Source organism: Peromyscus californicus, unplaced genomic scaffold (genome assembly GCF_007827085.1).
Source record: "Peromyscus californicus insignis strain IS unplaced genomic scaffold, ASM782708v3 Scaffold_14__1_contigs__length_90479793_seg_2, whole genome shotgun sequence".
Taxonomy (NCBI): Eukaryota; Metazoa; Chordata; class Mammalia; order Rodentia; family Cricetidae; genus Peromyscus; species Peromyscus californicus.
This window is the reverse complement of record NW_026294436.1, coordinates 78762153-78834241: the sequence shown is the minus strand read 5'-3', so window position 1 is coordinate 78834241 and position 72089 is coordinate 78762153.

Here is a 72089-nt window from a genome sequence, read left to right as displayed (position 1 = left end):
TCTAGTTCCTGTGGCACTGGAGATGCCCTTGGAATGAAATCATCTTAGTATGGTGATTAATCATCCCTGAGCAAAATGTTTCTCTATGCCTCACTAGGGAAGTAAAAAAGGAGACTCACTGAGGTCAAATAGATATGAAGTACCTGAAAAGCAAGCCAAACTGTGGCAATCTTTAAGATAATACTACAAAGTCCAACCTTCCAACACAAAACATTCACATCTGTTTTCAATCAAACATGTGCAAAGATGTAGAAAAATATGAACCAGAACCAGAGAAAATTGAATTGAAATGGAACTAGAAATGACAGGTGACAGAGAATTATACAACGAAGTTATTATAGTCGCTGTCTTTAATATACTTCTTACGTTCAGAAAGGAAAAAGACAACAAGAACAAAATGAAAAGAGATAGGTGTGAGTGTGTGTGCGTGTGCGTGTGTGCATGTGTGTGTGTGTGTGTGTGTGTGTGTGTGTGTGTGTGTTTCCAAATAGAATTCCTGGACATAAAATGCACAAGTTACTAAATTTCTCAATGCTCTTGGGAAAATTACCTCAGGAGAAGGAATGGAAACATTTTCACTTGACTCTAGAAGTACAGGAGAACTAGAGTAAGTTGGTTTGTTTTTATTGTTAGGATTTGTTTGTTTATTTTAGTGCTAGCAGAAAGGTTAAATCCAGGGTCTTGTACATGCCAGTCACACCCCCCAGCTCTTGTTTTTTTCAAGACAAGATCTTACTATATAGTTTAAGTTGACCTTGAACTCACTGTGTAGCCCAGGCTAGTCTCAAATACAAGGTCCCCCCACCCAACCCCAGCCACCTGGAAGCTAAGGTTAGAGTAGGTATCACACATACCTAGATTTAGAATGTTACTGAGAAGTGTACCCTTCTTACCCCTGACTTTAGTCATACAAGTCCATTGAGTTTAACAAGGCTACCGACATGACTATCATTCCAACTAGGACAAGGATCATTTCTCACACCCCACAGTTGTAGTTTCTTGCTGCTCTTTTCTGCCAGCATTTGTATCTGCTGTTTCAATCAGGCAATCTTCTCTGCCACTACTCCTTGATTTTATACCAATGCAGTAATATAGAATACAGCCTTTTATTTTCTGTTTCTTTTGTTTACATAATGTTTCTGAGAGTCATTCATGTTATTGCATAGAATGGTTCATATTTTAAGTTACTGAGTAGAATTTCATTGTCACTATCACTGAGTGTGGTGATGCAGAATGCCACGAAAGATTGTGTTCAATAACAGATGAGAGAGTGAAAGAATGAGTAAACCTGGAGACATAGAAACACATATGTCTTAGTTATAGTTTCCAGTGCTGTGACAACACACCATGACCAAAAGCAACTTGGTGAGGAAAGGGTTTATTTCATCTTATACTTCCAGGTAACGTTCTATTACTGAGGGAAGGCAGGAACTCAAGCAAACAGGAACTCAGAGGCTGGAACTGATGTAGACGTGATAGGGAAGTGCTGCTTACTCGCTTGCTTCTTATGGCTTACTCAGCCTGCTTTCTTATATCATTCCCCCAGGGACCACTAGCCCTAGAGTGGCACTGCCCATCATGAGCTGGACTCTTCCACATCAATAACCTATAAGTAAAATGCACCACAGGCTTGCCCATAGGCCAACCTGGCATTTTATCAATTGAGGTTCCCTCTTCCAAAATGATTCTAGCTTGTGTCAAGTTGACGTTAAAAAACAGCCAACACAACATTCTATACAACTGAAATATTAGAAAACTTAAATCAACAATCATTGTGAAAATGGCCATGTATATCAGTCTGAGATAATAAGGAGAGGGACAGGAAATTGTTGAAGAAATTAATCAAAATTTTCCAAATTTGAAGAACACATAGATACACACATGCAATGTGCTCAAAGAAATGCAGAATAACAAAAAGCACACCATGGTGTATTATGATAAAATTCCTGAACCTGATAAAAAGGAAACCTTACAAAGAAACAAGAGAGGAAACTCACATCCTTGCAAAGTAATAAGGATACAAAGATTGTAGATCATATTGGAAAGTAGATAAAACTAGAGGCAATCACATTAAGTAAAATAAGCAAAGGAAAGGGTGAGCTGAGAAGAGCAGATAGACTGTGAGGGAAGAAAGGTCTTGGTGAAGTGAGAGAAGGGGAGGGTAACGTAGGGTGTTAGGAAACAGGAGCATGGCCAAAACACAGTCTGCGTGAGAATGGAATGTCAGGGAAGGTTACTGATTTGTACAGATAATGCATATGCTCAAAATTATAATATTAAAGGTGATGGACAAATAGTTTTAAGCACTTAAAGAAGAAACTATTAACTTAGAATTCAATATCCAGAAAAAATATATTTCAAATATGAAGATAAAAATAACCCACAGCTGACATGATATATTACCAACTAATATGCTTGAGTATATATATATATATACACTTTGGGCTGGGGAGATATCCTAGTCAGTAAAGTAACTTGAGTTTGATCCCTGAGAGCCCCTATAAAACAATAGGGTCAATGGTCAATGACCCACTCTTATAATACCAGCACTAGGGATGTAGAAACAAGAGCATCCCTGAGGCTTGCTGGTCAGCCTATCTAGCCAAACTGATGTACTCTAGGCTCTGACTCTGTCTCAAAAAAAAATAAAGTGGAAAGCAGTTGAGGAAGACATCCAACATCAACCTCTAGTCTTCTTCACACATGGGCACATACATACAAATGTGCCTCCCATACTTATATACATATTCACACACACACACACACACACACACACACATATATACATACATGCCCATACCCCCACACACATCATACATGCACATATAAATACACACACACACACACACACACACACACACACACACACACACACACACACTAATGCATGTACACATTAAAAATTGAAGTAATTTTCAATTTACAAAATGAATGAACAATAGCAATAAATGGTGAATATGGGCTTAAATATAAAGAACATTTTATCTTATTTTATAATCTCTTTAGTGGATAATTGACAATTTCAAGAAAATAAAATAGTAAACTAATATGATAATAAAAAACATAAAATGAGTGATTGAAATTGTAGGAAAGAGAAAGGAGACACAGCATGGTGAGACTCTTACACACACAGGTTCTTTTAATGTTACCTAATTTTCTTTTCAATATTAACTATTATTTTAATATTACCTAGATGGTGATGTGTTCAAACTATATTGAAATTCTACAATAATTAGAGAATCAGCTCAAAGTAGGCTGAATGAAAGTGGTGTTTAAATTTAATTAATAGAAAGGAGAAAAACAGAAGTAAAGAGAAGATGTGGCAGGTAGAAGAGAAATTGCCAGGTGGCAGATGAGTGCCCATACAACAATGTCATTAAATGAAGTAGAGTCAGACATCTCTATTAAGAGTCACAACTGAAAGAATAGTTTAAAAAGTTAAACCCAGTTTTACTGTCGGTGAGAAATGTGCCTTGTTGACAAACATAGACCTCAACAGTGAGAGGGTGGGACTAGACAGTTAGCTCAGTGATAAAGCACTTGCTTAGAAAGTGTGAGGCCTATTTCTAGCACCACACAAATAATAAATAAATATGGGTGAAAGAGGTATGCCAGACAAATATTTCTCAAAATAAATTTTGCATTGTCACATTAGTTCAGACATGTAGATATTAGAATCAGAGACACTGGCAGGTATAAAGAAGGGACAACCACGTGATAATAGGGTCACGTTTCATCATAAGGGCATAACTGTTCTAAATGTGTGTGCACATAACACCCAGAGCCTGACAGCACATGAAGAAAATCAGCAGCACTAAGCAGCAACATAAATCCACAATTATTATTATGTATGTCAAGACTGTTCTCAGGTATTGATAAAAAGTAGTTGGCTATACACACACACACACACACACACACACACACACACACACACACACACACACACAGAGGACTACCATATTCACAAAGACCAATTGGCAATAGAGTTCTCTATTCAGTAGGAATAAAACACTTCCCTTTTTTTCTGGGCACAAATATGTTCACAGAGTAACCACATATTAACCAATGAAACATGCATCAAATACATTTAAAATTAAAACCATGAGTTCCCCGACTATAGCAGAACAAAAATGCACATTAATAAAAAAAATCTATCTAGAAAAATCCCAGATATCTGAAAGCAAAAATTACAAAATTAAGTCTAAATGACACAAAGGTAAAAGAAGGAATCAAAAAGAAAATCAAAATACATCTTAGCATGTATGGCTATGATAGGGAAATATTTAAAAATGTGTGGGCTAAATATAGAAAAGAAAAACATCTTATATGCAATCTAAATTTCTATATGAAAAAAACTCCACAAAGAACAAGCCACTGCTTCCAAAGTAGCAAAAATAAATAAACAAAGAGACAAACAAAAAACAGGAATCAAAAGGTTGGACAGGACAGTCACAGAGAAAAATCAGAGTCATAGACCAACTCTTGAAAAGTTCAATGATATTGATACACCTCATCTCTAGTCATTCGATGTGGTGGCTATCAGTCAGAAGAGGGTACCCAGCAATTAAAAATGGCCTGTGTGGGTAAAACATGTTAGAGATGTAAATACAAATAAGACATTGAAGATTTCTAGAAAAGAATAGGGGAAAATCTTTATCCTTTGATTAAGAAAACAAACATTTTCTTCTAAAACTTCACAAGCCAGACCTCCACATGTTCTTTTCTGTACTCTCTTGCAAGCTCCTAAAGAACAGCTCATGAAGCTCTAGGCTCTCCATGGCTTTTTTCCAACACACAGTTCCGAGGGCATTCACAGTCCTCTGCAAACAGCATGGTCAGGGTCATCATGGCAATAGTCTATAATCTGGTTCCAGTTCTGTCCTGGTTTGCTTTCTGTTGCTGTGAGAAAACATGATCAAACTGACTTGAAGGAGGAAAGTGTTTACTTAACCTTACAGGTTATCATCTATGGTCCATTATGGAAGGTAGTTGGGGCAGGGTCCGAAGTAGAGGTCAGGATGGAAGGCTGCTTTCTAATTCATCTTTCCCTAGTCTATTCAGCTACTTTCCTAATATATCTCAGGCCCATCTGGTTAAGAGAGTGGCTCCACCCACAGTGGGCCAGGCCCTCCCATATCAATCACCAAATCAAGAAAATGCCCAGAGACATACCTGAAGGCCAATCTGATGGGATCAATTACTCAACTGAGTTTCCCTCTTCCCAGGAGTCTCAGTTTTTATCAGTTAACAAAAACTAACCAGCACAGATGTCTTAGAATTAAAAAGCACAAACTACAAGATAAAAAATAGATAATTAAGCCTCTACCAAATTGTTAAAGGTTGTTCTTTATACTCTAAAGGGGAAAATAAACCATGAAAAGGATAAATATCTGCAAAATATAATGAGCTCTAGCGATTATTGTAACACAATAAAGACAAACAACCAAATTTAAAGAGGGAGGGAGTTATTTAATCCAAAAGAGATATAATACACAAACACATTTTTGAAATGCTAATATCATCAGTGAACAAGGGAGTAAATTTAAAATGGCAAATAACTCCTAGATTATACCTCCTGGGTGGCCAAATCTAAAAGAGTAAAAACATGAAGTTCCGGGCAGATGTGGAGCAATCCATGCACTTGCCTCATAGGGATGAGACTGCAAAATGTGGCAACCACTTGGGGAAACAATTGGAAACTGTCTAATAAAATTAAGCACATCCTTTTAACACAGCCAACCATTCCATTCCTAGAGTCACCAAAAACAAAAAATGTGTAAGCAGACTTTTCAGGAAGGTTGAAAGTGGCAGCCTCCATGACTAGAATTAAACAAGTTAATTCCTCATTGCAGTTAGAGAGAATGCATATTTGGGGGCATCTCAGGATTTGGGTTTTAGTGAGATGCAGCTATCAGATAGTGAAGGCAATTCCATGACCAGTTATGTCAATAAACCAAATCAGGGGGGAGGACGTTAAGAGTTCTGTGGGTGGCATGGTGACATTTTCTTTTTACATCCAATGGAAGAATCACACTAAGATGACCTGGCTGTGAGTGCCAGGTAGGTCAGGACATGGACTGCTATGTTTTGTTTCCTTCAAGGAGGAATTCTGGGAGGGGCTCTCCTTTTCACTTTCATTGAAAAAAAAAAAAAAACCAACAGAAAGCCTATTTATAAACTGTTCAAAAAACAATCAAATTGTGGTGCAGGAGGAGCCTGGGGTAGGAAATGGTCACTGCTCTGATTGTCAAACTGTGTTGACTTGTGTGATTGCAGTTGATGCACTTGATTGTGCACTGTTTTACCTCTGCGCCTCTCCTCCAGAGTCAGGTGCAAGCACTCTCTCCTGATTAGTTAACCTTCCCCGAGAACAGAAAGTTTTGTTACAACTGGGAAAGAATAGTAGTTACTTAGTGAATTGTCCCCACTGCTCCTGGTCAATGTGGGCACTGTATTGCTTCTCCTTCCCTAGAAGGTCCCCTTGCCATTGTGACTTTTTGACCTCAAGAGAGGGCTGAATCCTGACCTTACATTTTGGAGAATCCCTGCTTTCTATCCAGTTCCTCTGACTGCACTCAAACCCATAAAATAAAAGGTCCATGGGGCCAAGAGGCCAATGATACCTAGAGTGCATAATGCCATTTTACCCACCTATCAGGATCATACCTACACTCAGGATGATAGCCTGCCTCTGTCTATGAGCCTTGTGGACACTTGTTCTACACTTGCTAAGCCTCTGCCCAGGTTTTCTTGCACAAAACAAGAATAGATCATCATGGCATCACAAGCACATGTTTAAAGGTTCTGTGCAAGTTTGAGATAGGAGTAAAAAGGAAAAGGCCAATGCCAGGGACCAGCTATCCCTGTAATCCCATGCCACCATATGGCACAGCACCCTGAGAATTCTGAGTTTAAGAACTTGAGTGTAAGCTGGCAATCAGTCAGTCACAATAATCGCCAAAGCATTAAGAAGAGTATTTACTTATGAGTTTGCTATATTCTGGATGTTTAAATATCTAGACTTACAGAATGTGAGAACTACCTGGCCTTTGTGCCCTGAAGTTCTTCAACATTAGGAACAGGACTGTCCAGGACCTGTCAACAGGTCCATGAGAACTCACCCCTACAAGGCAGCTTGCTCTGCTAGTCTGGTGTGGGGATGTCTGGAGGGGCACCTTCTCCACATGTTGAACCCCTCCCCACTCTCGCCTGGAGAGTTCCAGCCGTGGTCTTCAGTTCTCTGAGTCTTTCTCATTTATCATTCCACTTAATTTAAAACAAAACTAATAAGTGGAAGGATTCTCATTATAAACTCTGATTGGTGGTATATCTAATGTAGATTGACCTTAATTTGCTACCACAGAGATTAGTTTAGGAGAAAGCCTAGTCTAGCATGAAGGGGAGGTGATTTTAAATGAGTTGAAAGACACTGTTAAAAGTAATTTTGAGCTGTACCAGTGAAATTGCTAGCCAGAGAAGGGGGCAAATCAAACAGAAAATAAGTGGATAATGAAGAACCCAGAGAGCACTGTGATACAAGCATACCAAAACTAGAAGAAATATGAGGGGGGAATAAAAGCAAGTCCTACTTACCTTTGTAAGGACAGCTTTGGTGAGTTCTTAGCTGGAGGGTGGGGGCATGGTAAAGGAGAGTGGACAAGGGTGCAAGAAGAAAATCCCCTGTCATTAGCTTCCTGCTTCTGCAGCTGACCTCCTGCTACAGTCAGCTCCTGTCTTCGTCTAGCTTCTTCATTGGAAAGGAAGAATCTCAGAAGATATCCAGCTTCTCCTAGACTTGAGGTATCATCTGTTCACCTTCAAATTCCACAAAGTCAAGAAAGTGTAGCATGAATCTTAACAGTTCTTATTAATAAGATCAAACCCGAGGCCAGTTATTGGGGTAAATGCTGGAAGGTCAGAGTACCAGAATAAGCCACAGCTATCTCACCTTGCCAATTCCTCAGCTGGTCCTGTTTCCTCAGACTGGAAGCTTCTGTCCTCATCCCAATGGCTCTCAGCTGAACTGCTGCTAGAAGCCTGAATGCTTAACCAGCCAAAATGCTTAACCAGGCCAAATGCTTCTAGTTTCTGGTCCTCGCGCCTTATAAACCTTTCTGCTTTCTACCACCACTCCCTGGGATTAAAGGCTGCTTTCTGGGATTAAAGGCATGTGTCACCATGCCTGGCTGTTTCCAATGCGGCCTTGAACTCACAGAGATCCAGAGGGATTTCTGTCTCTGGAATGCTAGGATTAAAGGTGTGAGTGCCACCATTTTCTAGCCTCTGTATCTAGTGGCTGTCTGTTCTCTGACCCCAGATAAGTTTATTAGGATGCACAATATTTTGGGGAACACAATACCACCACAAGAAAGGATTTAGAAAAGTCTTACATGAGCTGAAAAAGTTCACAATTAACTTTGAAGTTGACAAGTTGACTATGGCGTAATCTTGACATTCTAATGTCCAAATAGACATGTGGTTTTAAAAGATGTGGCCACACAGTATCTCTTATTTCATACAAGGAGGTGATTATATGGTCTGTGTCCAGTTTTGAAGTCCTTGAGCCATGATACAGAGACATATTCAGACTAGAAGATCAGTGTGGGAGTTCACAAGCTGAGGCAGGAGAGCAGTGAAAAGTCTCAAGAGCTAAAAATCTCTCCTGTTTATTTGGTTCATAGAACATTGAAAAGTTATGATAGGTCTCACAAAAAACTAACTTTAATTTGATGACTGTCAAATTTGGTTCTGTAAATGACACTACCCTGGTCACCATGGATATAGAGTAGGAAGGTACCAGGCTGAGACCATGAAGTGCTATCATCCAGCTGAGTAGGCTATGCCCCTTCCCATTGCACTATTCACCTAGAGCTAAGTTAAGAAACACTAAGGCATACCCCAGGAGCAGAAAAAAAATGACATAAATAAGGCTAACCATAAGTAATTCTAAATTCTATCCACACTGCACCAGAGTAGAAACCTCAGAGAAGGTCATAATAGATTCTGACCTCCAGGAGAAGTCAGGATAACAGGTGAACAAGGAAAATAGCAGATATAGGAAAACTTCTCGCCTTGGTGCTGTCGAGGGGAGATGAGCTCTGGAGTTGTGAGGGTTTAATCACTTGGTGGTGTACCTCTGTTGTAGTTGCATGCAAAGGCACTAGGCAATATAAAAATCTTCAAGCCCTGTAGAAACTTCATTCTGGGATCACGGGCCACAATAACACTTTTGATTACAAGGAGGCTTAAACATGGCTGATCAGAAGTTTGGCCACCATAAAATCCAACTGTGGTGTCTCCTTGGACATTCTAGCACCCTTGGGCCAGTGAGATGGCTCAGTGAGTAAAGGTCATTACTAGCAAGATTGACAACCTGAGGTCCACCCCCAGCAACTACATGATAGAAGAAAACTAACTAATGCAAACTGTTCTCGGACTTCTACACATGTGCTTTAGTGCTCACATGTCTACACACAGATGCACACTCTGAAAATTAATAAGTAAATAAATAAAATCTTAAATTAAAAATTCTACCCTGTGCCTTGTGTCCAGTGAATTGTTCCTAATATTTAATACTTATATGACACTCACTGACCAGTGTCCTTGGGCATCTTACCTTCCTCTAAATCTGTTTCCTTGTTTGTAAAATTGGGAGGCACTACCTTTCCATTTTCCTGGCTTCTTTTGAAGGCTTATCAACTAATTTATGTAAAACAAACAAACAACAAAAAAAACCCAACTCATCACCAGATGGATACACAGTGCTGTAGCAGGAATCTTAACAGGTCTTATTAATAAAAACAAACCTGAAGCAGGTATTAGGGTGAATACTGGAAGATCAGAGAAGCAGAACAAGGCACAGCCACCTCACCTTGCCAATTCCTCAGCTGATCCTGTTTCCTCAGACTGGAAGCCTCTGTGTCCTCATCCAAATGAATCTCAGCTGAACTGTGCTGCTCCAAAGCCTGAAAGCTTAACCAGCCAAATGCTTCTAGTTCCTGGTCTTCACGCCTTATATACCTTTCTGCTTTTCTACCACCACTCCCTGGGATTAAAGGCGCGCTTTCTGGGATTAAAGGCGTGTGTCACCATGCCTGGCCGTTTCCAATGTGCCTTGAACTCACAGAGATCCAGAGGGATTTCTGTCTCTGGAATGCTAGGATTAAAGGCATGAGTGCCACCATTTTCTAGCCTCTGTATCTAGTGGCTGTCTGTTCTCTGACCCCAGATAAATTTATTAGGGTGCACAATATTTTGGGGAACACAATACCACCACACAGTGCCAAGCAATAAATATCAAGGAGTGTGGATACTATAACCTTGTATCTGACTTCTTTTCCTTCCTGATGCTTCTCGCTGCCTCCAGCCATCATACCACCATCCACTCCAGCCAACTAGCCAGCCACTAAGTCACACAGCAGTCATTTACCATCAGAAAACTGTGTCATCAGGAAGCAGGCATAGTACTGAATCCTGTCATTTTGAATCTGATCAGTCCCTGGGCTGTTTCCTTTAGGCCTCAGTCATTCAGTGCTATGAAGGATGTACACAGGCATACTTCTATTAAGCACTGTACGGTGACTAGTGATGGGTTCTTCCTGTGAACCTGAGGACACTGGCACCATCAAATTTCTGAACCTGTACAGCTGAGGCACCCAAACCTTGGTGAGTCTGCTACGTCTCATCAGAAAATCTCAGTGCCTCCTACAGACCAGGTCTCCCTTGGTTACATGACTTCAGTTCCTTTGACTCTGAATTCTCTGATAACATCACCATGCATTAGGATTTAAGGTATTTGCACATGATGGATGCTGGTATTATTATAATAATGTTGGTGCCCCACAGGCCAGGCCGGCCAAGTCCTGTGTGTGACACATTAACATACTGCATCATTCTCTGTATGTAGGTTTAGCCTAAGTACCACTCCCCCACAAGGGCTGGACAGCACTCACAGTAACCATCCATGGGAAGGCAATTGTGGGACTAGCAGCAGCATTGCCCCCTTTTGGATATTAGCATATTCAAAAGTCCTTGAAGAAATCTCTCCTCATTTTACCACTTTTACTTTGATTCCTAGAATCTCTGATAGATGGGGTGGGAAAGGCCTTCCATGACTGTAAATGGATTTTTAAAAACTCAAAGAAGGAAACATCTGTCTCTCTGGAGAGCAAGGTGACATGACAGATAATTAGAGCGGCTGCCTCTCTGAGATGGAAGCTTAGCTGCATCACACACTTGGAGCCCTGGTCCTTCCTTATCCCCTAGTGAATTCTGTCTGCAAACAGCCCGCTCTGCCAGCTGACAGTGACTTTCACCTTGAATCCTACAGTCACCTTTCTCTAAAAATTCCTTTGCAGTGATGCTAACAGCAATAGCTTGCCCATCTTGCCTGTAGTCAGGGTGTGTGCAAGTAGAGATGACTTGAATCCCAGAAAAAATGACCTATCCATAGGACTGTGCCTTAAATACAGATGTACAGTTTCCCATTTCCCACTTCACAATGTAGATTTGGTGCTTGGGCTGATTTCTAGGATGTATGTTTGACAGGAAGGAGAAAGAAAGTCCAGAAGGGGGTGATAACATGCTTCTCCCCCATGTGCCAGATTGAAGTACTTCTGCACTGATAGGTGAAAGGGAAAACAGAGAAAGAGCTGCTGAATGGACCATGAGGAATAGTCTAGCAAATTGGTCTAGAGGCCATTTACTGAGGCTGCTTCCCAAGGCATGTGCTGGTGGCTACTAAAGTTTGAATGTATAGTAGTTCATAATCCAAAAAAAATGTTCCTGTTTTTAGAATATACCTTCAGAGCACATTGCCCTGAGTTGGGAAGCCTCCTTCAACACTCTTTCCCAAGACATAGTAATTTACATAACTTTCCCATACTGGCTTCCTCCCAAAAGTTGAAGAGATATGAATATGAAATTCTTCCTAGAAATTTTCCAGAAAGAGTTCAAAGTACCTTTTAAAAGGAGAAGCAGGAGATCCACAAGGATGGTGCAGTGAGAGAGCCCCAGGTGTGCATCTCAAGTATCTATTCCCAACAGTGACGGGAGCTCTTGATCAGCCTCCTCCTATAAGCAACAAAGAGATCAGCAGTGTCACTTCTTATCTTGGAATACTTGAAGCTATCTCTACTGAACTAGCAAGGAAGTAGTACCACTTCAGTGACAAAAGCCACATGCAGCAAATCAAGCAAAGGACAGTTGCTGCTGTAGAGAGGCCTGGGTCCAGCTGGGCTCTAGTTCATGTTACAAACAGTGCAGCCATTCCCTTCCTCCATTCTCCCCTCTCTACTTTCTCACCGTTCTTTCCATTTCTATTCCAACAACAAAAATAAAAATAATGCCCAGTATTTACTGAACACAGTTCTGGATTTGAACTCATGTCATTGATGACAAACACACTATGGAAACACCATTGAGTGCTTCTCTACTCATCCTCATCTACCCCACTTGTCTTCAGTGTGTTTGATCATAAGCAAACCTGGGCATTTTAAAGACTCTAGAAAATGAAGATTAATCAAAAATGCCAGGCCTCACCGAGCAAGGCTGGAAGCTGAACTGAAGCCTGAACCGTGTGAGTTAATGATAAAGAAGGGCATCTTGAGGCACAACCTGTTCTAAATCACCAGGCCAGCACACCACTTCGGATCAGAGTAAATTATGACAACAGAACATTTATACCTATGATTTCAGATTTTTTTGGAGGCCATCATTTCCAAAGCAGAAAATTGATTACTGGACCTTTCTAGATATAGCAAATTAGTAGCAAATGGATTCCTGGTACTACCTGTCTCCTTCCAGGGCACACACAGGGAAGTTCTCCCCCAGCCCATTAGTCCCTGCCTTTTCCTCACTCATATTCCTGATTTTTGTTGACTGTGAGTTCTAGAGGAATAGGATGGCTTCCCGAGTGCTAGCTCCTCGATCAATAGGTATGAGATGCCTCAAATGCTGGGCCATGGAGTCCTGGAAAGCAACAGATGCAGGGATCCACTCCCTTCAATAAAAGGACCATGGAGGTCTGAACTTCCCCAAGTTAGTCAGTGTGTGAAGCAAAAAAAAGGAAGGGTAGAGGACACTGGAAAGAGCAGAGGACAAATGTTATTAACAGTGTGGGGAAAACAACTTAGTCTTTTAAAAGTGCCAGTTAGTTTCAAGATTTTTGATAAATAAATAATTGAAGATTTCTCAGCTTTATCTGCTACAATTAAAAGGAAAGTTGATTTATTTACACAAAATAAGGCAAGTCACATAAGCCTATTTTACACTTTATACATATTTGTATGAGTTTATGTGTATCATCTGCATGCAGGACTCTGAGGAGACCAGAACAAGGTATCAGATCCCCTGGAACCAAAGTTACAGATCTTCATATGTCACAACGTTGGTGTTGGGAACCAAACCCAGATCCTCTGCAACAGCAAGTGCTCTTAGCTACTGAGCCATCTCTCCAGCCCTATTTTTATTTTTAAAATGATCTGAACTCATCATCTCTTTATATTTGTAAGCTGCCCCTCTGCTGTAGTAAAACTACTCACGTTCTTGACAGCAATTTTTTCATTACTAAATTTTAATCTAGAATATTCTCTCACCACACAAAATCCATAGCTAATATCATGTGCATCTCATGATGTGAAATAAAATTTCCCTCAGATTTTAAGCCCTCCTCTCACACCTTTAATTTTTTAATATATACAAGATTCTTGTGGCCCAGTCTCTACACATGCCCCCAATCTTGACTCTGGCCACACATCTTTCAATTTAAGCCTCAAACATTCTCAGTCCCTTAAATTACCAGAAGTCACCATATAGCTGTATGTGTTTCATGGAGCAAGGCTTCTTTGGCTAAAATGTCACCCACTGGGGAGGCACCTCCCCATTCTCTCGCTCTCTGTATGTTTCTCTCTAACTCTTGCTCTCTCACTCTCTCTTTGTGAACTTCCACAGCAGTTGGAAGAAGTCGTGGTCTCCTGTAGCCTACCCACATACTGTATTCATTTGTCAATTGTGCATTTGTGTTGGTGACTTTGTCATAAAACATCACATTTCACTAACTACCCAGATATGATCTAGGGAACAACTTGGTGGTGTGTGTTTTGTGTGCCCAGTTCTTGTGCAGTTCTTGGCATGTATAAAGGTGCTTAGGGAACACTGCATTCTTGCAGCAAACACCACATATCTGAAAAACTACTTTGCATGGGTCCATATTCTCTTAGTCTGTTAATCCTCTCTGTCTAGACTTCTCAACAGGTTGCACATCTTTTGGAGACAGAAGGGACCACGGTGGTTTCTGCTGTGTCTCCTCCAGCATTGAGTCTTTACTGGATAGTTATCTGTTGTAGGATGCAATGTACAAAAAGGCGGAGACAGATTTGCTTCCAGCAGTGAATGGATCCCTAGTTTCCAGTCAGGAAAGAGGACAGTGGGCCTTATAAACTCAAGAGAATCACCCAGGCTGACCATATGCCAGAGAACCTGAGAAACACTGGTAAGATGCAATCTACACTCAACAGGGAGAAAGCCCAAGTTCTACATTCAATTCAGTTGCTATGCTCTTTCCCTAGTTGCTTCATCAAGGCCACTGTGCTGTCCACTGTGAAAGGTCTTTGCCTCCCAGCACTTTCACGTATTTTGCAAATGCTGATAGTGGTAGAAAAAGAGGCAGAAAGGGAAAAAGAAAAACAAAGAAAAGTGTGGGGTGCTGGTTTGAAGGGATTTTTATCTAATTTCATTTTAATTAGATCCTTTTTCTAACTGAGTTTCTAATTTTTCAATTAGCAATTAGCAGCTGCAGCTCATTCTGAGAGGCACGAGGTGCCAGAGACACTAATTACACCACAGGAGGGGGAGGAGGCTGGAAATGAGAAATAAAATTATCCATGAATGTTATTAGAAGAAAGGAATGATTACTCTCCGTAATAATATACTGATGTGAGCCTAATTAGATTGAAGGGTTCAGAGGGAAAAGATGAGATTTAAAAGTGGATCACATTTAGATGCCTTGAGCTCATAAATTTGCTATGAATATTGCCTTGGGTGTCTCACTTGAAAACAGGTTTGCAAGCGTGGTAATGTTTATGTCAGGTTGTTCAGCTTGACCCCTGTCCCTAGCAGCTGATAGAACAAAACATCAGTGACTTCTGAAATACCAATACACTTCCTGTAAGGCATGTGTCTGATATTTAAAAACCAAAATTCACATGCACAAACACAAACAAAACAGTAAAAATAATACTTAGAAACCCAGAAGTAAGAGCAAAGATGGCACCATCTCTACTGTGAGCCAGGATGGAGTTTTAGCAATGAAGCAAAAAGTTGTGTAGCTTTGCACTCTGTCATTTCATTCATTCACTCCCTTCTATGACAGTTTTGAGCCTGTGGTCATGTTTTCCTGGTGCAAGGAATGTGCGGATAACACTTTTACATTGGAGGCTCCTTCAGTCAAGAGGAGTAGCTATCTATTAATGCAGTTGCCCTTGAGACCGTATGTATTCCCAAAGAAGGGGGACTGGGGACATCCAAAATACTAAATTCATCATCAAGAGTGATTCCTTATCAGTTGTAAACTGGTCTCCTATATTCCTAGAAACTAATGTGACTGACCAGGGTTTTAGTGGCCTCTGGCAATGGAAAGGTTTTCAGAACAGTCTCAGGACCTTGGTGGGACAGTGGTAATGGTCCTTACACCTTCCTTTCATTGGGAAATCCAGAAGCCTATGAAGGAAGGCAGAAAATGCCCTCCAAGCATCACTCCTCTCCTAATTTCAGAATGCCCTGATTCATCTGGTCTCTAACCTGCCCTTTTCTTTCTTTTAGCCATTTAAGTGGTGCTTTATGACCCAGACTCTGATCCATGATGAACCTTCTTCTGCCATATCCACACCCCCCAATTCTCATCCTATCTGCTTCTGGGCAATTCAGTCAAATTCAGTCAGTACTTCTGCCCAGGAATTCTCCCAACATTTCCCTGCTCAAGCTGTTCTCCAGTGCACATACACCTTTCTTGCCTTAGCTTCCTATTCAGTCCTCCCCCAAACCCCAACAAAGATCTCTGCACAGATACTTCGAACTGTCTTTCTGAAGGGCTAACTGGACTGTGCCATTCCTGCTGGAACTAGTTGGTTGCTTTGAAAGAAAACCCAAACTTCTCTGCCCCCAAGTTCTGCCCAGGTACACATTTTGGATATAATGCTTCCAGCTTCTACTTCTATATCACACACTACAGCCAAATTAGCGATTGGGCCCCACGCCCGGCTTGTGCCTTACCCTTGAACTGATAACCCTCATACCATTTCCAGAAAGTCAACTCCTAACCAGTTCTCTAAGACTCAGATTAAGTGAAGTAATATTCTAAACCTCCCTGTGAATGAGTAGAGGGCTGCTAATTTTCAAAGCAAGTCCACATCCAAATGTTTGCCATAGCTTCACCATTGCTTACAGGCAAGCAGGAAGGATTGGTGTGATAGGCACTCCACTAGTCAGACCTCCTGTCACTGAGGCAAAGTACCTAACACAAACAACTTACTGGAGGAAGGGCTTGTTTCAGCCTGTGGGTTCAAAAGCCTAAGGCAGATCACAGTGGCAGTAGCATGTGGAAGAAGCTATTAACCTAGTAGTGGACCAGGTGGAGTGGGGATGGAGAGAGGGAGAGAAGAAGTGAGGAAGAGAGAAAGACAGACAGATGTAGCTAGAGTTTTCCTGCCTGGCCCACAGTCAGGACAAATCTCTCTCACCTGCCAGTCCCACAGCCACTCAGACCTGACCAAGTAAACACAGAGACTTACATTGGTTACAAACTGTATGACCGTGGCAGGCTTCTTGCTAACTGTTCTTACAGCTTAAATTAATTCATTTCCATAAATCTATACCTTGCCACATGGCTCGTGGCTTACCGGCATTTTCACATGCTGTTTGTCATCATGGCAGTTGGCAGTGTCTCTCTGACTCAGCCTTCCACTTCCCAGCTTTATTCTCCTCCTTGTCCCACCTACACTTCCTGCCTAGCCAATGGCCAATCAGTGTTTTATTTATTGACTAATCAGCAACATCTACAGACAGACAGAGGCAGAGACAATGAGGATCCTGAACATGGTTCATCCACCAAAGGAACTCCCTAGTGATCCACTACTTCCTAAAGTTTCCAAAACCTCAAAACTTCCCAAAATAGCATCACAGTTGGGGACTTTCAGTGCATGAGGTGGTGGGAGACACTTCTTGTCCAAACCCTGGCAACCCTCTTGTACAGAGGAGGAAAAGGCCTGGTGAACAGCCTGGTGAGGGAGGTAGATCAGATGGTTGCTGGCTTGCTGCTTCCCTGTAGGAGTTCTTTCCACTCAGCACAGGCAATACTCAGAGTCACCTTGCTTCTGCTGTCAAGAACTTAGGTGGAGTCTTGCTGCATACATCCTGAAGGAACCTGGAGAAATGGACAGAGGAGCTCCCATTGCTTGGGCACACTTGCTTCTAATTATATTTTTCTTTATAATCTGAGCTCTTTAGTTAAGTCATGCAATTGATCACTCTTGAAAAATATCACTAATTCCAACATGGCCCAAAAGTATTTTGTCATGCTGTTTCCTATTCTGTTTCTCCACTCCAGTGTTAAGATTATTAAGATGCCACATGCATCAGAGGAAAAAAAATACATAAGGCCTAGAGATGCAGTGGCTGTGTCAGAGCAGAGGACAAAATTGAGCATTTTATTCTATTTTTAGGACAGAAAAAGCAAAAGAATAATTTGAAGTACAAAGTAACAAAAAGAGACAGAAATCATTCTGAGTCGGATTGTCATAAGCCTTGCACAGCATCTGCAAAGAAGGTGTAGGGTGCTGACTTCCTCTGTAAGCTAAGTGTTGTCTCTGTCTTTGCCAAAGTATGTTGACAGCACTGCTAATGACAAAGAGGCACATGAAATCTGGGTTAGGGTGAGAGGAGGGTAAATAGCACCAACAGAATGTACATATACACATAAGGGGGATGCTGTCTTGACTTATACCATAGGAGCTACATAGTATGGCAATATGTGCTGTGGAATGATCCTCTTGTACACTGCAAAGATTTGTCACTCAAATTGGTTTAATAAAATGCTGACTGGCCAGTAGCCAGGCAGGAGGTATAGGCAGGGGGACCAAACTAAGGATGATGGAAGGAGAAGGGTGGAGTCAGGAGTCACCAGCCAGATGCAGGAGCAGGAGATGAATGTGGCATGCTAATAAAAGTACTGCCACATGCCAGAGTGTAAATAAGGAATATGGGTTAACTTAAAATGTAAGAGCTAGTTAATAATAAGCCTGAGCTATTGGCTGAGCATTTATAAGTAATATTAAGTCTCTGTGTGGTAATTTGGAAGCAGCTACCAGAATGGGAAGCAGGCAATCAGGACAAGAAACATCTGATTACAAATGTGGCTTGCACACTCAAAAGATAAGAGAACACAAGCTGGTGCTGGAAGCCTGATGATATCCGGAGAGTCACCACATGGAGCCCACACTGAAAGACCAAGAAGCTGACGTTTCCATCAGTGGATATGGAGGCATACCCAATTAGGAAGAAGCAAAGGCAGACAGACTCTTTATTTCAGACTCCCCACTCTTATGGCAGGCCTTCCCTCCTTAGTGAATCCTCAACAGAAAAGCTCAGAGGCTATCTCCTGGGCGATTCCAAACCCAGTAAAATTTCCAGTAAGAATCAACCATCATAGGATGTCGGGAGGATTTCTTCCAGTCCAGTAGCTACAGCAGCAGCAACTCTTCACTTTTGGTCCACTGGAGAAGGAAAAGCCAAAGAAAACCTGCTGAAGCTCACAGGATGGGGTCAGGTGGGAAAAACATGACTCTCACAGTCTCCTCAGGGCAGGGCAGGATGGGAGGAGCACAAGAGGCTCCATGCCCTGCTCTTCTGTGCTGCACCAACAATCTGAGAGATGTCAGGTATGGCTAGATAGACGACCAAGAATTTGGAGGTCCTTTCTGCCCTTAGGGAATCTCACTCATCCCTTGAAGTCTTAGTTTTGTCCCCAAAAGTCCTCTTCTAGGTGGCAACGTTCAATAGTTGAAAGGACAATATCTTGACCCACATGGGCCATTAGGTTTAAGTGAATCCTGGCAAATTACATCCACCTTGGCAATGTAAACAGAATACAGCCTAAATGTAAACAGAAATATCCACAGATCATCTGAAGATGCTATTTAGTGACTACTATGTCTGAAGCTGTGCTGGGGACCCACCTTTAGTTCTTCCGACAAAATTATAAACACAAAGAAGAGGGCTCTTATTGCTGTCCTTGTCACAGCTGAGAAATTGAGGTTCCTGGGACCTTGCCCCAGTTATCAGAGCTGACACTGATACAGAGTTCAAACCCAGATCTGCTTGGTGGCAAAGCTTATGAATTCCCAGGGACTTCTCTATCCTGGATGCACTACACTGTCCACTCACTCTCAGAGTCATGGGCAGACCAAGACTATGGAGTTCTGCAAATCTTTGTTAAAATCCTGGTTCTGTAATGTAAACACTGAGGATTCATAATCTCTAATTAGAATGACTGATCCAAGAACCACCACAGATAAATTAGCCCCTGGTGCATTGTTGGAAAGAAGAGAGAACAACATTGCAATAGTGGCCCACATGCTCCCATTCTCCCAACTCATACCTGAGAGTCAGAACCATATAATAGAAAAAACATGAAATACTATATTAGATGAGAGAACTAGGTGTTAATCTCACTTGTGTCATTCAGGATTCGTGTGAACTTATATGTTACAACCTCATGCTCCTTAACTTCTATGACACTAGGATTTCAATCTTATGTATCTTGGAAGGTTGTCATGAGCCACAATAGTGAGAACAATATACCTGGAAATGCAAAAAATATGTGAATATTTGTAATTCTGTATAATTATTCGTGTGTGTGTGTGTGTGTGTGTGTGTGTGTGTGTGTGTGTGTAACACAATACACTTCAGAACTTCAGAGACAGACTCACTCTTCCCTTACTGGGAAGAGTTCTTTGTTCAAGATGCACCCACCTTTATTCAAGTATGAAAATATTCTGGAAGCCTGAGGTCAGAGAGATGATAACCAGTTAGCACAAAGCAATAGCTAAATTTCAGGTCCAGCTCTTCTGTTCCTGAGAGGCTAAGGTTTAAGGGTTCTTCACATGCTAAGCAATGAAGTAGCAAACCTGAAAGGATTCCTGACTGCGGACATGCCCTATAGTCCTGAGGGATGAGCAGTCATCTCAGAGTATATCTATAATGAGTCATTCAAGAATGGATCTAGAGAATGATATATGCCCAACAGGTAAGACTGGAACCCCCCCCCCCCAAGCTACTGTTCTATTTTCATTTCTTGGGGTGAAAGTTGCAGAGCCCTTTGCAGACTGTCTCAGCTGCTGCTGGAGTTAGTGTCCCAGGGATGATATCGGTGAGGAGCCACTGTGTTCTGAAACTTACATGGTCTCTAAACCTTGGACTGCTACCTCCTCCTCTTCTACCTCATTGTCCTTCCCTCTCTCCCCTCCCCTCCCCTTCCTTATCTTTGTTCACCTCCTAACTACCCTTCTTCCTTCTTTCCACTTTTTTCTTCCTACCTCCTCCTTGTCAGGACACTATTGACCCTCCTCCTCTCCATCATCTTTCCATTTCCTCTCTTCCTCCTTCCCCTTTTATTTCTCTCACCCTTAGAAGCTTGTCTCTCCTTCCTCTCCTCTCCATCTCCTCCTCCTTCTCTCCTCCTCATATTCTCTTCCTCCTCACCTACCCTTTTCCCCCTTTCCTCCTCCTTCCCCTCTGGCCCCTCTCCTCATCAGCAGCTCAAAACTCCTTCCTCTCCTCATGTCCTCCCCATCTCCCCCTTTTCTTCTTCTTCCTCCTGCTGTCAGCTACCTAGGGGGAAGGAGCAGGACCTTGGCCCTACTGGCTAAGTAGCCTGTGGTGCCTGGAAGGCTGCAAGATTGGGGAGCAGGAGAGAGCTTGGGGCTTTCTTTTCTTGTCAGGCTTTCTTCATCTCAAATAAGGCAGACGGCAGGGCTTGCTGGGCTTGTGACAAAAGTCCAGGTCCAAAGCTTGGATGGCAGCTGTCCGTGGCAGGCCAGACTTTTGAGCATGTCATCAGAGCCTTCCTGGTCTTACAGCCTCCACCAGAAGCTAACACTCCTTTGTCTCCAGCTGGTTCTTGGCCCCCTGCTATTCTCATTTGTGATTTTATTTTCCCCAAATCAGGGGAGTTGTTCCAGGCTGGGCTCATATCCAGAAAGCCTTGCACATGTTCCCTCTTCCTAGGCCTTTGCTACTCCTCCTGGGTACTCTCACTGGGTCTGCCTTCCCTCTCTCCATCTGGTGCTGCAAGCCTGCAGCCGCGGCCCTGCAGGGCTGGAGCTAGCCAGGCAGGGCTGCCAGCAAGCCAGCAAAGCCTCCTGCAGAAAGTGAACTGGGAATCCACGCTATCTAAGTTTCTCTGCCAGTCCATGTCCAAGAGACAAAATGCCTAGAGAGTTTCACAGATATTCAGAAAAGAGAAAGCAGCATACACAGCAGGGGTGAGCTTTGTCCAGCCAGCACTTTAACTAGCAATACGTCTGCTTTAAAAATGTATAAGGAAATAAAGAGAAAAGCTGGGCAAATTGCTTTGATGGAAACCCATCCCTCCTATGTTCAGCCTTTCCCTGTGTCAGCTGTGCACTGCCCATCCCTCAGCCAGCAGTCCTGTAAGAAAATTTGCCCCAGCCCAGTCCCAGCCTCCTGCATGGCAGGCTGCTAAAGGTTGTAGCCAGCAGAGTTCATGGGGTCTCCAGCTCTAAACTGACCAGTGCAAGATGCTTCAGCTGGAAAAACCACAGGCTTCCCCAGTCTCCATGTTGATACCCAATGAGGAAAGGCAGCATATGAGCTCCAAGGATTCCCTATCCCCATTGTACACATCCATGCTTGCTGCTACCTGTGTGGTGGGAAAGCTCACCACCCATCTGAACCTTGATGCTGATTCCCCTGGACAAGATTCCTACTCTTCATCTATGTAGACAAACATTTCCTCATACACCTTACCCATGGCCCCATCAATTCCAGAAAAACCCTAAGAGTAGAATAAGAATCTCAGTTTCCTCCTCCTCTTCCTCCTCCTTCCCCCATCCTCCTTCTCTAGCGCTCCTTTGCCATCTGGGAAATCTTTGCTGAATGGGTATTTGGTTCTCAGCCCCTCTGTCTGTCCCCCAAGGCCACAAGCACATAGTAAATTCAGGCATACACTTATTCCAAAGAGAGCAATTATGTCCTGGCAAATAAACTGTCAGGGAACAATTAGCACTCCTTCTTGGATCACACCGCACCCCAGGACAGTCTTGCTTCCCACCTTGTCAATACATTGACAGGCTATAGATCAGTGGTTTTACTAGGGGTGAGATGCAAGCAATCTTGAAACTAACTGAGCATGACTAGAATATCCTATCCCTCTCTTCCCAGGAAGTCATTTGCATTCAGTTGCAAAAATGAGACTTGAGTACCCAGCTTCTCCAGGGTCCTCAGCAGTAATGGGGACCACTAACTACTGAGGCAGTGGGAAATATATAGTTGGTTCCCTGAACCTGTCATTTCCTGGCCCAAAGCTTGAGCCCTTGGAGTCTCCAGAGTGATATCAGTGTCTTATATATGCCAACCATTTGCTGATGGGATGGCCAGCAGCCCTTAGGAGCTTAGGATGGGACTGGTCACCAGAAAGGCCTAAGCTTGACTACAGAGATTTGATATTGAGCTACATCTCTCTCCCTGCAGAGAGCAGAAGGGCTGAAGGTTAAATGGTTCACCATGTTCATTCTGCAGCTCCACGGACATCCAGAAGCACTGGGTTTAATGAGTTTCTGGATAGCTGAAGATACCTAGAGAGAGGCACACCTAGGGAGAGCTCAGAAGTCCGCTGCAGTCTACCTGCCCGGCCCTTGCATCTATTCCTTTGGCTGGCCATTTTTTTAGCCTTTGTTTTTGTATTTCTGTTTGTCAGACTAGGTCTAATGTATCCCAGAGTGGAACTTGCTATGTATCAGAGAATGACTTTGATCTTCTGTTCCTCCTGCCCCTACCAACCCAGTGCTAGATCACAGGTGTGCACCACTACGTCCAGTTTACGTGGTACTGGAGATGGGACACAGGGATTTGTGCTCACTAGGCAAGCATTCTACCAGACAAACTATGTTCACAGGCTCTTATCTGTATCCTGGGTAACAAACTAGTAAACAGAGATAATGTGGTTCCTTGAGCTCTAAGAAACATTGGAGCAAAGTAGTGGAACCAAGGAGAAAGTCATGGGAACCCAGTCTGTAGTTGGCACTATAGGAGATCATCAGGCTAATGTCTAGAGGAGAATGAGTATAGACATCTCCTGTACTCCCAATGACAATCTAAAAGAGAAAAATCACAGGAGTGAGCTTTTCCCAAGGGAGTAGACTCTAAAAAAAATGGTCAATTGTAAGGCATCTCTGCTTTGTACATTGAAAAAGGTCAAGTGAAACTCTAGAGAGAAGTTCCAGGGACATTGCTAGGGGATATCTGTCAGGATGCAGGAACTAAAGAAAGTTAAGGGTCACATTGAAGCTTCTTTATTCAGCTCACCACAGCCAGAGACCAGTCTCAGGAGAACAAGGGTTCCTAGCCTTCACACATGAAGAACATCTCTGAAAGGATCTTTATGGCTGGTTGCATATAGCAAAAGTACCAAGGCACTTCCAGAGGTTTCATTCCTCATATGGTTTCAATAAGCCAGTTCATTCTGTCCTGAGATGACTTCTCTTTAACTTCTCCCTCAATCTGTGGGATCTGATGAGACCCCAGGAAGTGTCAGAACTGAACTGAATTGTTGTAGAATATTATTTTAAGGTGTGTTACTTTCATGTTGCATTTGTTTAATTCTGTGAAGCTGTGATACTGTGCCTGTCTAAAACACCTGATGGTCTAATAAAGAGCTGAACGGTAAATAACAAGTCAGGAGAAAGGATAGGCAGGGATGGCAGGCAGAGAGTATATATAGAAGGAGAAAACTAGGAGGAAAGATCTAGGAGCCAGAGAAGGAGGAAGACTCCAGGGGCCAGTCACCCAGCTATACAGCAAGCCACGGAGTAAGAGTAAGATTTACAGAGGTAAGAGAATAGGAAAAGCCCAAAGGCAAAAGGTAGGTGGGATAAGTTAAGGAAAGCTGGCTAGAAACTAAGCCAAGCTAAGGCCAGGCAATCATAATTAAGAATAAGCCTCTGTGCGTGATTTATTTGGGAGCTGGGTGGCTGGGCCCCCAAAAGAGTAAAAACCCCCAACAACACTGAATCACAGCACAGCAGCTGTTACCTGTTGCAGAACTGCTTAGCTCATATCAGGAAAATATACAGGTCTTGATAAACAGAGGTTAAGTAATCTGTGTTGCACTAAGTATAAGCAGGAGAAAATGAGGGATATTTAGACTTCAGAGACTCACTAAAGGGCTAAGTTCCTATTGATAACCCTGAACAAGGAAAAGTAATAAAAACATGGAAAAGGCAAAAAAAAAAAAAGAAAGAAAGAAAGAGGTGAACACTAACTAGAAACTTGTGACTTTTCTGGGACTAGCCAGGAAGGGAAAAAATAAGGCAAAAGTCAGAAGCCAGGGACTTTATCAGAATCCATAGAGGAATGTATCATGCACTGGGTGCACCTCTCTGTTTTGACCATGAATCACATCAATGAAAATAGATTGGATGTCAATTACAGGTGAGACTTTCTAGAAACCGTCAGTAGTAGGACAGAGATGAACAAAATACATGGTTTATGTCATTGAGCAATATTCAGTTCAGTCAAAACTAACTTACAACCACAGATGCCAATGGACCAAGTCAGGGTGATTATCATCACCTCGGAGGTACATAAGACTTTCAAAAGAATAGCAAAGTTTCATGGAGGTACTATGGTTTGAACATCATCTGGACTAAGTGCCCTCTTGCCTGACAGGAAGGAATGTTTCTTCTCTGGGGTCCATAGGATAATAAGTTTCTTGATCTCAGAAGACATTGGAATACAAAATAACACATGACTTAATACTGAAATACAAATTCTTCCAGAAACTTCTATGTTCATATGTGCTCCATAAATATGCATCTCATTCATTCCCACATGGTCTTCAGTGTCTACTTCTTGGGTGTTCTATGTTTGAAGTCTCTCCTTTTCCCAGGGGAACCATGGTTTACATCCATGTCTATGTGTCTGTCTTACAAAAAATCCGCTCTTTGGCTTATGCCTTAGAGCCTCGTGGCTAACCACAAGAAGGGGGTGCACAGTTGCAGAAGGATGACTAGTTACTAATGGTATACAGGACAGAGCATCACTCAAGGAAACAGGCAGGCGCTGTCCATGTCTTCACTGAGGACTCAGCATGGGGCCCAGCATGGATCAAGTAAAACCCATGAGAGTCTGCTCTGGGATCAAGTAATAACCCTGTTACCTGTCAGCTGTGTTGTTTTAGGAAAGTCAATTTCCTTCCTAGGAAACCGTCTCCTCTTCTGTAACACAGCTGTTGGATTTTGTCAGTCCTCAAGTGTGCAGGCCTCAATCCTGGTACAATGCAAATGAATAGATCATCTCCCCAACTAATGGAATCAGGGCCTCATTGATTGGAGCATCAATGTCTGTATATACAATGGTGACCTCAGAATGAATCCTGCAGAGGACGTCTGAAAGTCACAGACACAGTGTCTAAATCCTAGTGTCAATGTTGACATTGCAGTTTAAATGTGAAATGTCCCCTGTAGATGGAGTTTTCCTGCCTGACCCACAGTCAGGACAAATCTCTCTCACCTGCCAGTCCCACAGCCGCTCAAACCCGACCAAGTAAACACAGAGATTTATATTGGTTACAAACTGTATGGCCGTGGCAGGCTTCTTGCTAACTGTTCTTACAGCTTAAATTAATCCATTTCCATTCATCTATACATGGCTTGTGGCTTACCGGCATCTTCACATGCTGTTTGTCATCGTGGCGGCTGGCAGTGTCTCTCTGCCTCAGCCTTCCACTTCCCAGCTTTATTCTCCTCCTTGTCCCGCCTACACTTCCTGCCTAGCCAATGGCCAATCAGTGTTTTATTTATTGATTAATCAGCAACACATTTGCCATACAGAACATCCCACAGCAGTCCCCCACAGACCCATGTGTTTGAACACCTGATCCCCACCTGGTAGTGCTGTGGTGGGAAATTGTAGAACCTTTTGACGTTAGAATTGCTGAAGGAAATGGGTCACCAGTCTGGTTCTGCCTCAGGCACAGCTAGCTCCTCGCTTCCTGATTTGTGAGATGTGAATAAGCCACCCTGCAACATCTTTTTCCTTTCCTGCTATGATGGACTGTACCCCTCCATCCATGAGCCAAAATAAATCCTTCCTCCCTGTTGCTCCTTTTGGTATTTTATCACAGCAATAAGAAAAGTAAAATATTTGAGAACACTAAAATTCTCTGCTGGTGATATAGCAAAAGATGACATCACACACACAAAAAAAATGGCAGGGAAGACACCTTCCTTCTTTTATATTTATTCATCACTTTCTTGGGAGAGGAGTTTGCAGGTGGGGCAGGACCAGTGCAGCTGCCATGGCATCTAAGACCTGGATTGACCATCAGTGTAGTGGGCCTCCAATTAGTCTGTGCAGGTCCTGGAAACTGCCGGTGAATAAGGTGAAAAGTTCTCGACAATAAGAGCGAACAAAAACCTTGTTTGCCCTGTAAGGAGTTCTCTCTCCCCAGGCTGCCATCCTTCCCAAGAAACAAATTAACCAGATGCCCCTAATGACCTTCAGACCAACACCAGCCCATTTTCCCTTGAAATTAACCTTCTATTGTGAATCTAAACAGCATCTAATTAGCCCAAACACTGGTGAGTTAACACAAGAGAAGTCTGTAGGAAAAGAAAACAAGGAGAGAGTTTTATCAAAAGAGGAAAAAAGAACAAACAGCAAAAACTCATCCTCCAATTATCGTCCTCCTAACCTCCATCTCCCATTCTTTATCCCAGATCTCCATCTGTCTTCCTTTCTACAAACCTTGTAAAAGAGATCACTCTCAGACAAATATTTTTCCCATCTCATTTGACACTGAGAAGGCAGGAAAAATATTGCCCATCACGATAAATATCAGTATAATATTCCAATTTTCCAGCATTTGACAGCAATCAGGAGAAGAGTAATGTGTTTCCCTCTGTGACTAAATCATTTAGAGACCAAGGTATTCTGTCTCATACTCATTAGAGAAAAAAATATTCTAATAATCTCATTATCCCAGTGCGAATAACAGTAAAAAGCACCAAGACTAATGACTTCTTCTACCCATGCCTCCAAGGATACCAGGCATTCACGGAAGCTGCTTGGTGAAAAGGTCCCTCAGCAGCCACCCAAAGCATCTGCTGCTCTGAACACCCTTCTAACAAGTCTGGAACCATTTGCAGCAAGGTTCACTCATAACCTGGACTCCAAAGATGGTACACAGTTTTTAACAAACCTCAGTGGAAAAGAATGTGTCATGGCATGTTAAACTTTATGGAAGTTCTTCCAGGGAATAACATAATTTCATGGTGCATTGCTCTGAAATGACCGAATACTTGAATAATTAATTTTTAAGGTGTAGCATTGACTTCGTCTTGCTGTATTTAACCCGTGTCTGATATTGTCAACAATGCCAAGGGTTGGACAATGAGTTGGTAGATGAACTGAAGCCTGAAAATTATTCTCTGACTCTTGTGCTTCCTTTTTAGACATTAGTAGTCTCTTAGGCTCAAGATGAAAAGAAAAAGATTCTATTAATCCCCTTATTAAAGACAGGACATGTCACAGGCTGCACAGGCATGCAGGAAGCCAGCACACCCTCGAGACATGGACCCAGCTTCTGACCTTCACCAGTCATGGCCTGTATCACCTTGACCAAGTTTCTACTCCTTTCTAGCATGAAGGTATAAAGATGGAATTTGGGCTTTATGCACCTAAAAGGCATTTTTTTTTTGCAATGATAAATGAATAGATTTGTAATAGACCCTCTGACCTCTGTTTTTCCCACACTCTATTTTTCTTGGTAGCTACTCGATTTCCCCACCCTCCCCTGATGCACTCAGGTATGGGGAGAATTGGTATGCAAGTACCTGTTCTCAAGGCTCACAGGACACACTTTAAATTCACTGGAAACAGTCATAGAATGGTAGAGTTGGAAGGAGTCTTATAAAACATCGTATGAATTCCTTCCGTTTGGGGAAAAATAAAAGACTAAAAGAGGAAAGGTTTTCCCCAAGGTCACAGAGTTGTTTATTGGCAGATCCACCAATTCCCAGGCCAGTACTCTGCCCTCCACACCCTGTAGCACCACCATCATTATTTTCTCCTTTCAAGCCATCTTATGAAAGCAACATTGCCTTATGTTTACAAGCCTCATTATAAAGGGAATTGAAGACTGGAGGGGCTTTCCAAATCACTGAGGCTGGCCTGCTGGGAGAATTACCAACTCTCCAGATTTGTCTGGGATGAAGGAGGTATTGATAACATGATGCTTGAGCCAAGAATGTCCTGAGCAAACTGATGAGCTGGTTGCCCTGACCCAGGCCCAAGTGATGATTGAATTTATTCTCTAGCCCTCTGATCTCAACGTGAATCTCTTTAGCACAAAGGTGTCTGTGACATTCTCATTTAGCAAATGCCATCAAATCTGACTATGGGTTTCTGTCCTTTTAATCACGCTGATCAATGCAGATGATGGGTCTGCAGATAACCCACCAGAGTGCAGCAGCACCAAGATGAGTCTCTTCCTTGGATCTGAGAAGACAATGGAGTTAAAAGATGCACAGACAGAGAGAAGCCTTCTGACTTTTTTTTTTTGCTTCCCATTCTTGTCTTTGTTAGATTAAAAAGCCGTCTCGTCTCTTCTCTTCCTGGCTACAGAGTCATGACTAAGTGACTATAGAGCCCAGTGTTGCTTTGTTTTGTTTTCCCACTTTTCTGATAATTCAATGTCCAAGTCCACATTCTAGGACAGCTACTGTTTCAGGCCTGGCCTTGGGATGATAGACAGCTCAGTGAATTATGTTTCTGAAGCAACAGAACAGCAAGCCTTATGGCCTTTTATCTAAGCTTTCTGGAACCCCAGTGACATTTCCAGCCCCATTCATCTATAGGGCTGCAACTCCACCCAGATGATTATAGTTTTAGTCAGCACTCCGATGGGATGGATGACTGCACAAGTTTCACCATTATTCCCTTGAAACCTTCCTGACTGGCCATTAGTTCTATTCTAAGGGTTTACAATTACCTTTCTCCCACAGAACAGTGGCCATTTGGGTGAATTTTCAGGATGTGAAGGCAGATAGCTAAGACAAGGGTGGGAAAGGACAGAAAAAATTTTGGTTGGGCTTCTTTTCTTCCATCTTCAACTGCCATCTTGTTGCTCTCTTCTGCAGGGCTCCAACTCTATGGGGTGCCCTTGACCTTCCTCCATTGTAAATGGATCTGCCTAAGTACCACATGCTCCAAGTTCCTACCTGTTCTTATTTCATTTATGTTGCTGTGATAAAATATTCCAACAAAAGTCAACTTGTGGGAAGGGGATTTTTTTATTCAGCTCCATGTTACAGTCCATAGTTGGACAGAGATTGAGGCAAGAACTCAAAGCAGCTACTCACATCACAACTACAGTCAAGAGAAGAGAGAAATGAATGAATTCACAATGCTTTCTTGCTAGCTATTTTAGTTAGGCATTCTATGGCTGTGATATAGCATCATAACCAAAAGCAACTTGGAAATGAAAGGGCTTATTTGTCTTATAACTTCACATCACAGTCCATCATGAAGGAAAATCAGGGCAGGAAGTCAAGACACAGCAGTAACTCAAGGCAGGAGTTGAAGCAGAGGCCATGGAGGAATGTTGCTTACTGGCTTGCTCCTCATGGTTTACTCAACCTGCTTTCTTAATACTTAAGACCACCAGTCCAGGGCTAGCACTCATAGTGAGTTGGGCCCTCCCATACCAATCACTAATCAAGAAATTGTACCACAGACTTGCCTGCAGGCCAATAAAGTAGGGGCATTTTCTCAATTGATGTTCACCCTTACCAAATGACTCTAGCTTGTGTCAAGTTGACATAAAACTAGAGTACAATAGCTGTCTCTACTTATACACTGTTTAGGACCCTCTTTCTAGGGAATGGTGCTGCTCACATTGGGTTGGATCTTTCTACATAAAATAAAAATAAAAATAATCCTCCACAGACATGCCTGAAGGCCAATGTGATCTAGATCTCATTAAGTCTCACTGCAGGTGATTATAGGTGTGTCACATTGACAGTTAAAACTAACTAGCACACCACCAATACCCCAAAATAATTGAATTAAAAGGGTAAAAGAAGGAAATTCAACTCATTCAAATTAAGATTCTGATAGTGTTCAAAGAAAGAACTTATATAATTAAAGAAATTTCTACTAAGGTAATAATAGGGGTTTTTACTTTCCTATGGGTCTTTTGTCCTAAAAGAAGAGCTCACTAGTCATAAAAGAAAGTCCCTAATTGGTGTTAAAAAAGCATGAAGAGCAAAAGGGCTTTTTCAAAGTCTTGCTTGCTCCAAATCCCTGATCTCTTATCTTCCTGACCCCTCTGAAGCTTCCCATTTCTATACCAAACTAAAATATGTGAGCAGAGAGGCCAACAGATGCTCTTGTCACTGCAGTCAGTCACCTAGGAGGGACCCTCAGGAGGAGGCTGTATGCTTCCTCACACTTGTATTCTGGTTGCATGTTTCCTGCAGTAATATTTACAGCGATTCTACACTCTTCTCCATGAACCATGTAAAGACATCCAGGATAACTGCTCATTCTAACATTGATGCTATTAACTTGCGTGTTTTGGTTAAAGTGAACTTTACTAGGTATCTCCACAGCAAACTTAATTAACATGCATTTTTACTTATTAATTAATAATGTATGGGAGATCTGTTCTTAGTACAGAAATACACTGCTTCTACATAAATTGGAATTTGCTAATCCTACAATTCATTGATGATTCTTGCCTGTGTCACATGACAAAATGGTGTGTAAAACAGTGAGTTTTTTAAATGCCTATAACTACTCAAATATTTATGTTTTATTTTATTCCATCATTTGTATTAGGATGGAATTATAGATTCTTTATGAAATTAATAATAAACCATTAGTTATTTTGATGTTCAAATTATCTCTGATTTAGCCAGTAGATATTTAAAGTAGCAGTCTCATATCCCTGTCACATCCTGCATATCCCTGTCATGTCTTGGTCAATCTATGTCTGACACCTGCTTCTGTTCCATCATATAATGATGTTATAAACCTGTGACCCAACTCCAGAATAAAATGTTTCCTTTAAAAGTCCTAATTTTCCTAAATAATGACACTTAAAAATCAAAACCTAGCTGTGTCCATTGTTCCTGAAGTGCCATTGATTTTTATATCTTCCCAATGGGCAAAGCTATGAAGTATGTATATAGGCATATTTATTTCTATTCCTGTACCTTCCTATATATTTTTAGAGAGACACAGTGCCATGAGTTTATACCAGATCCTCCACTTCCAACTCAACGCTGTAGAATTTCCTGTTGCCTCTCCTCTTCTATGTTTATAACGCCTAATTAGTAGTAAGAACCAAGATGCCAACAAGCTACAAACACTTACTTTCTCTATCTCTTCCTTGACCACTGAGTCTCTGTCGGGCATGGCTGTCCTACTATGACTTTACAAATTGCATCCTTGGCACCATCTGCATCCTAATGGAATTCTTGGCCCTGATCCTGCAGGACACAGGACAGTGGTTAATTCTTCACACTATCCTACATTGCCATCATTTTGTGTGTGTGTGTGTGTGTGTGTGTGTGTGTGTGTGTGTGTGTGTGTGTGTTAATAGTCAAAATCCTTTGAGGGGAATTTAAATATAAAAGGATTTTTGTGCTTATAGATGAACTCTTTGTTTGTTGGTTTTTGGTTTTTGTTTGTTTGTTTTGGTTTTTTGTTTTGTTTTTTTTTTCTTTCATGGGAAGCAAGGTTTCAGTCTGGTAGCATCCTGTTTCCATTCTGTAGTTTAAGCTTTTTTACAGAGTAATTATCTATTTGTAACTGTCTGGAAAAATAACAAAGATAATTTTACTGGATACAAACTAAAGAATTAAAGGATAAGATTTTGCTTTGTTTTCTTAGTCACTTTTTTTTGTTTGATTGTTCTGTTTTTTTGAGACAAGAACTCTTCATTATTTCTGATAAGATGTCAGCCATCATTCTTATCATTTCACCACAGTATATAACATATAACTTTTATTTAACTACTTTTAAGATTTTTTTAAAAATTATCATTGTTTAGTGTGTGCACTCTCAATGTGTTATGTGAGCATTGTTTGTTCCAGATTGACTGTGTATTAGAGGACAACTTTTCTGGCTCTTGCCTTCCATCTTCATGAGGGGGCATTCCAGGGGTCAAAGTCAGGTCATGAGGCTTACCATGCAAGCACCTTTATTTGTTGAGCCACTTTGCTGGCCCAAGACACCATCATATATTCTGTTCATAAATTTGATAATTTTTCATTTGTTTCATTTACTTCATGTTTATTCTACATGGGATTTGCTGAACTTTGGGTTTCTGTGAGTTGATGTCTTTCGTTGGTTTTGAAAAATTGTTGGCCACTATTTACTAGTCTTCATATCACTAAATAGATTATCTATTTCTGATATTGTATTTCTCATTTCTAATATTTCTATGTGGTTCTTTTTTATATTCTATCTGCTGAAACATTTATCTTTATAATGGCTCATTTAAAACCCTCATCTTTTAATTTCTACAGCTGGGTAATTTATAGAACTTTCATAGTTTTTTTTGGTTTTTATAGTTCACATTCTCAAGCTTCTTTTTATTTTTATAAGTTCATATTGTATTCAAGGTATCAGGTATAAAAAGACAGTAAAGATTAAGTAAATTATATTTATCCCCAGAAAATACCTCTTTCTGTGCCAGGCAGATAAGATTTCAAATGTGGATTGAATCTAGAATGCATGTCAACTGGATCTGGTATTTGGGGCAACTTCGGTTTCATCAAACTTCCCAACAATGTCAGTTATTGTGAAGATGAAATGAGGTCTCTTCCTTGAGCAAGAATCAGGATCTGTGCTTGTGAAAATCTGTAGATTTCCCTGATGCTCACAGTGTAGAGTATTTTTCTCCTTCACAGTCTGGTTGATAACTCTTATGGTCACTTGAGGGTTTCCTTGGCTCCTGAGCTCTGATCTCAGTTCCCTATGCCCTGGAAGATCTATCCAGCCTGCAGACCTATCTACACTTCCACTATACTGTACTTGGCAAAGGCCCAATGCAATTATCATCTCTTCTGTCCTATGCCCCTTAGATCCCACTTTCCTCTTAGAAAAGACCCTTCATACCAGAGTAAAAAATCCCTCTCCACTCTTCTGCATAACCCAAGGCTTTAGAAAACTGTCCCAATGCATTCATCAAAGATTGAGTGGGGAAGGTGTTGCATGTGTGGAAACTACATGAATGAGATTATCAAGACTCTGATCCATCATGCCAGTCCATGTGCAGCTGTTAAAGTTCATTAAGGGTCAGACAAGCCTTCTCATTATAATAAGTTTTTTTTTTCCATCATACTACAGCACTTACAGCAACTGGGAGAGTCTCTCCTAGAAAGGGCTCATTTCTTCACACATTTCAGCATATATTAAAGCCTCTGGTCACTGATGGATTTGAAGTGGGGGATACTATGACTTCATAGGTAATCCCACTTGGACTCACTGTTAGGGGGAGTATCTGTGTCTTGTTCCAGTTCTATTTTTAAATTCTTCCTTTGCTTTCTTTCTACATCTCTAATTGACCCTTGTGGGCTGCCCCCTCCCTAGCTTCTTAGTTTCTCCCTGGAATTTTGAAACTTATGGAATATAAATCTTTGTGGGGGGGAGTATCTCTTTGTCTATTTATATTTTGACATTGGAAAATGTCTTTCTCATATTCCTGGGTAAGTATCTGACAGTTACTCTTGGGAACTGGATAGAACCAATGAATTCTATCAGCCATAGAAACTGATTTGGAAATTAGAAATTATTAACCATTAATTGGCATTTCACTCTCAAGAGAAGTGATAACCCTTTAAAAGCACAGACTCCTCCTCCTGTCTGTGCACCCCAACAGAGCATGAAGAAAAGCAGGTGCCAGTAAGGGCAGAAGTGGGGTTGATTTCTGCCCATTTTCTTACTGTTCCTAATTGCCATTTTGAAACCTGCCATGGTTGAGTTATGGGTGGCGAAAGAAGAAGAGGGCAAAAGTTGTTTCCTGTCTGCTCCTTTCTTAAAGTGGTTTTGTTATCTCAAGGTCTGGAAGAAATTTAAAGCTGGTACTTCCTTCATGGGCATAATGCAGAGTTAGGGTGGGGGCTCTCTGACTGAAGCCTCCATATGACATTCTCTAGCATAAGGCTTTGCTCTAACTTGGACCTGGAGTGCTTCCAAAAGATCCATTCATTAAGGGCTTGGTTCCTCATCTGGTAGCTTCAAGAGGTGGAAGGATGAAGTGGGACTTCATCGTGGGAGGTTTTTACGTCATTAGTGGTGTGCAGTCAAAGGGGACTATGGAATTCCATGCCCGTTGTTTCTCTCCTGTGATCCTGAGCAGCTTTGCTCTGGCCAGGATGGATCCCATGGACCCAAAGCAATGGGGCCAAAAGATGATGAACTGAAACCTCCAGAGCTCAAAGACAAAACAGCCCCTTTCCTCCTTGCAAAAATGATAGCCTTGGGTGTTTATTTATTTTTTTAAACAGGAATAGGAAACTGATAAACACAAACTTCTTGGTTAGGATAACTTTGTAGATAGCACTATATTCTCACTTTGACCTTTATGTTCTTCTTTAGGGACTCGAACACACTTTGAGGAAATGCAGTAACTTTCTGTAGTGGTTCCATGGACAGCTCAGCTGGTCTCTCACTCAATGATTATGTAGGCATGAATTAGATGCCAGTTGATAGTTCTCTCTTCTAAGGATGAGGTTTGTATTCCAAACTCTCCAGCTAATCCATTCTGAACTTAAATGAGAAATAATGTGAATCATAGATCTAATTTTTCCCAAAGAAGTCCTCATAAATAGCTACACATCTTTTTGCATTTTTCTCATTGATGTGAACCTCACCAAACATTTTCCTGTACTTTTAAATCTATGCCTGGTTATCTATCCATAACCAATTTATAATTTATTATGTTTTTGTGTCTTGATTTCTCAATTCTACAGTTTAAATTAGCATGCAGGTTCATCTTCTTTTCCCTAACCATTACACATTGCTATTCTACAGGTTTCTGTCCTTGAGCCAATTATGTCTACCCTCAACACACCTGCCTCCTGAGCACTGTTTCCACTCACATATCAACAATTGCAGGCATGCAAATTAGTCCAAAGCCTGTCTAGTTCCCTTCTCTCACCCAAGTCTCCGACTTCTAATTGCAGCAACTTACAGGATAATAACACACTGGCCCAGGGGACTCTGAATTTAACAAGACCCAAACAAGCGTCCTATTTCCTTAACTCTGTCTCTCACTTTTACACCACATGCCTTCAGCTGTGCTCTCACATTCTCTTGCAATGTCTCCTCTGCTCTCTCTCATTTCACTACTTCCTGTGCCTGAAGAACACAGCTAATCCTCTAGCTTAAACTTCAGCTCATCATTTCCCACACAGGATTATTGAATGTTTCCCCTCTGGATCCCTCTGATTTTAGCATTTATGACTTGCCTTCTATGGAGTCACATATAAACTTGTCTGTTTTCATCACCCCGGAATTCTTCAGCAGCAAGGGCACATAACACTTGATCCTAAGTGTCAAGGGAAGTCCTGATATATAGATTGTTCTCAGTTCATGTCTGTTAACTTGAGTTTATATACATTTTATTATATGATTCCTATAACACTGAGAATAAAATTATTACTATCCCAAAATGTCAGATAAGACAACTACAGTTCTGGGGTGTTAAGGCTTTGGCTGCATGGTCCTGGGAACGGAAGCTGAGCTGTTTCTATACCAGCCTTATGTTGCCTGGCCTTTCTAGCATCCTTAAATACCTCTCTTTCCCCAGACATTATCATGCTTTTTCCAATGTTTTGTGCATGATGCTAAGCAAGAGTACTGTTATTGAGCTATATCCTCAGCAAAATCATACATTTTAAATGAAAGGTATGTGAGGAGTGTGGCCTTATTTCTCTGCCTAATTCTCCCTAACTCTTAAAAAAGGCGGGATAAGAGTACTACAATTAATTCATTTCAGGAATTGATACATCACAAGCGTTCTGCTTAGTTTCCTCATGATGCCCATATAAGCTGTTTACAACACTAGCATGATGCCAGTGCTACACTTCACTGCCTTTTTTATTCACACAAGTGAATTGACTACAGCCTAGGGTGTTACAGAGCCCTATGGCTCACCAGGAGCCAGGTGTCGTGGTGAAAGATGCCACAGGCTTTTTCCCAGGCATGGCTTGTAACTCTTGTCTAAGATCAGGCTTTGTCTTATTAAAAACTTTTGATCCTGACTCAGAATTTCCTCAGCTTCACCTGCTAATATAAGAATGTGCCTTAGAAGTCATTGAGTCAGAGCTGCATGCAGGTCATTTTCTCTAGCAAGCAATCTCATGAAATGGGAATCTAGAAATGGGGGTGGAGGGTTAAAACTGGAGAAAGAAAAGCCTATACAGGGGAATATTGTCAAACTGATCATTCCTTTATTAGTGGTTCTCAACATGTGGGTCATAACCCCTTTGGGGGTTAAGTATCAGGTATCTGGCATATCAGGTATTCATATTACAATTAATAACAGTAGCAAAATTATAGTTATGAAGTAGCAGTGAAATAATTTTATGGTTGAGGGTCACCACAGCATGAGGAACTGGATGATAGGGTCGCAGCATTAGGAAGGTTGAGAACCACTGCTCCAGACAATTGAACTTCAGTCTTCTCAGTGTCTTCATTGGGCTTTCTATTGCTGCAACGAAACACCATGGCCAAAAAGCAAGTTGGGGAGGAAATGGTTTATCTGGCTTATACTTGCAGATCATAGTCCATCACTGGAGGAAGTCAGAATAGGAACTCAAGCAGTGTTGGAACCTGGAGGCAGGAGCTGATGCAGAGGCCATGGAAGGGAGTTGCTTACTGGCTTGTTTCCCTTGACTTGCTCAGTCTGCTTTCTTATAGAACCCAGAACCACCAACTCAGGGATGGCACCAGCCACATTGGGCTGGGCCCTCCCGCACTGATCAGTAATTGAGAAAATGCCTTATAACTGGAGGCATTTTTTTCAACCGAGGCTCTTTCCACGCTAATGACTCTAGGTTGTGTCAAGTTGGCACCCAAAACCAGCCAGTGCACTTGGATTCTTCTGAGGAGTGTAAAATGTGCTTCAGAAACATCCACTCTGGGGAGGATACGGAGACTACTTATCGCAAACCCCCTTGCTCCATCGTCGGAAACCCAAGGGTAAAACTCCTGCCTATTTCTCAGGAGTGTGAAGATGCTCATTTCACAATGGTAGAAAGCAATGAGATGGCGATTTACACCTGTATGAAGGCAGCTTTCCTAGAAGAGGCTGGGGTGAAATCAGGCTGAGCAGATGTGAGAAGATGCTCCTGGAATCCAGTATACTATTTGGGTCTAATCGGATATCCTGGCATCCAGGGACAGGATGGCACTAGAATTTAGGAAGAAGTAGGATGGAGAAAGGTTGTCAGTATGAACGTAGGGGTATGTGAGAATGTCTCAGAACCTCTTGCTGGTAAGCAGAGGAACAGAAGGGCTGCCACAGAACCACTGGCATTGCAGCCAAGGGTCAGAGGGCTGAGCCTGGGAGCACACAGGTCATTCTTCAGGAGTGACCTATCTGGTGTTCTGCACCTGTCTCTCTGGAGAAGTCCCACACACTCTTCAGACAAGCTGAATGTTTCAAGTGCCAACCCCACTCTCTGTTGTCAACACAGCCAGCCTAGCCACATACAGGAGGGTAGTGCTATCTTCCATCCCTGCTGTCCTCTCTGGTTTTAATTCTTATCTCCTACCCACTCACAGAACCCACACATGCTCCCTGGGTTGCTTTAACCTAGTGTCCTCCTGCAAGCTTATTGAAGGCAATGTTTCAGGACCTAGTCTACTCTCTTATCTCTTCCCTTTTCCTCTTATTTGAGCTTATGTGAAGCCAAATACTAGCTTTAAATTCTGGAACCTGTGACTATTACTATATTACATCACAATGCAAAAGGGACTTGGCAGATTTAATTAATGCTACAGACATTAAAACAGGTACATTATTCTGGATTATCCTGCTGTACTCAACCTAATCACTTGATCCCTTAAAATATGAGCAACGTCTGCAGCTGGAGTCTATAAAAGAGATACGACAAAGCAAAAGCAAGAAATATAAGACGGAAGCAGAGACTGGGGAGGGAGGACCTAACCTGCCATTGCTGGTTTCGATGATATAGGACAGAAGCCAAGGCGTGCAGAGCGACTCTAAAAGCTGAGAATGACCCTCTACTGACAACTTGGAAGAAAGAAGAATGGCGGTATAGACACCACAGGGAACTGGCAACCAACCAACTATGAGAGTCAGAAGTAGATTCCTCTCCTGGAAGGAATACAAACACCTGAGATTTAGTTACAGGACCGCAGCTAAGCTTCTGGTAGTGTGTTGAAACAGTAGTAGAAACCTATTACAGAGCCTTAAGGCTTCAAAATACCTGGTTAGTGCTTCTTCCACAGGGGATGTTAACTTGCTATATGATGTTTCTCAAGAGAAGTGGCATTTTCACACATGAGACTGGGAAAGGGGGTACAATGAGAGGTTCTGAGATGTGGTACCAACCCAAAGGATCCCTGCTGCCCACTGTCAAAACTATGGCGCTCACATTGTCAACACAGGTAGTGACAGCAAAAGCAGCTGAGGGATAATCAGGCACTTCTTCCTGCTCTTAGACGGATATCTGTCCTCTACCCTGTTACACAGAATAAGCTGCAGGGAATATGTAGCCAAGGCCCCACCCTTCTTTCAAGGCTCTCTCAAAGATATCAACCATAAAAATCTATTCTTTCTTCCCTAATGCTTCACTTCCTCTTTTTCTTCTTGTCCTTCAATGATTCTCTTGGCAAACAGCAGGTCTTCTCCATCATCCATCCCAGTGGAGAAAGGACAATAAGGAAACCCAGAAGCTGTGAGAACACCCTTTATTTCTCACTGAAGGATTCCTGACCAGGAGGAGGTAAGGAGGAGAATAATTCTGCCTTGTTCCTTTGAGTCATTCTATGCCCAGCCTTAATCAAAATACCTCTCAGGGCAGAAGAGACAGAGAGAAGAAATAGTAGTGGACACACTCAGCAAAGCAAAGCAAATGCAAAGGCAGCTGGGTCCAGACCAGTACCTCACTGGATACAACACAATGATTTGCCTTAGATGATCATAGTATATATTTAAATTGGCTGTTTATTAATATGAAGCCTTACATGGATTGGCTAAAAGGAATTCTGAAAAACCCCTGTATGACCCTTCTCTTCTGCAGCACCATTAGCTCTAAGCACCCAGGTAGCCCTGGCCACTGCTTCTGATATTTCACCTTCTTTGAGTTGATGTTGACAAGCTGTTTTATGATTTCATCTGCCTTTAAGCCATATAAAGTCGTCCAAGTTTTCATTTTATCTGCTAATGAGCTGTTCTGGTCTTAAGTAGTTGCAGCCACATCTGGGTTTCATTTATACCAATGATCCATAATTCCAGGTTGTACTCCACCTTGAGACCAAACTTCTCCACACCAGTTAACACTCATAAATCAAATCTCTCTTCTGGTTTCAACCTAAACTACCTTAAGTCATCACCTGCGTCCCTGAGGAAGAATGAAAATCTGACATGACTTTGTCTCCAGAGAGTCCACTTCATAAAAGGAAACTATACAGGAAGAAATCAATGAATGATGAGTAAGTAGTCAAGGGGTTTGAAGAAAACTGTGCTTTTGTCTTTTGGGAACCAAGGGCTGATCAGGCCCATTTAGACAATATGTCACTGATAGGAATCTCTAGCATGGACCAAGGTGGCTACTGTTGGACATCTGGGGGCCTACAAGTCAATACAAAATGGCTGACACAGGATTTCAGGGACCTCAAAAGTAAACAGTGATGTAATCTGTTGTATAACTATTTTGGCAGAATGTCACTTTTTTGTGGGTTCATATAAACATGGTCTAGAGGTTAGAGACAGTTTTTGCCTGAGCCTTCACTAGCCTGCCCAGGTGTATGTAGGCCTGTGTGTCAAACTCTGTTCAGCCTGTGTGTCTGTTTACTTGTGTGACTGGGTATACCAGGCTTTCTTTTTTTTTGGACCACCAACCAGCTCCCAAATCATAACATGGAGACCTCTTATTAGTTATGAACGCTTGACCTTAGCTTAGCTTTTATTTTAATCTGTTTCTCTTCATCTACATTTTGCCTCTGGGTTTTTTACTTTTCTTTCTTTCTGTAAATCTTACTTGCCTGCTTTCTCCACAACTGGCTGGCAGCTGCGTGGCTTCTGGACCCAGGTGTGCCCCTCTCTTTCTCCTTAGTTCTCTTCTCTCTTCTTCTTTTCTTTTCCTACTTATTCTCTCTGCCCACCAGCCCCACCTGTCCCTCTCCTGCCTAGCTATTGGCTGTTCAGCTTTTTAGTAGACCAACCAGGTACCTTAGGCAAGCAAAATGAAGCAAATGCAGCACATCTTTCATAATTAAACACACATCCTTACATCATTAAACAAATACAGCATAAACAAATGTAACAACCTTTACACAGCTAAAAGTAATATTCCACGGCATAAACAAATGTAACACATCTTTGCCCAGTTAAAATAATATTCCACAACAACTGGGCCAACATACGCATGGCCTATGTGTGCCGCCAGCATATGTCTGGGTGCCTGATGGTAGCTACCTGCCTAGCAGTCTGTGTGGTGGCCTTCCTTCAAAGTGAGTAAAGCGTGTCTGATCAGTATATGGCTCCTCTCCACCTTGTTATCTTCCCAGGCTCCTGAAACCTTCCTCCTTTCCTGGCATTAGAACTTGTAACTCATGGTTTCATCTTTAGAAATCTCTAACCAAGTGTGTGTTAATTACAAAGGAAGTGGCTCATTTGCAACAGAAGGAGCTGGTGAATCTTCCTCAAGCAAGTGAGCAAGATTAACATCACCAGTTACAAGTCCCATCAGTATGACGAACTCTGACATGATTTACAGAGAAGGCATATTGTGCCTCTGGTACTTTAGCCCTAAAATGAAGCATCTTGACCTAATTATGAGAAGACATATAGCAAAAAATAAGAGATATTCTTTTATTTTTTTTTTATTCTTGAGACAGGGTCTCATTTAGTCTACATTTAGCCTTGAACTCGTGATCCTCCTGCCCCTACCTCTTGAATGCTGGGATTAAAGGAGGGTTCTACCATACTCCATCCAAAGAGTAAAAGACAATCTATAAAGCAACATAACAAGAGTTCTTCAAAAGTGACTCAGAGATGAATGACAAGAGAAAACTAAAGTTGTTGCATACCAGAAGAGACCAGGGAGAGAGCCCTAACAGCTCAGTGGAATGTGGAACCTTGATTAGGTCCTGAAAGATGGGGAAACTGGAGGAAAGAACTCAGGAAATCTTTACAGAATTAAGAAATGTCAGCATCGGCCCATGTTGATTTCCTAGTTTTTATCATTGTAGTGTGGCTTTATGGTATGTTAACATTAGATGAATCTGAGTTACAGGAATACAAATCTAAAAACAGCTCTTCCAAAGTTACCTACACAATCTTAAAAGTATTTGTCTTTGGGTTTCAATTTCTTCATCTGTGAAAACTTCTGACCTAAACTGCCTCAAAGAGTCAAACTGGCTTAAAGACAGAAGGTGTAGTTGGGGGAAAAATGATAACTAAAATCTATAGAATTTATGGGCTAGAGATCTGCTACTTGAGATGATATCATAGTTGCTCCTACTCTACCACACGCCCAAGACCAGAACCAAAGCAAATACATCCGAACTGACAGCCAAGGAGACTGAGCTGCCTAAGACTTGGCTCTAGTTCAGCCAGTGTGTGCTGACTTGGAGATGAGAACAAGAAAGTGGTTCTGACAGATCATTGAACGAAAGCCTGAAAGAGGAATCAGAAAACACTTTGAAGACTTGCGGGGAATACCTGCTTCTCACAGCAGAGGGTGATGATGTGTGGTCTGACCAAGTAAAATGTTAGACAGAATATTGTTGAAGTACAAAGGAGCTGAAAAGATGTGCTGTTGCCAAGCTTAAAATAGAAAAAGATTTAGCACTCAGAGGAACAAGCTGGCACTTGGTCCCACTTTCACCCTGGGAAAATCAAGGTAAAATAGCTATAAAGCCATCTAGAGTTCTGATAGGTTCTACAAATATAAAAAGACAAAATGAAAATGCAAGTTCTAGTCAAGTAGAATCTCATAGAGCAATCTCCTTTCACACAACATGCATAAACACATGTACATACATACACATGCATATCCACAAAATATATGCATAATAAACACATGCATGCATAAACAAACACACAGCACATACATGCATATGCACACATGCCTACATGTATATACATTAGGCAGAAAAGAGCGACTTCCACCACTTCTGTGTTCGGGCTCTTTAGAAGTAAATCTACACCCTCACAGGGCAAGTGGGGAGAAGTGAGGAGAGAAGGGGAAAGCTGCTGTAAAGCAAGCTCTGTGGTGAATGGAAATGGCTCAAGTTTGCATGCAAAAATGTCAAGTCTGATTGCATCCTCCAGGTACCTAAAAAGGCAAACCCTAGTTAGCTCTAAAGGATGTTCTCTTTATTCTGGGCCTTTGAGAATAATATCCTTGGTCATTGGTGGCCAAGTGTCTCACTCCAATAAGGAAACTGGCAGCAAAGGATGAACGCCAACTCAAACAGCAAGAAGCAGAGACAGGGCCTGGATGACTTCAGCTATCAAAGGCCTTAGAAGCATCATTTTATGCCTATTACTTAAAGGAATTAAATACTTGCATTTTAGAATAGCACGACATTTGAGGGAAGGGTTTTCAAAAACAGCATGCAAGGAGCTTGGAAGTCATTATTTCTATCTTCAGAAGAAAACAGGTGAACTAATGAAAATCAACAACTTATCTTAGGTCCAAATGAGAGCTGAAGGCACAGAGAGAAGACTGATGCCCCGAGCAGAAACAGCACAGGATAGATGTGAAGAACCATAGCTTCCTGGAGCAGAAGTCAGGGGCCATTTACCTCTGCAGAGGCAGTGCTGCTGTAGGAAGACTTAACTGCAAGGAACTGATCACTAGAGGTCGAATGTGGATGAGCTTGAGGTGAAAACTCCAGTTTTGGTGATGTGCAGCTACATACTCATGAGGCTCAGCTCACTTCCAGGGACTCTATCAGGCTCTCACAGTAGAAATCAAAGACCAGCTCCACACATCTCCACATGATAGGTGTGGCAGCAATTTTTTAACACCTCCAAAGGATGTTTTTTTTTAAATATTCTTTGTATTTTCTTGCATAACTGTTTGCCTACATGTATGTATGGGCACTATGTGTGCCTGGTATCAATGTAGGCTGAAGAAGGCATTGGATCTCCTGGAACTAGAATTTCAGAGTTGTGAGCTGCCATGTAGGCACTGGGGATAGAACCTGGTCCTCTACAAAGGCAGGGAAGCGCTTAACTGCTGAGCCATCTCTCTAGCCCCATGCTGCTCTCCTTAACAGTTCTTGCCTTCAATGGTCATCCATCTCAATTAACTCAGTCAACACAACCCTCAACAGCCAAGCCCAGAAGCTGAATAATCCCTCAGAGGTGTGCTTGGAGGTTTATCTTCTAGGTGACTCCAGATCCTGCCAAATTGCTGATTAATACTGCTACAATGCCAGAACAAATTCTTGCCTCTGACACCTACTACAAATTATAAATATAACCTGACCTAAAGACAGAGAGGCACAGAAGCTCACATTAAAGGATTATTTGTCTCAGTTTCTTCTTGTCCAGCATATCACATCTTGCTTTCATAAAATTATTATAAGATGTATTAAAAGACAAAAGGTATAATTTAAAGAAACAGGAGCAAAGTTGAAGATAAGACTTAGAGCAGAGATGTCGGGATTATTGGGAGGAATTTAAAATAAACCATATTCATATGCTGAGAACTTGAAAGAGTGAACAGCATACAGAACAGGTGGGAGGATGAGCGAAAACACACTCACAAGAAAGAAGAAAATGTTGGAAATGACAGAAGACCACGACAGAGATAATGTGTTAGGTGCAAAACCTAACCTGAGCCAAAATGTGGGTGAAAAACAGAATGAAAAGTCAGGACGGAAGCTCTAAGAACTGAGCAACAATTACACAGGGAGGAACTAATCCAGCTGCAATGCAGACGTGAGAGAAAGGAAACGTGGTCAAGGGAATAATGGCTGCGATTTCCCCAAATTAGTGACAGACACCAAACCCCAGACCCAAGATAAACCTCAGAAGTCCTTAAGCAAGCAGACCATGCTCAAACAGGAAATGGAGAACAGAGGAAAGCTTGGGGAAAAAAGCCAGTAGTCTGAAGAGAAAAGGAAAGATACATACAATGGTATCAGGGTTGGATTGACACTGGATGTTCAGAAGCCCAGAGTCTCTTCCGGCAAAAAGAAAAATGGAGAGGAAGATTTAAAATTATGTGTTAAGGCCTGAAAAAATGGCTCAGTACTTAAGAGTGTGGGCTGCTCTTGCAGAGGACTGGAATTAGGTTCCTAGCACCCACAGGGCAGCTCACAACTATGACTCCAGTTCCAGGGGATCTGATACCCTGTTCTGGCCTCTGGGAGCACTGTATGTACATGATACATGTACAGACATACATGCAAGCAAACACTTATACACATATAATAAAAACGAATTTTTAAAAAGAAGGGGAACAATACAGGTCAAAACTTATTAGACAAGTAGTGACAAGGCATTACACTACCTGTAAAGTTGTATAGTCCTCCCAGACTAGAGACTTCAAGGGGCAGAGCGACAGGCTTAGGAGCCTAAGCAGGAGGACTGCTGCAAATTTAAGATCAGCCTGGACTATATTATGAGTTTCTGGATAGCCTGGGCTACAAAGAGTCCCTATCTCAAAAACCTAAAATAATTATTATTATTTTATACTTATATAATACATACAATTATAAATTTCAAAATTTTTTAAGGTTTCAATTAATTGAAAATGCATACATCAAACTAAAAGTCACAATTAAAACATCATTTAAAAAATGACAGGGATTGAGAGTTATCTACTGTGGAGGGAAGACACTAACTCTTACACTTCAGATGACCTACAGATTCCATACAAGATAAACGTTTTAAAATAGGTGTTATATATATATATATATATATATATATCATTGTGAAGCTACTGAGAGCAAGAAGCAGGGAAGAAATATTAAAAGTGCTAAGATGAATGTTTAAGAAGCACAAGGTATGCAGAAATAAATGAAATGTACAATAAGCCACAACAGAATTAGGAAGGCTCAGAATGTGAAAAAAATTATAGGAAAAACTTCAACAACTAAGTGGGAAGCAAGGAAGCAAAGGCCTTTGTGGGTCAGGTGCAGTACTGTGTGGCACACATGGAAATAATCACAGCCTGAAGGCTGGGGCATGGTACAAAGTCACAACACAGTTTATTATGTAGCTTTTCTATTTCCAGATACATATTTGAAATTTTCTACCATAGAGCTTTTGTGTGTGTTTCTGTGTCTTCTGTGTCAGTAATGTCCACATATGTATATACACGTGTGTACATATGCATGTACATGTGTATACACATGTATGCCCATTGTTACTGCAAGAATTTCACTTCTCAGTCTGATCTTGCTGTATTTGACATGAACTCTTCTCTCCCTCCCTCCCTCCCTCCTTCTTTCCTTCCTTTTTTCTTGTTCTTCCTCTCTTTCTGTGTATACATACACGCATAGGTATGTATGTGTGTGTGTGTGAGTGTGAGTGTGTGTGTGTGTGTGTGTGTGTGTGTGTGTGTGTGTGTGTGCATGTGAAGACTAGGGGCCAACATTGGGTGTCTTCTTTACTCATTCCCCCATCATATTTTTTGAGGCAAGCTCTCTCACTGAATCTGAAGCTCATCTATTTGCCTGGATGGGCCAGCGAGTCTCAGGCATCCTCCTCCCCATCCCCACACCCAACCCCCCAGTGCTGAGATAGATTTCAAGGATGCATCTCTGCATCCAGGTTTTTATCTGGGTTCTGATGCAGTAAGTACTTTGCCAGCTGAGACATCTTCTCAGGCAGAAAGTGACAACATTTAAAAATAAAACAAACGGTGTGCTTTTTCCATAGACCTTCAGGTAAGCGGCAGTAAGACTTGAATTCATCGATAGCCTGGGCTACGTTTTAAGTTCAAGGTCATCCTAGGCTACAGAGTGAATCCCTGTCTTAGATATAAGGGGCGGGAGAAGAAAAGAAGGAGAACGGGGGAGGAAAAAGGAAGAACAAGAAAGAAAAGGAAGGAAGGAGGGAGGGAGGGAGAGTTCATCTCAAACACAGCAAGATCAGACTGAGAACAGAAATTCTTGCAGCAACAATGGACAACAGACATTGGTGCAAATGAATTCTTCATTTGACCAAACTGTAACTCCCCACCTTTAAAAAAATGCTTTTAAGCAAGGGAACACAATCAATATATTGTTTTAGAAATATATAATAAACACGGGCTTCTCCAAAGTGCTCTTACACAGTGCACAGGCTGGGATGAGATGATGCCATGAAGCAAGCTGAACTGTGTGCAGGAACTTCAGTGTAGGTATGTAAGTAAATACACCAGCCAAAACCTGCTCAGAGCAGCAGCTCACTGCCCAGTGTGATAATAAGTGGTATCAAAACAGTGGACAGCAACACATAGCGAAGGCCATAATAGCCTAAAATGACTAAGTTGTATTATGAGTCCTAAGATTCTGATTAACTGCTCCCTTATTATGCATGTTGTAAACTTGAGGTCCCTAGTAAAAAATAAGAACTGTGCTTTTGTCATAAAAATCTATAGAAGAGAGAATATATAATGACAAAAATGTGTCAGTTCAGCCAAGTACAGTGGATGGTGCCCATATGTAATGGACCTTGAAGGCTGAGGCAGGAGGATGTTGAGTTCAAGTCCTGCTTAGAGAAATTACCTGCAGGTAAATGAATGGACCTAGAAAAGATCGTATGAAGTGAGGTGACCTAGACCCAGAAAGATAAACATCATGTTCTTGCTTATCTGTGTCTCCTTGCTCAAAGTCTTCAGATGTTAGTATACAATATGGAAAACACTAGAAACAGAAAGTATAAAGAGACAACAGAGGTGGTTAGGGCAATAGAGAGGGAAATAGCTGAGTACAGGGACTTGAAGGGGGGATGGGAAAATCCAGATGAGGGCTTTAATTATTGAATTTTAGTTAGGGAATTAGGGAGGAGGAGAAAAGTCAGTATAGAAGGTGAGTCTGGGATGAACAGTAAAGATGTCTGAAAAGTCATAAGAAATCATATTACCTATTTACCTAAAATTACCTATAATACACATAAATCTCTGTGTGTCTCTCTCTATATATGTGTGTGTGTGTGTGTGTGTGTGTGTGTGTGTGTGTGTGTGTGTGTGTGTGTGTGTGTTTTAAATGAAATTTACCCATCTATGTTGACAATGCCCCCTTCAAGAGCCAAAGACTATCTAAAAAAGATCCCAACACCGGGCATGAGAATTCTGCTTTCGAATTATTGGTCAGTGTTATCCAAGACACCCAAAACATAGTAGGCTATTGTTATTGTATTTTGTTGCCTCCCAGAGATTGAAAGTAAATCCATCTTGCTGAAGATACCATACACTTTGGACACAGGACTCAGAGAACCCGAGCTAGATCTGACCTGAAAGGCCCCTCCCTGGGAACTAGTTTTCAGAGTATCGAAAGGCACCATGCAAGCTTCCAAAGAAAGAAGCAACCAATAGTCCTACCTACCTATGACACTATGAACCACAACAATGACCAGCATAACACAGTAATCCAAAGGATGCAACAGTGGCATGCAGAACTTGGCAGTAACCAAAAGCTCTGTAATTGGACATAAGGCCTGCTTAACAAGAGAGAAATCATGTCATTCTCAAGAGAGAAACAAGACTGAAAACATAACCAACTACCCAGGGCTAGTGAAGTCCTGGAGGGAAACCTATAATCATCACTTTACTAAATCAACATAATTCCTAACTACATTCTCAATATCCATCCTTATACTCACAGATAAGTGCAGTTCTCACCCCACTATCAAACAAACTTCCCTTTGTAACACATGGAGACCACCACAGAAAAACATACCTGTGATGACCATGTGGTACCCACCTCAACTGATACATCTACAACACAACTCCTGTACCTACGAATGTGGATCATCATGGAAGAGGGGATGAAAAGATTCTTAGAGACAGAGGAATAGGATGTTTGCTATGAGAATGCATCTCCTAGAAAGAAAAGGGAAGCTACATCCATGAAGTCTCATCAACACGGCTACCTAAATGAGACCTGAACAAGAATGACACCAACTGACATGCTAATGTGAAAGGGGGAGATCTAATAGGGTCTTAACCCTAGATAAAGAACTATAGGTAACTAAGGAGTGTTGAGAGTGGGAAAAATAGTCTTCCCAAGAGAAGAGTTCCCCTCCCCCATTTGGTTATCCAGTACCAAATGGTCTTCCCTAAGACTGTATACATACAAGTAACATACAGACTGATAAGGTTATATTTATATATTTAGGAATATATATACATATATGTGTGTGTGTGAACAATTAAAGAGGCCACCAATTTAAGAGAGATAAAGAAGGTGTACATCTTCTTTAGGGGTTGAGGGGAAGAAAGGGAAGGGGAGAGAGATGTAACATTATTTCAATTTCTGAAAATAAAAAAAAGAAATATGTCCAAAACTTTTTTATTTATAAACTGTATGGCCTATGGCAGGCTTCTTGCTAGCTAGCTCTTATAACTTAACCCATTTCTATTAATCTGTAAGTTGCCATATGGCCATAGCATTACCAGTCTGCTGGCACACTGCTTCTCCTTCGGTGGGGGCTGGCCTCTCCTTACTCTTCTCCTTTTGCTATCTCTCTTGGATTTTCCTACCTGATTCCATCCTGTCCTGCCATAGGTCAATGTAGCTTTATCATTTATCAACCAACCAGAGCAACATATATTCACAGTGCACAGAAAGACATCCCACAGCAACCAGGTGTTTGTAAGGGTCTACACTTGGCTGTATATAGCAAGGGGGAGGTCCTTTGCCCCTCCCCTTGGCATTGTTATAAAAAGCCCTTTGGAATAAAGTTCTGGGCTGGTGAATGAGGATCCAGGCCCACCCAAGGTTATCCTATGTTTCTTTCTGTTTCTCTCTCCTCTTTATTTCTACCTCAGTCTCTTATCCCTCATTCCTCAAGAGTCCCTGGGGTAAATAAATGTGGGAGCTGGTCTCCCACAATCAGTACTTTCCTTGGATTGCTATAGCTGACCACTGACTGTTTCCATATCCAATGGACCCACAGGCCTGCTTTCAAGCTTTTCTGTTATTTATTGAGGAGGACATGGGGTCTTGGTTTTGTTTAAATCTGCACATATTCACCATTGTATCTCCCACAGATGTGAGTGACTGTCATAAAGTTATATTTTCAGCTATAATCATTTTATGAATTTAGAAAGAAGTCCACCTCCTTCAAAGGCATCTTTCCCAGTCTCCCTTCAACATACCAAAATACAGTTCATACAAAATGGATGGAGGACAGTCATATGGTAGCCCTCTGGGAGCTCCAAGGAAAGTAGATACTGCTGGAGCAGCAGAGGAGGTGTGCCTGGGAAGGGATAACATCAGGACTAGGGGGCCAACTCTGCTGGTATGACTGTGTCACCAGCCTCAGAAAAGGTCTAGTAGCTTCTGTTCTCCTGGCCAGGCTGGGTCACCTTCCCTCATTTGGAAGCCCTCACACAAGAAATATGTCCAAAACTTAAAAATAGTTTTCTAAAAAATAGATTGAAAACTTTCCAAAAGAAAGAAGGCTCATGTAGACATATTAAACATCATTGAAAATGGACTTTTAAATTAGAAGCATAGCTGAAAACAAGGAGGGTACATTATAATGATAAAAACATGAATTTGAGCAGAAAAATGAAACAAACTGTATTTGCCTGCACCTGGAAACACAACTTACAAATGTGTAAAAGCCAAAACTACAACTATAAAGAGTTAGAATAAGAAATAAACATGAGCAAAACAAAGTAATTCACAAAAAAATCTAGCAAAATTAATTTTAGAAATGTATAAAGAACTCTCTACTTTAACAAAATGGAACATTTTCAAAAATAATTATATGCTGAGATACAAAGTAAATAGAGAGTTTAAAAAAATAAACTTTAGAGAATGTATTCTCTAACCCAATGCAATTAAGCCAAAAATCAATACTGAAAAGACAACACAAAAAACACCCTATTTTAGAAATAAAGAAATAGACTTAAGTCAAAGAATAAAGCAGAATAGAAATTTTCAAGTATTTAACTGAAAAATAAAAATACATACTATTTAACCTGTTGTGATACTTACACACACACACACATATATAGCAGTATAAATATATATATACACTTATACCATATATATATATACATATATATATATATACACTTATACTGTAATTGCTTATATACAAGAAGTGGAAGAACTGAAAATCAATGATTGTTAAGTACGTGTCCTTCAGAAGGTATAATAAAAATGCCTAAACAACCTCAAATAACAGAATGAGTGGATCAATATAAGTAAAGGCCAAAATTTAATGTGAAAAATATAAAAGAAGGCTGAAGAAACTCTTTGTATATTCCCTTACAATGAGATCTAACAGACAGTATTGAGAAAGAATTAGAAATGATGCATGTAGTATGTTCCCATTTATATAAAAGAAAATTTATAGGAGGCAGGGAGACAGAGAGGAAACTCTGCTTGCTCAGACCTCACAGGTGCAGCCCATCTGAGGAAGCACACCATACATAGTGTCCCCAGTGAGCACGGAGGAAGGGAGGGCATGGAGGACAGGAATGGGAGAGGACTTTTTCACTGTATCTTTTGTTATTTCCTGGGTCTCATCATAGTAAAAGTCACATTTTTAAAAGTAAACAAAAAGTTCAAAATAAGCAATCTTTTTTTAAGCAATGGTGGTTCCTTGGGAAGGGTACAAGCACTTTCTGGAATATAAGGAAGACAGCTTTATCTACAAATTCATTGCCCTCAGGCAATCAGTAGCACTGATCATGAAAATGTCAGTGAAAGTACTAGTCGTAGCAGGCTTTTTGGGGGGGTCTATCAACCAGCTCCCAAATCATGACACAGAGACTTATTAGTTATGAAGGCTCGGCCTAGCTTAGGCTCATTTCTTGCTAGCTTTTATAACTTAAATTATCTTGTTTCTCATCATCTATGTTTTTCCTTGGGACTTTTTGCCTGCCTTCCTTCCTTCCTTCCTTCCTTCCTTCCTTCCTTTCTTTCTACCTTATTTTCCTGCTTCTCCTGTCTGGTTGGCAGCTGCCTGGCTTCTGCCCCTAGGCATGTTTCTTTCTTTCTCCTTCATTCTTTCTATTCTTCTTCTCATTGAGCCTAAATTCCTCCTCCTACTTATTCTCTCTGCCTGCCAGCACCATCTATCCCTCTTCTGCCTAGCTATTGGCCATTCAGGTTTTTATTAGACCAATCAGATATCTTAGGCAGCCCAGGTGAAACAGCAACACATCTTTACAAAATTAAACAATTGCAGCATAAACAAATGTAATTCATCCTTACATCATTAAACAATTGCAGCATAAACAAATGTAACATATCTTTACATAGTTAAAGTAATTCCCACAACAAGTAGTGGTTATGGGGTTGTTGTTGTTGTTTGTAGTGGTGATGGTGGTGGTGATAGTGATTATGGGGGTGGTGATGGTGGTGATAATGATGGTGGCAGCGGTGGAAATGGTAGCAATAATGTTGATCATAGTGGTGGTAAAGGGGTAATGGTATGATAGTAATGGTGTGTTGTAAAATATTATTTTAAGGTGTGTTACTTTTGTTTATGTCGCATTTGTTTAACTCTGTGAAGCTGTGTTACTTTGCCTGTCTAAAACACCTGATGGTCTAATAAAGAACTGAATGGCCAATAGCAAGGCAGGAGAGAGAGATAGGTGGGGCTGGCAGGCAGAGAGAATAGATAGAGAGAAATCTGGGAGGAGGAAAAAAACAGATGAAGGAGTGAAGAAAGAAGTAGCCAGAGGAGGAGGACTCCAGGGGCCAGTCACCCAGCTATACATGCTGTGGGATGTCCTGTATGTTGTAAATATATGTTGCTCTGATTGATTGATAAATAAAATGCTGATTGGCCAGTAGCCAGGTAGGAAGGATAGTGTAGGCAGGACAAGGAGGAGGAGAATGCTGGGAAGTGGAAGGCTGAGGCAGGAAGATGCTGCCAGTCGCCACAAGGAGAAGCATGATGTAAGCCACGAGCCACGTGGCAAGGTATAGATTTATAAAAGTGGGTTAATTTAAGATATAAGAACAGATAGTAAGAATCCTGCCACGGCCATACAGTTTATAAGTAATATAAGTCTCTGTGTGTCTAATTGGGCCTGAGCAGCTACAGGAGCCAGGTGGACACAGGAATACTCCAGTTACATACACAGAAAGCCACCACAGAGCAAGAGGAGTAAGAGTAAGATTTACAGAAGTAAGAGAATGGGAAAAGCCCAGAGGCAAAAGGTAGATGGGACAATTTAAGTTAAGAAAAGCTGGCTAGAAACTAAGCCAAGCTAAGGCTGGGCATTCATAATAATAAGCCTCCATGTGTGTTTACTTGAGAGCTGGGTGGTGGGTCCCCTGAAAGAGCAAAAACTAACAACAACAGTGGTGATGATGGTAAAGCCAGAGATAAAGATGGCAGTGATAGTTTTGGTAGTTTGGGTTTGATGATTTTATTAATAAAGATATTTAAACTTCTCTAATAAGTCACAGAGGTTCTAATAACCTTAATTTCCAGGCAATACACCATAGTTAATACGATCTAAGTCGATTAACAGTAACACACCTCTATCACTCCAGTCAGGTTAATCATGTTTTCCCTGTAATTCTCTACTCTTAAAATCTGAAAAGATTAGTACACAATTGTCACCCCAAAGCACAATGTCACATAGCTGATCTGTGGACTATGTCACCTTGTGTACCTGAATCTATATGTACTGAGCAGAACGTTCCATGTCTCCTTTCTCTAGAACCTGGAAGCCAACCATCTAATTTCTGATTCTATTAGTTTAATGATGTTGGGTATTTTATATAAGTATAATTATTCAGTATTTATCCTCTTGTGACTATCCTGCTCCACTTAGCACAGCATCCTGAAGCTTCATCCATGTACCTTCACATGACAAGATTTCCTGGATATATGTATATGATGTATATGTTTATTCACATTTTGGACATTTAAGTTGCTTCCACAGTATATGTTACTTTTCATGCTATGAGCAAAATACCCAATAGAAACAATAGAAAGAAAGTCTTGTTTTGACTCAGTGTCAGAGGGTACAGTTCAGTCTGTCTCAGTCAAAGTTCTAATGCTGTGAAGAGATGCCATGACCATGACAACTCTTATAAAAGAAAGCATTTAACTGGGACTGACTTACATTCAGAGGTTTAGTCCATTATTATCATGATAGGCAGACATGGTACTGGAGAAGTAACAGAGTTCTATATCTCAACAGCAGCAGTAAGTGGGAGAGACACTGGGCCTGGCTTGCATATTTAAAACCTCTAAGCCCATCTCCAGTGATACTTTCTCCAAAAGGCCACACCCACACCAACAAGACCAGTCTTCCTAATAGAGCTACTCCCTAGTCACCAAACATTCAAATCTATGAGACTCTGGGTGGGTGGCATTCTTATTTAAACCACCACACAGTTCATCATGGTGGAAAGACATGGGAGTTCATGATTGAGGAGTGTGCAGCAGAATTTTATTCACATGACACCAACCAGGAAAGAGACAGAAAGTCAGAACCAGAGGTAGGCAAAACTTCAAAGGCCTGGCCCTAGTCACCTACTTCCATAAGTCAGGCTTCACCTCTCAAAGGCTCCTGCTTCTTCAGAATAGTTCCACAAGCTGGGAACCAAGTATTCATAAAATAGCATGTGGGGAACATTTCAAAATCAAACCACAATATTCTACCTAAACCCCAAAGGTTCACGGCCATCTCATAATGCAAAATGAATTTAGTCCAAAACCAGAAGTCCTAAGAATCTCAACAGTGTTCAAAAACACAGTATCTCCACTGAGACTAAAAGCAATCTTTTCACTGTGAGCCCCTGTGAAGTCAGAAAGTTACATACTTCCAAAATACAATGGCACAGAGGAGCTATCACCATCCCAAGAGGAAGGAGTGGGAGGGATAGCAAGGAAAGCCTGAACTTGTCAAGGCAGACAATCCTATAGCCCAGCCCCCCAGACTGGATCCCACATTTTACGACAGGGTACTCTTGAGGAGTGAGGGATAAGAGATATTAGATAGAAGGATAGAGGGAAGAGAAACAGAAATACAGGATAGTCTCGGAGGGCCTGGATCATTATCCACTGGCCCCTTCTGTCTCTTCTAAAGGACCTTTTATAGGAATGCCAAAGGGTGGAGCAAAAGACCTCCCCCGAGCACAGGCAATTGCAGACCCTTTCCAATCACCTGGTAATCACACACATGGTCATGCAATCCTCTAATGCAGCCCTGCTGGGTAAAGCAGGCTCAGACTCACTCGGAAACCTTTGTGGGCCTCCACAGACTTGCTATTTGCAGCACATGTGTCTTCTCCCTGGGTGCCTGCAGAGTTCCACAGAAGGTATCGTTTGCAGCTGGCATCTCCAACATCCAAGGGTACAATCATAACTTAGACTTCATCCCAGGCATTCCCTGCAGGGAATTCAACCCTCTTGCACTTTCTTTAGAACCTTAGTGACTCCTGCATTGTGTGTGCAGGCCATCACCACCAGCACCATGTGAACAATGCCACCTTCCGCTGTCAGCTGGAGCAGTCATGAGGCTCCCTTGGACCACATCTATAGCTGGATTCAGAAAAAACACTTCCTTATATGGCCCCATCCATGCCTGCCATCAAACAGCTCATCTCCCCTCTCAGCATCCTTCTTGGTTGATTCAGATATAGGGGATAACTGTGAGGCAGAATAAAAAAAGAAAATTAGGAGTACATGGTTCAAGGAAAGAGTCCTTCACTCCAGAGTCTGTTTGAAGTCTCTCAAAAGCTGAAAGTTATGAATTCCATCACAATTAACAAAATGTACTGTGAGGTTGTCTGCACAGAGAAATATTTCGGATAAGAGTGATAAACTAGCAGGGAATTATTTATGCTTAGAGCCTAAATGTATATGACCTCCAAGTGTGACCTCTCTTCTTTCCCAGCTACAAACCTTCAATTTTCTGAGAATCTCACAAATAAGACTACACACTTCACTTACAATTTTGAAGAAGTCTTAACTTACTTGTGACACCTTGTGATCTATGGTTTTAACAAATAAAGACGGGGTACGGGTGAGATTCCTTAGAAACCCTTTGAACAAGGAAACTTCAGAAGCCACAAAATTCAAACACATGGTGTCCTAGTTTGCATTCTGTTGCTGTAATAGAATACTGATCAAAACTCGGGGAGGAGGGAAAGAATGTGTCATTCCATTTTACAGCTTACAGACCACAGTAAAGAGAAGTCAGGGCAGGAAGCTGGAGGCAGGAACTGAAGCAGAAACCAAGGAGAAATGCTGCTACTGGCTTGCTTCCCATGACTTACTCAGCCTGCTTTCTTACACAACCCAGTGCCATCTGTGCAGGAATGGCATCACCCACAGTGGGCTGGGCCCTCTTCATATAGATCATTCTCTGGTCCCTCTTCCCAGGTGATTCTAGCTTGTGTCAAGTTGACAAAAGACAATGGCTAAGATTCTTCAGTGGGTCTCTCTCTTGAGAAGCCACACGCACACTGCACTGCACACTGTCCTTTTCCAAGTGCTTTTTACTATTAATGCCCCTGTTTACATCTATGTGAAAATCCCTTCTTTACAAACTCAAAATCTCTTTTATACTGTCTCATCTTGGAATTCATTTCTGCAGTGATTCAAGAATCCAGCTCCGCCTGAGTGGTAGTCTCTAGACTGTTTCATGTGCTCTAGTAGCAGCATGGAGCTATGTCTCCGTGGCCTCTCCTGCTGCCACTAACAGCTACTCAGAGGCTTCAAAAACGACAGATGAGAAGCATATTTCCAAGAATGACATTTGATCCACAGTCAAGTTGTCTCTCGCTCCTTGCTACACACTCCACAACCTGCAAGCAGGCAGCAATAAGAAGCTCCCTGATTATCCCAAATGGGCTCGGTAGTATGATCAAAAAGTCCCCCAAATCAATTGGTCCTAACTCACTTTATTTGAAAAGGAGTGCTGAGGTTACCTGACAAGTTATGGTGTCCATGGGACATTATAATCATCACTTGGAATAAATAACTGGAAGAAAAACAGGAAGGAAGGAAAAGAAAGGTAGGGCAGAAATGCAGGAGGGGTAGAACAGGACAGGACCCAGAAAGTTAATGTTCCCAAGGTCTAAGACTCACTGTTCTGGAAATAGTTAGGAGAAACTAGCCTACCCATTGCTAACTTGGAGGCAAAATGAGCAACCCATGAAACAGCAAAGCTGAAGAGGTGCTGCCTGCTCAGGGCTCAGTTCTCTCAAAAGAAATGATAAATGCACTTGGAGGTCGTTTTTATTTCTGTTCCTAATAACAATAGTATTATTCGGGCTCATTTCAGGTCTCTTCTTCAAAACCACAAAACCTGAAAGGAGAGTGACTTCTGTCTCCTTGGATCTTTTCTGTGCCCTTTCCATTCCCTTTGCATTATAATATGAAGGCTAACAATACTATAATTTCCCCCATTGAAACGCACCATCTCCCCTCTCCAAAAAATTGGCTATTGTGATTATTGAGTATGCCTGGGCACTTGGCATTCATCTCCCCTTTCTTCTTATGATAACTGAGACAGTGGAACACTCACTGTCCTGCAGGAGCTGATCTAGAAGCAATCGTGCTTTGTACCACTCCAGCCCCTTTGGGAGAAAGATCATTTTTAAAATAATGACTTGCCTGGCAGTTTATTACCAGCCTGGAGTCATTTTCACACCTCAGAAGTGAAGTCTTAATGAGCAGAAAAATTAAAGAGTAAAGCTCTGCTAGGGTCTTCTTAAATGGCAGCATTTTGTCAGCTGGGTAGAAGATGCACTTCCAAAGAGAAGCTGCCTCACAATCATCTTCTTCTCCAGGTGTCCTTTCAATAATGGACTCCAACCTCCTGACCTCTCAGTGCCATCCACTTCTTTCCACCCTGGAGGGAATGTCCCTTTGGAAGAGCCTATGGTAAATAATAGTTGTGTTGCCATGATGCACTCCTCTGCCCATGCTGAAAACACAGTAATCAGCTAGTAATGTCTTCCTGATTGACTGATAGCCCTGTACTCCTAGGCCCCTTCCCCTACCTCTGTAGTAACTCTCTACCCAACTTTGCAAATTCTCAAGAAGATTTTAGAGACTCATTCAAGTATCACTTGTTCTTATAATTCTTCCTAGTGTCTCTCAAGCAACTGCCTTTTCCTTGATGCTCTTGGGCTTCTTGGTTCTGATTGCCAGGATCCCTCTCTAGTCTCCCTTCAGATCTCCAGGTCTTGTGATGAATTCAGATGAGATGCTCAGAACACCACACAGGGGGCAGATGTGTTTATTATACAATAAAGTGGGTATCTTCAAGGGGAAGAAGGGACAGTGGCCAGAGAGACCATTGCAGAAGAAAACACCTATGGAGAATGGATAGTTCCAGAGAGACTATGGTCTTATTCGGGGTTTCTATTGCTGTGAAGAGACATGACCATGGCAACTCTTACAAAGGAAAACATTTAATTGGGTTGGCTCATTTACAGTTTAGAGGTTCAGTCCATTATCATCATGGTGGAGCATGGCAGCATGTAGGCAGACATGGAGCAGAAGTAGCTGAGAGTACTACGTCTTACAGGCAACAGGAAGTAGACTCAGACACTGGGTGGTATCTTGAGCATATATGAGACCTCAAAGCCCACCTGCACAGTGACACACTTCCTCCAACAAGACCACAACTACTCCACAAGGCCACACCTCCTAATAGTGCCACTCCCTTTGGGAGCCATTTTCTTTCAAACCACTGGTGGGGGAATGTCTTTTTGCACACTGCGAATATGTGTTGCTCTGGTTGGTTGATAAATAAAGTCATTTGGCTGATAGCAAGGCAGCTTAGAGGCAGGCAGGAAATTCAAAGAGAGAGCCAGGAAGAAGGCAGGGGAGAGACGCCAGTGAGCCGCCCAAGGAGCAACATGTAATGGGGTTCAGGTAAAGCCACGGAACATGTGGTGATACATAGATTAATAGTTATGGGTTAATTTAAGATATAAGAGGTAGCTAGAAAAAGGCTTGAGCCATGGCCATGCAGTTATAATTAATATAAGCCTCTGTGTGTTTACTTGGGGGACCCGAGTGGGAGAGGTTTGTCCAGACTGGTGGCGAGGAAAACTTCAGCTACAAACCACCACAACTATTGTGGAGGAAAACACTTTCAAGGGGCAAGAGCAGGCAATGATCAGAATAAAACAGTGCAGAAGAAAAGCATTGCTAGAAAGACTACTGTGTAGGACATTGACAATTGGTGAGAGTGGGCAGAGGACCAAGGGATAACTGTGTAGACATACATGTTTAGGTTGGATTTATACTGTGCACTAAAGTAGCTAGAACAGATGGTTTTTTAAGGGCAATGTCTTACCCAGGTGATAGACCCATTTGGACTAATTCTGAAGAAAGGGACAATGGTATGCCTTTGCTCTTTACTAGAAAATTCTATAACCTATGATTTTGGGGACAGTTCAAATTGTCATGTCTCCACCCAGAGTCAGAGAGTCAACTCAGATCCCATTCTTTGATGAGTAATCAGAATCCTGTTGTTTGAGTCCCTGGTTTTACAAACTGCTGGTTGTAAGGGAGGGGTCCATTACCAGTGATTTCCAAGCATATTGATACCTAACTCACTATTAACACATCTATTATTCACACATATCATTGTGATCATTGCAATTCTATGTCTATGTACATGCTTGTCTTTCCCACTAGGCCTTGAGTTCTGTGAGGACAGTGGCTAAGCTCTTTTTATGATTGCATCCCTGATGACCATCATGATGTTTAGCAAAAGTGAAGGCATAGTAATTATTTCATGAGTAAATAAATGATTAGGTTATTATAATGACTCTTTTGAAATGAATGACAACGTCAGAGCTTATATCCTTTGATTCAAAGTAGAGCAATGAAAACCAGTGAAGACATGTGAGGGCTGACTGGAGTCTGAAAATGGCCAAGCTAAAATAAGATTTGCAGTGGTCTACAATCCACACACTGAGAGAAGCTCCCTAGGTGACTAATAGTGATGCCCCAGGAAGCATTTGTTCAAATCTATTCATTTTCCCATGTCATCTGGAGGAATCAAACATCTGTTTGGATGTTCTTTTCCTCATACCTGCAATCTCTGGATTTGTTTCTGCCTAAGACATGTGCTGTGAGGTATGATCGATTTGCCTAGAGTACTAAGCTCAGTGGTGCCTGCCTACAATGCCAGCACTGAGGAGCCTGCAGCAAGAGCATGGAACATTCCAGTTCATTCTGGGCTATGTAAAGAGTTCGAGACCAGCCTGAGCAACTTAAAGAATCCCTGTATTTAAAAGAGGGTAGTGATACAGCTTTACAATACAGCCATTGCCTAGCTTGGGAGAGGTCTTTATTTCAATCAAGTACTCAAAATGAATAAGCAAATACCATATGCACTCAAAAACCTGTCCAGAGTAACAAGTCAGCTGAGTAGAGCAGCAGAAATCAGTCTCTTGGATGATGCTGAGCTTGCCTCTGCTGACCGAATTGCATGTTCTGCTTGGATGGTCAGAGTCTCTTTATTGAAGTCTGGGATGTTTTTCCCTTCCTATTAATATTTGTCATTAGTTGCCTGGTTTTGGTTTTCAAATCTTTCATCCCTTTCTTCTATGGGATAGAAAAACCACAGCAGAAATGTGAAAAGAGCATATGGCTGTTGGAGGGAGGGAAACTAGAGGACTGTGAGCATCCTTACAACAAGACCACTTGGAGCAGCCAGGACACTTGAGGGTAGCCAGCTCCCCATGCCACTGACAGACCAAAGAGGCAGTTTTTACCCAGACAGTTCCTACATGCTTGCTAAGCTGGGCTGACTTGCATCAGAGGTGGGAAACTCACTCCTTCCCTGCAGTAGATGAGAGATGAGGCAATTTGCTCCAGAAAAACCAACGGAATTAAGCTGGTGTTTACTGCTTCATAAAAGCATAGTGGACAAATTACCTAGCTAGAGCATACTGGGTGGAATTGTTAGTTAAGAGTGACAACCAGGCCTGTAATTTACTGTGCACTTTGCCGATCTAAGCTGGGAGGCTCAGCTCACTAAAGAAGGCATTGTAAGGCTTCTTTTGTACTTCTGACTCATTTTTGTGCTGGGAATCATTTAGCCATTGACTTTAACTGCTAATACAGTTCCATCAAATACCAAGTATAAATCAAAATTACTGGATCATTCAAAATCTGTCCACAGACTTGTTTATATGTATTTTTTCCACCATTACTTCAGTATAGTTACAACAGAGCCTGCTAAATTATGATATATTGTGTGTGCCTGGCTGCCATCTTACCAGAGCCTCTTGCAAATAAGATGTAATCTATGACAAATTATTTTTCTAGTTATACAAAACATAAATAATGATAATAAAAAGGGAATCAAACTGATGAAGGGTAGAGAAGAGAACGATGGAGAAGAGATGTTTCAAAATAAATAGCTCAGCTCTTGATCCTAGCTGTCTGAAGCCATTCAGAAGATAAAGGAGGGAATTTAAAACTATCTTTACCACACAGGAGCCTGACTGCCTCCATATCTAGTCTAGGCCTACTACAGAATGTAAAAGTCACCTATTGGCCATGTCCTCTTATTTGGATCCAAGATGACTCATTCTCAGCCTTGTCCCCAATATCTACATCATCATTGGTAAACATCATTCTGCCCAAAGAAACAGTTGCTGTATCCGAGTCTCCTGGATCACAGATATCAAGTAGAGGTAGGAATGCCCCAGAGTGGTGGGTCCGGGTTTGCTGATAACCACATAGTGTCAACAGATCTCAGAAAGTAACTGGAACATTCAATCTAGTGGATCTGCCATCCTGTCTGAATCTTTATCTTATAGCTTTTAAAATTATAGTTCAAAGACTGGGAGATAATTCGGTCAGTAAAGTGCTTGTCATGCATGTATGAGGCCCTAAATTCAATCCTCAGAAACAATGTGAAAATATAAATGTAGTATATGCTTGTAATCCCAGTGCCTGGGGGATAGAGATGGGTGGGTTTCTAAGGCTCACTGGCCAGATAGACTAAGACTAGTTGGATCAACAAGTTCCAAGCCAGTAAGAGAACCTGTTTCAAAAAGCAAAGTGGATGCATGTCTTTAATCCCAGCACTCAGGAGACAAAGGCAGGTAGATCTCTGAGTTCAAGGCCAATCTGGTCTACAAAGAGAGTTCCAGGAGAGCCAGGCCTATACAAATAAATCATGTCTCCAAAAAAAAAAAAGCAAGGTGGATGATTCCTGAGGAATGACATCCAAGATTATTCTCTGGCACAAATATATGCAGGCAAATGAGTGTGTGTGTGTGTGTGTGTGTGTGTGTGTGTGTGTGTGTGTGTGTATACTACACATACTTATATGCCTATCATACACATGTATGTATGTATGCCTCCCACATGCACACACATAAACACAAAAATTATAACTCAAGGATAGATATATTAATGTTAGATGTATTTACAATATACTAAAAAAAATCCAGGCAGGAAGAAATTGTTAATGTCCTTGAATCATCTCTTGTCTGCCCTCACTCTTGCTTCTAATATTTCTACCAAGCCAGCACAGAAAACTAGAAACTCCATCTATAAATGTTAATGTAGGTCCACTGAGAGATCCATCTTAACCCACTGTGGTCTGAGTGTGAAATGTCCCCCATAAGCTCATGTGCTTAAATACTTAGTCTCCAGCTAGCAGCCCTGTGTTAGAAGGAGAACCTTTAGGATATGGGTCTTGATGGAGGAAGCAGGTCACTAGAACTGGACCTTGAGGTATTATAGCCTGGCGCCACTTCCTACCTGTTCTCTGTTTCCTGACTGTAGACACAATATGACCAGCTACTTCATGCTTCTGCCACCAGACCTTCTCTACCATGATGGACTATGTCCCTTTAAACCCTAAGTCAAAACAACCCCTACCTCTCCATGCTGGTTAGCTATTATTCTCAGCTTGACATTACCTGGAGTTATCTGGGAAGAGAGAACCTCAGCTAAAGAGTTGCCCCCATCTGAGGTCTTGTGGTCCTGTGGTCATGTCTGTCAGTGAGAAATTGTATGGGTTGATGATTGACAATATGGAATGGCCCAGCCCACTGTGAGTGATACCATCCCTAGGCTGCATAAGAAAGACAGTTGATGGGAGACGAAGAAATAGCTCAGTCCTTAAGAGCACTGGATCCTCTCCCAGAAGATCTGGATTCAACTGTCGGCACCCACTCCAGTCACAGGGGATCTGATACCTTCTTTTGGTCTCCATAGGCACCAGGCATGCACGAGTACATAGAAATACACACAGAGTTACAAAACACCATATACATAAAATAAATATTAAAAACATTTTTTTTAAAGAAAGCTTGTTGAGCATGAGGGAGATCAAGCCAGGAAGCAGTCTTTATCTATGGTTCCTGCCTCTGCTTCTGATTTGAACACCTATCCTGACTTTGTTCAGTGATGGATATTGACCTGGAAGTGTAAACAGAAATAAGACCTTTCTTCCCCAAGTTGTTTTTGGTCATGGTGTTTGTTACAGCTACAGAAAAACAGACTATGGCACTGCCTGAAGTTGCTTCCTGTCAGGTATTTGATCACAGCATCAAGAAAAGTAACAGATATGCACACCAACATTGAAAAACATAAGAATGGGCGTTTATCATCTCTTCCTGTGCCCCTATTGTGCAGCCACACAAGTGTGAGGCTGGGTAGATAGAGCTCTAACTGGGCCCTCTGAGAGCAGCATTAGCACAAGAACTATATCAAAAAGTGAGACAGGCATTTTTCAGATATGAGAACTCAGGAATGTCTGTTTTCTGAAAGACAGTTCGGAGCACTTTGAGAGCTATAAATCCAGATGGCCACCGCCTCATCTGATCAGGCACCAATAATCAGCCACTATGGCAAAGATGCTGACCCTCCAGGGCCCCATATTAACCAGAAAAGCAGCTCAGAAAGAGAGAGAGAGAGAGAGAGAGAGAGAGAGAGAGAGAGAGAGAGAGAGAGAGAGAGAGAGAAGAGCTTTTGCAATTAAGAGTCTTCTTTCCATTTGTAGAATCAAATTTTCCAGAAACACGGCTCAGTATAAACCACATCTCGTGAACATTTCAACATAATATAATGAACACAAGTGTTTCAATGAAGCAGAGAGCAGAGCAATTAGTACCAGCAGATGGTTCACCCTGGGATCAGAGCAATTATCTTCTTATTCTACATGAAGGGGTAGCCAAAGACTCAACAGTTGACTATTTAAAACAACTGAGCAACACAGTGAAATTCGGAAATATTGAAATTGGCAAAGTTTGCAAGGTTTCCGGGTCATGTGGGTATGTGGCCACCAACCACTTATCCACAGGACTTCCCTGAAGCATGTGAGGAGTCAGCAGATTCCTGGCTAGTATGCTAGCTTGGGGTACCACACCACCATCTTTCTCACTGTTGGCTGGGAACATGTCTTCCCTCCTCTACCTTACTTCCATGTCATCCTGATCTCCAGACAGATAAAATACCTACAAAACAAATAATTGTCAAGTCAAAATGTGAACTTCATACAGCATAGGAATGTGAACTTTCTGATTTATGACTATTGAATATGAAGCCAGCGTATCTAAGCCATGAATAATGCTGAATATATGTTTACTGGGGAAAAGATGGCTTAATGCAGAAAGTACCTGATGTGTAAACTTTTATCTAGGTAAAACTACTAGTGTGTGTCACTTGAGTTATGGATACCTCCATCAGTTCCATTGCATTGTGGTACAAATGTACAAAATTTTGGTCATCTGTCTGGCTAAGGTAGAAGTAATTATACTATTAATATGGAATAAAATACATTACTTGGAGCTGGAGAGATGACTCAGTGGTTAGAGCACATAATGCTCTTTCAGAGGAAAAGATTTAGTTCCCAGCACCCATATAGGGTAGCTCATAACCATATGTAACTCTAGCTCTAGGGGAGCTGACACCCTCTTCTGGCTGCCATAGGTACTACACTCACACATGCCCACACACATACATACACTTAATTGAAAATAACAATAAAATCTTCTTAAAAATAGTGTCAAACATGTGAATGGGTTCAGCCACCTTTATATACTGATGTTTACAAAAGCATAACTGAGATAAAACAATTCAACATGAAATAGTTTGATGCTAGGGGACCAGACAAAGAGGAAAATTACAAGGCCACTGTACATATTTGAGACTTGTAGGGAGACATTTACCTAGAACAGACATGCACAGAGATATTTATAAAATTATGACCTGAAAATATCCAGGTCAACAAACTAACAAACAAAGAAGATGGCTTGCAATTAACCACCAAGGAGCAGGGACACAGAGAATGTTGCAGATGCCTGGATCACATAGAAAGTTCACAAAACAGAGATCAAGACTATTGTGTCACTCCTGGAGCATAAACAGCAGCCTTTTGCCTTCTCACATTTAACTTTTATCTTATTAAGATACAAGACATTCACTGAGGTGTGAGGAAATGGGCTGAGATGAAGAGGAAGAAGAAGGAAGAGCATTGCCCGGTAAGTTGGTAGTTATAATCAACTGATAAGCACCCTGTCTGTTGTAATGACAACAGTAAATAAAGAAATTGACATCATCAACAATGGCAACACCTTTGCAGGAGAGAGCCTGCTGTCCACTCCACCACCCAGGACACATCATTTAATAGATTAACTCAGAACAGAGAAGCACTCACAGGCGAATGCCGCTTCTATATTCTTTTATCTGAGTAGTCATGGCTATGAGGAATTCACAGTGCAGCCAAATGCCAGTCATTTATCTTTTAGAACAAACATTTTTATTTTTATACATATCAGGAGTTTCAAATATTCTTCACATTAAAATTCTAGGTACTTTTTTTTGCCACGCCAGAAAAAATAAATTCATTATGTCTTTTCATTATTTTTTCTATATAGCTAGAAATATATGGATCACTTTATAGCACAAAACTAGAAATCTTAAGTTTTGACCTTTCCTTTGTATGTGTGTTAAATCCCATTATGTAAAGAAATTTTGGTGCCTGTTCTCAGAAAGCTCGAGTGTCTGGGTGCAATCCAAGCATTGTCATCTTCCCTGATGCTTTCAGAAGTATCAGGTTCTAGGTGTTCTTGCCAGCTCAAAGCCCTCTTTCTCTTAATGATATTGGTTCAAAAACTACAACAGATGTGTAGCAGCTGGCTCGTGAGCTCCAACACCTCCACCATTTCTTGGCAGCATCGCCAATGCTCTCTTCTGAACCTCATGAGCTAGTGCTGAGCAGTGCTGGGATTTGAAGTCTTTAATCTGGTACTTAGTGATCAGTTTTCAACCACAATCCCACACAGTGAGTACTGACTAGAGAGAAACCAAGCACTTGGTATTATTTTATTTCCTGTGAGCATACCTTGCAGGTTATGGGATTTCCCCCTAATTAGTTAGAACATTGTTTCTTTTCAAAGTGTTATCCAACGGTATAATTTTTGTGGTGAAATTATAAAATTTTTGAAGTAAGATTTTGAAACAGGAAATGCCAAATTGTAGCTACAATTCAATACTCTGCCTTTAGTAAGGGCAAGTTCCTTCCCCCTAGAACCACTGCTATTTTCTTGCAATGAACCATAATCAATCAAGAGAGAAAACAACAATTAAAAAGAGGATGTTAGTAAATCACACTGTGGGAGGTAGTTATAAGAGAAGCATACTGTCCCTGGGAAGCTGTATTAAGTCAGAATTTTCCTGAGAGCAAGGTGTGAGTTTCAGGACCATGGACAGCCCCCTCGCCTCGGAGAAGTCTCCATAAGGCAACACAGAATGCCAAGTTCTATATGACAATCACATGTATTCAACTTCATTTGAGTGAGGCATCTGGCTTGTTCTCATTGTTGGGATTTCAAAACTCACTGAAAATTGATATTGCCCATAGCACTTGAAGCTGTCAAGTAAACCAAAGACAAATGTGTTTGTCTGATAAACAAATACTTAAAAAAAAAAAAAGAAAAGAAAAAACATGGTGTCACCCCATCTAATAATTGCATTGTCTTTAAATCAGTAATTTTGTGTTTTAGGATCAGAATGACATAAACCATCAACATTTTATTTCTACCTTGTTCCCTTAAAGAGAGTGAAGAGCTCAGACCAGCATCCTCTGCTCTTCTTTATAACTGGATTCATTTCCTTTACATAAACCATCTTGAATATTGTGGAGAGGTTTCCCAGAAAGGTCATGCTAAACACTAAAAGTGGAAATAAAGGGGCAGGAGCTAAAATGTGCAAAGCAGTCTGGCAGGGAGATAAAGTATAGACTCTGGGATGTGGAAGAACTTAGCACAGAATCACTAAGTAAATAAACAAAATAAAATCCTCAGGAAATTTACATTGATAGAGAGAAAGCTGTTGGTGCAGATATGGATATTTGGAGAAAATTAGTGTTTTGATGTAAAATTGGAAAGCTTAATGGATACAAAGGACAGTTGGAAAACAATGATGTGTATACTTCATGCCTTAAGATTTTGTCTCCTGATATCTGCCAATAAAATGTGGACCCTGGTCATCTTCTGTTTGGGGAAATGAATCACCATGGTTGTTGGATAGGGGCCAGGGAGGAGGGGCAAATAAGTGACCATTGTGACCTGAAGAGAAGTCAGTCATTCAGAAGTCAGTCATTCTTGTCATAAAGGCCTAGGAAGATATTCATTCACATGTCTTGGCTCCACCATGTAAAGCTAAGCACCTGCTGCATCTCCTGCTTAACTAGGCATTGCCAGACAGTCAATGCACATTTGTTAAATAAATGAACATTTCTGCCCTGAGCAAAGGAAGTTAGGGAGGTTTATTTATTTCCATTCCATGACTACAGTCTACAGGAAGGCACTGATTGCAGACTCTGCAATATTTTTAACTATTAGAATATTTTTCAAGGAAATTAAAAACTTAGCCTTAATTATCTATAACTGTCAGAGAAAAGCCTCCTGGTCCACAGCCCTCTTCCTGCCTTAAGATAGCTCACTTCTAGAATGGCCCAGGCTGTTTTTACCTGCTTTTCTAAGTAATATTAACATCCAGCATTTATTATTGAGCATCAATCTTGTTGCTTTAGCCATTATAAAGTTTTATTTATTTACTAAGAGCTATTATTATCCCCATTTTACTGGCAAACCGAGCCACAAAGAAGACAAATTAAATCTGCCCAAATCACGTAGCTTGTAAACTGAAAAGTGGGGCTTGAAAGCAGTTCTGACTGGCAGAATTTGGGCCAAAAAGAAGCCAGAAGCCAGTGTCTAATCTATGAAAACAAAACCCTTACTGGGCATTCAGGAGTCATGTGGTCACGTTTCTAACTAATGCAAGTGTCTTCAGATTGGTTTATGCCTTAAACTTAGGTGCTCTGGACACTTAGCACGGAATGGGTTTTCTTCCAGACAGCTGGACTTGCTGCAGCACTCTCCTTACACAGCAAGGGTGCAGAGCAAGCTGCCTGGTACCACTGCTCAATTAAACAGCTTTTATTTCCTCTGTGCATAATTTGTGGTTCCATTTATTTATTCATACACATGCACCCTACATGACCCAAGTCATCATTTTGCTGCCATTCCCCAATGTATGGAGCTGTGGCTTCCAGTGGAGAGAGATTACCCATCTACAACCTTCTGAAATGAAAGCGTATGCACAAGGTCATGGATTGGTGCTCAGTGTATCTGGATATCTTATACACTTCCGACTCCTGCCTTCATCCCTCTTCTCCTAAGGTGCATTCACTCATTCTCTGCTTACTTTAAAGCTTCAGTTCTGCTTCAGAGATACGTCCTGATAGGCTGAGTCACTGGGCCTTTCCTCAATAAAGCACAGAAGATGGATAGTCACAATGCCTTCCTTCAGCTCTCATAAATCTAATAAATGGTTTCATCCCTATCGCCTCTCCCGGAATCCTTCACAGGGTCTTGGTTGGTTTCTGTTACAGATAAGAAGGGGGATGTTTGCCAACCTAGATATTGATGAGAATGAAAGAGCTACACTAATAATTCTGCACCCCTATGACTTCATTCTTATTGGTCAACAAGCAGTGAGCGGCATTCCCTAAGTGAAAAACAACATGGCCAGAGCAATAATACAGAAGTGGGTATTGTCAGGTCACTTGGTGTCTAAGTTATGCTGGGCCAGCTAGTTCTTGGGGCTCCTGGGCATAAAAATGAGCTCTGGCAACCACTGCTGGATGCTGTGGGCTGCTTCCTTCTCTGGTCAGAGGGAATTAGAAAGCTTCTTGAATTTACCCAATTTTTTGTGGAAAAAAATACAGGCACAGTTTCATTAAAACGAACTTCCTACAAATAATCATGTTTCTAAAATTAGAAGACAATATGTTTCAGCAGAAGAAAGAAAACAAGAGATTCAGACCCTGAGCAAGAAATATTTTCTTTGCTTAACCCAAAATCTCACTTATTTTATATTTTGTTCAGCATATGTTTTGTAAAACCAATTTCCTTTACCATTCTCCCCCATCGGGACTTTTCACAAATGAAAAAAAGAAAAAGATTCTTTAGCTTATAAGACTGGGTAGATTATTTTAGATATGAAAGCTTTTGCTTTTTTCTTTCTTTTTTTAGCTAAAAGCAATTGAGAGAAAAGAAAGAAAGAAAGAAAGGAAAAGCATTTGTAATCTACTCCAAATAGTTTTTAGTTAGATTCTCACCATTTACTAAGTGAATCAATACTAGAAGATAGACCCTAGCCATAAGTCTAACAAGACCCTCTCTGGTAAGCTGGGGGCTTTGTGGTATTGCTTTTGGTCACCATCTCTGAGATTTCCAAAGTTCCTGAGGGAATTATGTCTCTTATGTTTCATAATCTTAAAGTAAACTTTGCCAGGCCAACCTCTACACAGCATACCACAACTGGGGTCAATACCTCCGATACAGGAATACTGGAGTGTCTTTAAGAATGATGGAGGCTTTCTTTCCTTGAGGGACTAGAGTCCCTGATGGCTAAAATGCCACCAAAGCTACCTGTAGTTGGCATTTTCTTTGGGCCACCAATCAGCTCCTAAATAAAGACACGAAAACTAATTATGAATGCTCAGCCTTAACTTAGGCTTGTCCCACTAGCTCTTTTAACTTAAATTTAACCTGTTTCTATTCATCTATGTTTTGCCTCGGAGATTTTTTACCTTTCTTTCATTCTGTATGTTCTACTTTCCTGATTCCTCTGTGTCTGGCTGGCTTGGCCATGGTGTCTCTTTGCTGTCTCCTTCTCCCCGAGACTAAATTCCTGCTCCTACTTATTCTCCCTGCCTGGAAGTTCGGCCTATACCTCCGTCCTTGCTATTGCCTGTTCAGCTACTTCCTTCATTGCTATTGGCTGTTCAGCTTTTTATTAGACCAATCAGGTGCTGTAGGCAGGCAGGGTAAAAACAGCAACACAACTTTACATAATCAAACAAACATTCTGCAACACAAATGCAACACATCTTTACATAGTTAAACAAATGCAACACATCTTTACATAGTTAAACAAATATTCTGCAACAGCTACCCCAAACCAGTGGCTTTTGTTGAAAATTAACAGAACCACAGAAGGTAAATTTTAAGGAGAAGTTCATTGTAAATTCAAAAGTAGGAGCTTGTGAAGAAGAAAGAGAGCTATGTTGTTCCAGTTAGGTATGGAGGTCAGTCATATTTTTGACAAAAAAGCCACATGGTAGAGAGGAACTTCAATGAAGGAGTGATAAAGCCCAAAGTATAATATAAATCATACTTAGGTCAGCATTTTAAAAAGAAAAAAAAAGACAGGAGGGAAAAAAAGAAAATCTATATTTCTCTGAGTCAGTACTCAGAAAAGAACAGATCTAGAAAACCTTCATGGTGCCGCACAGGGACTGCATTAGATGGGGAGGAGTCTGGCCAGCAAAACCATATCACCTCAGGAAAGGAATAATTATTCTTTCCATCTCTTCACATGGCTTAAAGAAAACCTACCCCCTGAGGGGTGGCTCCCTGGCTAGGTGACTGGCTAATTCAACTATATTAATTTTTAAGGGAGGACAGAATGGCAGGTCTCCACCCAGAGGTAGATGCCATTCTTTTGACAAGAAGACAACAGCTTTTTTGTAATGGGTCTTCAATGCTACTGTAACAATTCTAAAGTATCAGTTCATGTAATTACATCTCACTTGCATTTTATCACTGGGCTCCTCTGTGACAGCAGTAGGGCCTCCCTCCTAACTGTGCAAGAGTTACTTGGTCTGGGTCACAGGGTCCCAAAGGACAGTCACCAGGTCTGAGAATAGTGGTTGATTCCAGAGGGAAAGACACCCAAAGCCTAGAGAAGCAAGAAAGCCAGTTACATCCTGCTTCTGCCTCACTTAGAGGAAGAAAAAACAACCAAACAAGCAAACAATAAAACACACTGTAAACCTGTTCATTCTCAGCCTGCCCTCCTGGGGGCTTCACCTTTATAATGAGCTAGACTAGAGGAGACGACTGCATTCTGCTCCATATGAATTATCATTATAACAAGCATCCAGGCTGCTCATCAAAGATCCCAGAACTGGGGCAGTAGTGAATGGAGGGGGGATGAAGATGGGGGGAAGAAATTTCCATACAGAGATAAGTGTGGACGCTCATTAGAGAACAGGCCTTCACTTCAAAAAGACATGAACTCGGCACAGGTCTCCTGCCTGTTAAATATGTACAGAGTGTGCTTGTTTGATGATGAGAGTTGGAGTTTGGATATTTGAATGGAAATGAATTTTAATAAGCATTTGAGGCAGGAGAAGCTGCAGCCCTCAGCTGCCCCTGGATCATCAGGCACCTTCCTCACCATCATCACCTCTGGGGAGAGACTGCAGAGCCCTCATCATGAGCACAGAATGCCTGCTCTCCTCAGTCTTTGTGGGTGTTCATTAACCTTGCACGTTCCTTTGCTGGCATGGGAGTACTGCCCTCCCTGGGAAATTTCCATATTTCTTAAGAAACACAGGTATGGAGTTAGCACTGGGGGTCCTGCCAACAAAAAGAAGTGGGGAAAAGCTCCTTGGGAAGCGAATGCAGAGACCATCGTGGTTAGCACTTTCATTACAACATTTAAACATGAACAAAATTGTGTACTCACTTTGCACTTTTATGAAATTAAGTAAAATGTGGTTGTTTATTACAGATTTTTCATCCTGACAGAAAGATAAAGCAATTGTTCCTGTTTTGTAAATCTCAGTCCCCACTTCCAATCCAAAATAAGAGCTACAACAAATACCCTTGGGTTATTTACCTCTTCTTGGCATTTAAGCAGACCTAGAGCTCAGAAACACTCCAGCAACCTTAACAGATCATGAATCTATCATCCTACCAGGAACAAAACCACTTAAACCTGTGTGGGTAAGGTGATGGGATAATTCTGAAATGCTTTCAAAGGAGCATGGCTGGGAATTGGCAGGGTGCCTCATGGAAAAGCATGGATGAGCTGGTAGCTATCTTTCCCAGCCTCTGCACTAACTCACACAGTTACTATTGTT